Genomic DNA, 71,416 nt, shown 5'->3' on the forward strand with positions numbered 1-71,416 from the left:
TCGATATCGACATGGCCGGCGCTGCACAGGGCAAGCAGAGTAGAGAGGCCCATGGTAACAACGATATCAGCGTCACCAAGGACTACCTCGACCCTCCGGCCGTGCGGCTGTTCGACGCCGGCGAGCTGGGCCAGTGGTCCCTGTACCGCGCCATCATCTCCGAGTTCACCGCCAGTCTGCTCTTCGTCTACGTCTCCATCGCCACCGTGATCGGCCACAAGCGCCAGACGGACGCGGAAGCGTGCAGCGGCGCCGGCGTGCTGGGCATCGCGTGGGCCTTCGGCGGCATGATCGCCGTCCTCGTCTACTGCACCGCCGGCATCTCCGGCGGCCACGTCAACCCCGCCGTGACGTTCGGGCTGCTGCTGGCGAGGAAGCTGTCGCTCCCCCGCGCCCTCCTCTACACGTCGGCGCAGTGCCTCGGCGCCATCTGCGGCGCGGCGATGGTCAGGGCCGTGCACGGCGCGCGGTACTACGAGCTCTACGGCGGCGGCGCCAACGAGGTCTCGCCGGGGTACTCCAAGGCGGGGGGGCTGCTGGCCGAGGCGGCCGGCACCTTCGTCCTCGTGTACACCGTGTTCTCGGCGACCGACCCGAAGCGCATGGCGCGGGACACCCACGTGCCGGTGCTGGCGCCGCTGCTCATCGGGTTCGCGGTGGTGGTGGCGCACCTGGCCACCATCCCCGTCACCGGCACCGGGATCAACCCGGCGAGGAGCCTGGGTGCCGCCGTGGTGTACAACAACAGCAAGGCGTGGAGCGAGCAGTGGATCTTCTGGGTCGGCCCGTTTTCTGGCGCCGCCGTGGCCATGGCGTACCACCAGTACATCCTCAGGGGCGGTGCCGCCGCCAAGCCACACTTCAACTTCGACAATGGATTCCGACGCCTCGGCTGTTGATTGGAGCCACACCAAGAGATGATGGTAATCAATCTGAGAGAGCTCTGAGGATGTAAGAAACGACACCAGTACTGCTTTTCTGACTGGTTGATTAATGTTTTTTGATACGCTGTAAATTAAATAAATAAATACTATGAACAAGCAGTAACTACGCTTCGCTCTATGAACAAGGAAAGCCAAATTAATGTAGGTATTCATGCAAATTCAGATGGTACTCCATGGCTGCAAGAAAAGCTCGAGGCTCGTGAGCCGCTCAAGATCGACTCGTTTTTTGGCTCGACTCGAGATCGACTCAAAAAGAAATGAGCTGAGTATGAACACTTTCTGTTGCTCAGTTGAGAAACGAGCTGATCTTGAGTCAATACTGACTCGCTCGATTTTAGCTCGATGGCTCAGCATAATATAATTATGTTAAATGATCATGTCATGTATTAAATGGAAATAGGATAATTTATTAATATATGTCGCCCAGGATTTTTCTCCATTTTATTTACAAGCAAACATGGAAGCTTAATTAATTGTAGGGAAAATTTAGGCCATATTATGGTACGTGGTCGGCCATGTGTTAAATAGTGTGTTGTTTTTGGCATCTCCGGCATGCACTACGCTGTATATATTTATCCCAATCATAAATCGTTCTCTTATGTCGATACTAGACTTTCAGTTGTGAGAGAATAAGTCATTCTAAGAAATTTATATTATCATCATTTTAATTGGGATAAATATTTTAATGTTTTCTATGTCAAGTTGTGCCTTATCTAGTGGGAATAATAGTCATAGAGTTTAAAAAATTTATCATCTCATTTAGCTCGAAACTAGCTCGAGATCGACTCAATATCGTTACAAGCTGAGCACGAGTCATGTTCTACAGCTCGATCTTGAGCTTCACTTAATTTGAGCTTGCTCGAATTTTAATATGAGTTGAGCTGAGCAAAGTCGAACTCGACTCGTTTGCAGCCAACTCCATGTCACGAGGATCATAACTCCATGAAAAAAGGCATGGACAAGCAGTGCTTCTGATTTGCCAAATTTCCTAAATATTATCGGTGATGCTATTCAGCGAACCTTTGCTGGGGGACCATGACAAATGAAGGTTTTTTGCGGGAATTTATGTGTCAAGAATATGGCAATTCCTTCGAGCGGCAATTTTCACAGCAAATCCTTTGTTTGCCAGAATTTGCTATGTGTTTCTGAAGAAATTGTTATGTGTGCTCGGAAGAACTTGCCTTAGAAACGTTCGCTATTGTCATGCTTCCCAGCGAATGTTCGCTGCTTAAGAGGGTCTAATATTATTTGTAGGCTGAAAATCAGGACAGTGATATGACCAGCAAATGCGAGCAAACTGACAAGTGAAGAAAAGATTATCGCTGTTCTCGAGGACCCTCTCTGCACACACACGGCACATGCATGTGATGGCAGTTAGAAAGAACACCTGATGCTTTCTCCGGGCACAGGATTATCAAAGCCAGGTTGGGATTGTAGTGTCATGTAATTCCGCACAATAAGTTTGTATGCTTCGGGTGTACAAAAGCTAGAGAGAGGCAATGAAAAGATCCCCAAACTCAGCTCCCTGAAAGAACTCAAAGGGGACCGTGATTTGCTTAAGTGAGAATATAGAGCTGGGGCTCCTCTTATCTTTTCCTCAAAGGATTGATGTATTTTGACCAAGGGATGTGGAGGTATTTGAGCTTTTGAACATTGGAATAATGGAGTAGTAGAACGAAAACTATCCATCTCGAGTTAGGAAAAAGATAAGGGCAACTCCAACGCGGTTCACCAAAATGGACGGACCAAACTTACGCCGACACGTCTCCCCGGACAGCGGTAGGGGATTCGGCCATCCAACCCTAGTGCACCAAATGTCCACCCGGGTCCGACGCGGATGATGTTCATCAGCACCTCCTCCTAATCCGCCTTCGCACCCGGTTAAGACATGGCAAACAGAGACCGGGTACCAACGGGCGAGGGAGACACAGCCGACAACCGCAAACGAACAAGCGTCGGCGACTACGGCTCCGTGAAGCTGTAGACCGTGTTGAGGTTGACGTACGTTGTACGACACGTGATGGATGGAGGTGATGGTGGATGCGGACTACTGCTGTGGATCAAGCTGCTAGGTGGCGAAGTAGTATGATGGATGCAGCTGCATTGGCCAGGGCGGCAACTGCACGACACTGGTAGCAGCTAGGCGGCAGGCTTTGGCGGAGGAGGTGTTGAGTGGTCGGCCCCTGTCGCATCGCCCTCGCTCTTCTTTTGTGCGCCATGGCATGCATTGTGTGCCGCCATGTTGGCCTTGTGGGCGACCACCCCCAACAGGTCCTCCGGCGTGACGGCGACCATCTCGATCAGATCCATCACGGCGCTGGACGATGAAATGGGCGGGAACTGGGTGGTGGGCGGCAACAATCGGATTGGAGAGAGTGGGAAAAGGGCGGGCTTTCGCGGAGATAGTGGTGGAATTGTCCAAATGTGTGGGCTCTGCCTCCATTGGCCGGGTCCGAGGTGTGAGACACCTATGTGGAGCATGTCCGTACGCCCGCAAACCTCCCCAGCTATGCTTCCGTTTTGTGGGATTTCGGTTGTGCGGATGCATCCGGACAGGTTTGTTGCATGGCCTTGAATGGCAAAAAGTGTGCGGACATTTGCAGGCTCTTTGATGAATCGTGTTGGAGTTTCCCTAACCCTTGCAGAATAAAGGGTGGGCTTCATATGGGCCCACACAAAAATCCACCTATTGGGAAAACTTCAATAACCCCAGATATTCATCCTGAATGACCGAAACAAATATTTGTGCCACACAAAAAGGCACATATAGGATGTGTATGAAGAGTTTTCCTCCAATGATTTTTTGGTGGCTATTCCAAAGGAATTTGGGATATGGTTTAAGATATATGTCGGCAATAAGACTCTACTCCAAGTTTCATGTGACCCATCATAATAATGTGGCTATCTGATGACTCAAATGAAACGAAAAACATGCATAATTTAAATGCATTGACTTTTTCTCTCTTTTCCATGGATAGAGGGGAAGGGGTCACGATCCATCTTTGCTTGCAACCGAAAACAATCTGTCCGCGGATTTCATAAGCATGGTTAGTCCTCAATTCAAGTGTCATTTCCACCAAAACCCACTTAGGGGAACAAATGATCTTTCAGCAAACCGACCGAATTTTTTGAAAAATAAACAATTTAGTTGAAGACGTATGTCAGATATCTACTGCATGCAACCGATGATTGTGGGCCGGCAGGCATGCAACTACAGTTGCACGTGACCAAACAAACATGAAACTACAGTTGCGTGTCCCGATAGGGCCAGAGGGTAATGGGGTGTGCGACTGTGCTTGCCTGTGGGTCAGGGATGATGCAGAAGTAAGGGGGAAAAGAAAACATTTATTTCTCTATTATTCCAATAATGTATAGTAAAAAAAAAGTGACTCGACTAAATTATACAGTTAGGTTAGAAGTCTCAACTTGAGCTTGTCTGATAACCGCCTCGTATCCTCTTCATACAAAATTAGAGAAATTATACAACGCTTATTATTGGCATCCTTGTCTTCGACGCACAAATTCTAGCAAATGGAAATGGTGTGCATATTTTTACTCGGAATAGTGCATTGATGCTATTGAGAAATATGAGTGGTATATCCCTAGAGCCTAGATGTAACAAATAATGTGAGTGTTATATCCTCGGAGGTAACAAATAATGTTATTTTATGTACTACATTCACACCTTCACATCTATTTTTATTTTCTTTCTTTGCAATTTTGTGTGAGTACAACTTTGATTTGCATCCTTCCTTTAGGTGTTGTTATTATTTACAATCAATTGGTGAAATAAATGAAGTATCATTTTGACATACCATGAAAGCATGCTTTTAACTTGCTACCCCGAGAGATCACATGCCATCACTTCTTGCAAGGAGAGGGCGGTTAAGAAGTGCTACCTCTTGAGCACTGCGTTGGTTTTCACTTGAAGAGAAAAGAGTGATGCAGCAAAGTAGCTAAGTATTTCCCTCTGTTTTTGAGAACCAAGGTATCAATCCAGTAGGAGGCCACGCACAAGTCCCTCGCACCTACACAAACAAATAAATCCTCGCAACTAACGCAATAAAGGGGTTGTCAATCCCTTCACGGTCACTTACGAGAGTGGGATCTGATAGATATGGTAAGATAATATTTTTGGTATTTTTATGATAAAGATGCAAAGTAAAAATAAAAAGCAATAAAAATAGATAAGTGTTGGAAGATTAATATGATGGAAAATAGACCCGGGGGCCATAGGTTTCACTAGTGGCTTCTCTCGAGAGCATAAGTATTACGGTGGGTGAACAAATTACTGTTGCGCAATTGACAGAATTGAGCATAGTTATGAGAATATCTAGGTATGATCATGTATATAGGCATCACGTCCGAGACAAGTAGACCGACTCCTGCCTGCATCTACTACTATTACTCCACACATCGACCGCTATCCAGCATGCATCTAGAGTATTAAGTTCATAAGAACAGAGTAGCCCTTAAGTAAGATGACATGATGTAGAGGGATAAACTCATGCAATATGATATAAACCCCATTTTGTTATCCTCGATGGCAACAATACAATACGTGCCTTGCTGCCCCTACTGTCACTGGGAAAGGACACCGCAAGATTGAACCCAAAGCTAAGCACTTCTCCCATTGCAAGAAAGACCAATCTAGTAGGCCAAACCAAAGTGATAATTCGAAGAGACTTGCAAAGATAACCAATCATACATAAAAGAATTCAGAGAAGATTCAAATATTGTTCATAGATAAACTTGATCATAAACCCACAATTCATCGGTCTCAACAAACACACCGCAAAAGAAGATTACATCGAATAGATCTCCACAAGAGAGGGGGAGAACATTGTATTGAGATCCAAAAAGAGAGAAGAAGCCATCTAGCTAATAATTATGGACCCGAAGGTCTGAGGTAAACTACTCACACATCATCGGAGAGGATATGGTGTTGATGTAGAAGCCCTCCATGATCGATGCCCCCTCCGGCGGAGCTCCGGAAAAGGCCCCAAGATGGGATCTCACGGGTACAGAAGGTTGCGGCGGTGGAATTAGGTTTTTGGCTCCGTCTCTGGTAGTTTGGGGGTACGTAGGTATATATAGGAGGAAGAAGTACGTTGATGGAGCAACATGGAGCCCACGAGGGTGGAGGGCGCGCCTGGGGGGGTAGGCGCGCCCCCCTACCTCGTGCCCTCCTGGTTGATGTCTTGACGTAGGGTCCAAGTCCTCTGGATCACGTTCGTTCCGAAAATCACGTTCCCAAAGGTTTCATTCCGTTTGGACTCCGTTTGATATTCTTTTTCTGCGAAACTCTGAAATAGGCAAAAAACAACAATTCTGGGCTGGGCCTCCGGTTAATAGGCTAGTCCCCAAAATAATATAAAAGTGTATAATAAATCCCATTAATGTCCAAAACAGAATATAATATAGCATGAACAATAAAAAATTATAGATACGTTGGAGACGTATCAAGCATCCCCAAGCTTAATTCATGCTCGTCCTTGAGTAGGTAAATGATAAAAACAGAATTTTTGATATGGAATGCTACTTAGCATAATTTCAATGTAATTTTCTTAATTGTGGTATGAATATTCAGATCCGAAAGATTCAAGACAAAAGTTTAATATTGAGATAAGAATAATAATACTTCAAGCATACTAACTAAGCAATTATGTCTTCTCAAAATAACATGACCAAAGAAAGTTATCCCTACAAAATCATATAGTCTGGCTATGCTCTATCTTCACCACACAAAGTATTTAAATCATGCACAACCCCGATGGCAAGCCAAGCAATTGTTTCATACTTTTGGTGTTCTCAAACTTTTTCAATCTTCACGCAATACATGAGCGTGAGCCATGGATATAGCACTATATGTGTAACAGAATGGTGGTTGTGGAGAAGACAAAAAAAGGAGAAGATAGTCTCACATCAACTAGGCGTATCAACGGGCTATGGAGATGCCCATTAATAGATATCAATGTGAGTGAGTAGGGATTGCCATGCAACGGATGCACTAGAGCTATAAGTATATGAAAGCTCAACAAAAGGAACTAAGTGGGTGTGCATCCAACTCGCTTGCTCACGAAGACCTAGGGCATTTTGAGAAAGCCCATCATTGGAATATACAAGCCAAGTTCTATAATGAAAAATTCCCACTAGTATATGAAAGTGATATCATAGGAGACTCTCTATCATGAAGATCATGGTGCTACTTTGAAGCACAAGTGTGGTAAAAGGATAGTAACATTGTCCCTTCTCTCTTTTTCTCTTTTTTTTTATTTGGGCCTTTTCTTCTCTCTTTTTTATGGCCTCTTTTTTTTAGTCCGGAGTCTCATCCCGACTTGTGTGGGAATCATAGTCTCCATCATCCTTTCCTCACTTGGGACAATGCTCTAAAAAATGATGATCATCACACTTTTATTTACTTACAACTCAACAATTACAACTCAATACTTAGAACAAAATATGACTCTATGTGAATGCCTCCGGCGGTGTACCGGGATATGCAATGAATCAAGAGTGACATGTATGAAAGAATTATGAACGGTGGCTTTGCCAAAAATATGATGTCAACTACATGATCATGCGAAGCAATATGACAATGATGGAGCGTGTCATAATAAATGAAACGGTGGTAAGTTGCATGGCAATATATCTCGGAATGGCTATGGAAATGCCATGATAGGTAGGTATGGTGGCTGTTTTGAGGAAGGTATATGGTGGGTGTATGATACCGGCGAAAAGTGCACGGTATTAGAGAGGCTAGCAATGATGGAAGGAAGAAAAGTGTGTATAATCCATGGACTCAACATTAGTCATAAAGAACTCATATACTTATTGCAAAAATCTACAAGTTATCAAATCAATGTATTACGTGCATGCTCCTAGGGGGATAGATTGGTAGGAAAAGACCATCGCTCTTCCCCGACCTCCACTCATAAGGAAGACAATCATTAAATAAATCATGCTCCGACTTCATCACATAACGGTTCACCATGCGTGCATGCTACGGGAATCACAAACTTTAACACAAGTATTTCTCAAATTCACAACTACTCAACTAGCATGACTCTAATATCACCATCTTTATATCTCAAAACAATTATCAAGCATCAAACTTCTCATAGTATTCAACACACTCATAAGAAAAAATTTATTAATCTTGAATGCCTATCATAATTAAAGCAATTTACCACGCTGTTTTGTAGGACTCTCAAAATAATCTAAGTGAAGCGTGAGAGAACAATAGTTTCTATAAAACGAAACCACCACCGTGCTCTAAAAGATAAAAGTGAAGTACTAGAGCAAAAAGTATATAGCTCAAAAGATATAAGCGAAGCGCATAGAATATTCTAATAAATTCCGAATCATGTGTGTCTCCACTAGTAGAAAAAGGGCCATTTGTTCCGGTTCATAAGGCCCATTTGTCCCGGTTGGGGAACCGGGACTAAAGGGTCGTTACTAATGCCTAGGCCTTTAGTCCCGGTTCTTATACTAACCGGGACAGATGGGCCTCCACGTGGCCGGTGCTGCGAGCCCAGGCAGGAGGCCCTTTAGTCCCGGTTGGTGGCACCAACCGGGACCAATAGGCATCCACGCGTCAGCTGTTCAGGGGTTAGGGTTTTTTTTTCTTCTGAAAGGGGGGTGGATTTGGGGGTTTTGTATGGTTAATTAAGGTGTTTCATATATTGTGTTAGGTAGCTAATTAATTAATAGAAAGAAGTGTCCTCTCTTATCTCCGTGCTTGGTCGACGCTACGTACTATACATATAGAGGCCCTCGACACGCTAGCTAGTAAGAAAATGAAGGAAACCATTAAGTACAGAAGTTCGTCATGCATACCGAGAGAAGTGATCGACCTCTCCTTCTCCGAGAGATTGGTCGAACAACAAGTTTTCGTATTATCTATCCGACGCTACTGGCTACATACATATACAATATGTAAGATCTCTTACTATCCCCTAGCATTTGAACTCAACTTCCACATGGTATTCTCCGGCTTTATTGATGACGTGGTCAAGAAAGAATCACGTCAATTCCTCTTTAATTGCTTTCATGCGATCTTGTGGTAGGAGTTCATTCCGCATCTGCCACGTCTAATTTGAAGAAGGGGGTTAATACATATATATGAATGAAACTCAACAGAAATGATGGTGTAATAAAATGAAATTGTGAATATTATTGCTTACGCACTTTATATTGTCTTTTAGAGTAGCCTCGCTTATTTTTCAAAGTCGCATTATAGATGAATTCGCACACGTAGTATCCACAGTAATCATTCCCTTGTTCCTTCCACAAGCACTTTACGAGAAATAGAGGTCAATCAAACTGATAATGAAGCATTATAAATGGCATTGATGAAAGTAGCTAGAATCAACGGGAGATGCGCGCAACTAGCTAGCTAGTAGTACTTACTTTCGGGTATCTATATTGCAGCTCCTTCGGCAGTCCCGGAGCTTCTGTGGTGAACTGTTTCCAAACCCTGCAAGACAAAGAAAATAATTATTACTTGAGATATCAGGAAATGAACAAAAAGTTGCCGATATGGTGCGATAATGATCTATTGAACTTACTTGTTGAGAATTTTAGTCATGTCCGCATAGGTCTCGGGATCTTTTCGTCTCGAGTCTAAGACGGTTACTAGTCCCCGCTCAAACTTAATCTCCAGGAGAATATAGTGGAAGCTGCGCACGCATGCATAACTCATCAATTACATTACTATAACCTCGCTCGAGTAATAAGGGAAACCGAATATGCACACGACAGTAACACTCACTTGAAGTTGTAAGGAAAGAGTATTAAATCTTTTTTGATTTATTAACAATGATTTGAGCAAGTTGGCCTCGGCCTCTTCGGCGTTCTTTTTAACCTGAAATTCATCTATGAGATTTGTGTTAATGAACCCAATATCATACATTTCTGCTTTTCTGCACTCGACGATCTTCAATCTGCATAATATAGTGAGGATAATTATAAATACATGCAATGAAAGAGCTGAGCTATATATAGAGACTTAATGACAGAAGTAGTACTTACAGACAGTAGCAAGTGACCGTTAATTTATCGAGGGCCTTTTGATTGAAGAACTGGAAGAACTCCTCAAATGGAACATGCAATAGATCAGTTCCAACGAGGTCGTGCTCCTCTTTAACTCTCAGATACAAAGTATTCGTCCCCCCAGACTCTCTGCAGGTTTTCATGTACCAATTATGGAATCTTCGCATCATCGTTGTTAGAGATTTTTCATCTTTGACGAGAGGCTTCCCGTACTCGTATCTGTGTTCGTCCACCTCCAAGAAATCATAATGTACATCGTCGGGCAGGTAATCTCCAAGATTGCTATAACCGGGCACCATCCCTGGAGCATTAGCGACGATGTTGCTAGACACATTGAGCGGGGGGGGGGGCACGATTGGTTTGCTTGTTCGCCGAGCTGGGCAATTTTTTCCCAGCTGCTCGTCGTTCTTTTAACCTTTGATCACTGACAGTACTTCCCGACCGCTCTGCTTCGAGATATGCCTTTTCAGTAACGCGCTCATAGTTGGTTTTCGGCGAAGACTTTGGTGGTTTCCTCAGGGCATCGATAGTGCGCTTTGCTTTCACCGGATCTACCTTCTCCTCCGGAGGTGGATGTCTCTTTGCTTTCAACCCTTCAAAGAAGTCCTTCACTTCGGTTCGCATGATCTTCACGTTTTCCTCCTCTGTCCTCTCCTACAGTAACTTCTCTAGAGGCTTGAGAGGTGGACCGTATCTGTATTGCCTCCCGCCGCTGGCTGTACTGCTAGACGCCGGAGCAGACGGAGTGGCTGCGGCTGTCTTCTTTCATGCTTGCTTATGAGGCGGAGGAGAAGGACTACGACGCGCCGGAGCAGCCAGGGCGGCGGCGGGTCTCTTCCGCCCTTGCTGGCGAGGCAGAGAAGGAGGAGGCTGGTGGCTGCTCGGGCGCGCCGGCGCAGGCGGAGAAGGAGGCGGAGTGCCGCCACGCGCCGGAGAAGGAGGCCGAGTGCCCTGATCGTCACTCGCCGGAGGAGGAGGCGGTGGAGGAGGCAGAGTTCCCTGACTCACCGGAGGAGGAGGAGGAGGCGGAGGCATCCAATTCGGAAGGTTGATGAGCTCCTTCCGCCATAGGCATGGAGTCTTCGGACAAGAACCCAGCCGAGTCTCCCCTTCACCCGTAGGGTGGTCAAGCTGGAGGTCCTCAAATCCTTGTGTGATTTCATCCACCATCACCCTAGCATATCCTTCTGGAATCGGCCGGCAGTGAAAAGTTGCGCCAGGTTCAGGAGGTGCAACAGAGCCAACAGCCGCCTTGACTTTCAATTCCATCCACTGCGTCATAAGGTGGCAATGCTGAGACTCCGTGATAGCATCTACGGGGTAGCTAGCAGGAGCCGTGAAGACAGGCTCCTGAAGCAGCTCCATGGAAGCCACGTTGCTTCTCCGCCGAGATGGCAAGGTAGCTTCGGGTGTAGCTTCGGCAGGTCGTGTGCTGCGAACTGCCTCTCGTTCCTCTAGCGCTTGTACCCTTGCATGCAGTGCATGTAGTTGAGTCAACTCCTTTTTCTTCTTCCTCTCCCGGCGTTTGTAACCGCCTGCGTCGGGAAATCCAGCCTTCCACGAAAGGGAGCCTGGCGTGCCTCGTGTCCGTCCGGGGTGCTCAGGATTCCCGAGGGCCTCTGTGAGCTCGTCGTTCTCTCTGTCCGGAATGAACGTCCCTTGGTGCGCCTTTTCGATATACTCCTGAAGCTTCTCTATGGGTGTGTTCAGCTGCTTGTTGGTCCAAACGCACTTCCTTGTTACAGGGTCCAATTTTCCCCCAACCCCGAAGAACCAAGTCCTGGAACGGTCTGGCCAGCGTCGCATCTCTGGTTCGATCCCTTTATCAATGAGGTCATTCTCAGCCTTGTCCCACAACGGCCGGGCTTTCAGGTAGCCACCTGACCCCATGCGATGGTGATGCTTCTTCTTTGCAGCATTTTTCTTGTTTGTCGCTGACATCTTCGCTGCTCTCTTAGATTTCTTTTTGGTGACAAATTCGGGCCACTGATCTTTGATCTTCTCAAATCGGCCGATGAATTCTGGAGTCTTGTCTTGGTCGACAAACGATGATTTCAGCTCATTCTTCCACCTCCTGAATAGCTCAGACATCTTCTTAAGAGCATAAGCCTTGATCACTGGCTTTTTAACTGGATTCTCTGGATCCTCCTCTGGCAGGAAGGTGAAATTTTCCTGTAGCGCGGTCCAAAGATCAGCTTTCTGCCTATCGCTGACATAAGACACCTGAGAGTCTTTGTCCTTAGGCTTCAACCATTGCTCGATACTGATCGGGATCATGTCCCTCACTAGAACCCCGCACTGAGCATTAAATTTTTGCTTGGTCCGGAGGGGTTCAATCGGTTGGCCAGCGCGATCAATTTCGATGATCATGTACCTTTCATCCGCGCGCAACTTTCTCTTCGGGCCTCGTCTCGTTACCGAAGTGTTGCTCGATCCGGAGGGCTAGAAAAGAAGAAAAAGAAGAGAGTTAATATGTGTACATACCAAAAACAATTAATGCATCAATTAGCTATAGTCCGCACATGCTTAATTAATTAATATATATACCTGGCCGGACTCCGTTCGGTCACCGGAGCCTGCTTCTTCATCCTGTCCTCCCCCCTCCATTCGGTCACCGAAGCCGTCATCACGGTGTCCTTCGTCCTCCATTGTTTGATCATCGTCGTAGCCTGCTTCTTCATCCTGTCTTTCCAGACCATCGGTGCATGTCGTTGAGAAACGACAAGACGGCATCACTTCCGTGTGCGATTATCTCCCCCAACACCGCTTCTTTTGCTTTGTCTCGGGGGTGCGGATCCATAGTTTCTGCAAATATTTACAACATGGCAATTATTATTCAAACATGACAGATGGATATATTAGTGGCAAATGTTGAACTAGCTAGCTAAGCACAATAAGGAATCATATTAGCGGCATGGCCTCGACGCTTCTCTAGGGTTTGGGGTGGGGCAATGCTTCAAGGGTTTGGGGTGGCCTCAACAACGCTTCAAGGGGTTCGGGGTGGCCTCGACGACAACGCTCTTTTAACTTGGTAAATTTGGGTGGCCTCAAGAGAGTATGTCGATCGGGTAGGGGCGCGGCGGGAGGGGGTAGGAGACCGACATCGTTTTTTTCTAGGGTTTGGGTGTCCTCGAGAGTTTTGGTCGAGCGAGAGGGCCGGGGGGGTGCTCCCGTGGTATAAGTTATCACGGTCGAGAGGGGGTATAAATATCGACCGTCCATCATGTCGAAGTTATCTGGGAGGGAGTTATATATATCGACAACGACGACATACATAGATGGGAAAATAATGTTATCGGGGAGGGGGTATATCGACAACGACATACCCGATAAAAAATAAGAAGACGAAGAAGAAATAAAAAGAGGAGAAGAAGAAAAGAATAGAGGAGAATATCGAAGAAAAAAGAAGAAAAAAAGAGGAGAAGAAGAAAGGAATAGAGGAGAAGAAGAAAAAATAGAAATATTCTATTTTTTCTTCTTCTTCTCTATTCCTTTCTTCTTCTCCTCTTCTTTTTCTTCTTTTTTCCTCTTCTTATTTATTTCTCCTCTTCTTCCTCTCCTCTTCTTCTCCTTTCTTCCTCTTCTTATTTTCGTTTTTCCTCTCCTTCTTTTTCTTCTTCTTCCTTTCCTAGCTAGATATATAAAACTTTTCTAAAAATGTAACTTTTGCATATATAAAACTTTTCCATGGATCATCATTTCTCATATATATCCATCTATAGCCACATACATATATAAATGGAAAAAAATGCTATGAACAAAAATACATATATACTTGGTAAATATTCTATGAACATCGTTTCTCATATATATCAATGCATACATCCATGGATCATCATTGCTCATATATCCATAGTCATATATAAAAACTTTCTATATATGAACAAAAAACTTTCTATGAACAAAAAAACATTTTTGACATATTTAGCACATTCTAAATTTTCCTAACTCTTTTACAACCACAAAAATTACTCCAACTTCATGACAGTACCCACACTCCATTTCACCAAAAACCTTCTGATCCATAGTTCAAAATTTTCAAATTTCATTCAAATGAAATTTGAACCAGATTGAAATTCCTTGCTGAAAACCTATTCTAAACCAATCCAAAAATTCTGAAATTTTGCCATCACCTTTGTCTTGCATCAGTACCTCACCACAAAAAATATCATAAATTCTAAAAATGCCCAAAGCCATCTAGCATTTGATCAAACACCCTCTATATGCACTGTTCATATCTGTAAAAAAATTAGAAATTTCAGAAAATTGGACGGCATGTTGCTGTTGCTCCACTCCTTCCCCTCTCCTCTCCTTCTCCTCTTCAATGCATCGGGGCCGGCGGCGACCATAGAGCAGGGGCAGAGAGCAAGGGGCGCTCGGGCGCAAGAGCGGCGCTCGATCGGGACCATGGGAAAGGGGGGGCTCACTTCGAGGGGGGCGGCGATGGCAGGAGTCCGGCGACGAGGACGGCGGGCTCGGGGCGGCACGCGGTGACGGGGACGGCGGTCTCGGGACGGCACGCGGCGACAGGGACGAGGAGGGGTGGGCTCGGGGAGGCACGCGGCGACGGGGACGACGAGGACGGCGGGCTCAGGGATGCCGGCGATGAGGACGGCGCGGGCTCGGGGAGGCAACGGCGTTGGCGGCGGCGGCGTAGACGGCGAGGTGGAGCAGCCTGACGGCGTCGATGAGCTCGGCGTCGTCGGGGGGGAGGCAACTGGCGATGAAAACTGAAATTTTTGACAAGTGTTTGTTATATAGTCCAAGCATTAGTCTCGGTTGGTGCCACCAACCGGGACTAATGCCCCCTTTAGTCCCGGTTGGTACCACCAACCGGGACCAAGGGTCTCTTTTCAGCAGCCCAAAGGGCGGGAAGCGGCGGCCTTTGGTCCCGGTTGGTGGCACCAACCGGTACTAAAGGGGGGGAATTGGTACCGGTTGGTGGCACGAAGCGGTACCAATGCCCACCTTTAGTCCCGGTTTGTGCCACCAACCGGGACCAAAGGCCGCGCACAGCGGCGCGGTGGTGGGAGTTTAGTCCCACCTCGCTAGTTGAGAGGGGCGCGCAGTGGTTTATAAGCCCCACTGCCGCACCCCTCTCGAGCTCCTCTCTATTGCAGGCTTACGGGCCTAATTGTCACTGCTATGCCAGATGGGCCTGCTGGGCCTTCTGCGGGCCTGAATCCTGGCCCATTGATGGGTTTCTAGTCGTATTCAGGCCATGGTGGCCCAGTAGGTGGCAATTTTTTTTATTTTTTCCCAGTTTTTTTGTTTTCTTTTTTGCTTTTTTTTGTTTTGTTTCTACTTACAACAAAATACTTATTTATTTTATTTTGTTTCTAATTACTTATTTATTTTATTTTATGATAATTCTTTTTGCTATTAAAGTTTCTAACAAAAAAAGTTCTTTATGAAAATTCTATTTGCTTTTAATGATTTTGAACAGAAAGTACTTTGATAATTTTAGTTGCATGAATTTTATATAATTTTAGTAGAGGTTGCTTATAATGTTTTGAACAGAAAATACATTGATAGTTTTAGTTTCATAAATTTCATTTATGTTATTAATTTTTTTTATTTTTTTCTACTTATATATTTTATTATAGTTTATATTATTTTGTTTCTAATTACTTATTTATTTTATTTTATGATAATTCTTTTTGCTATTAAAGTTTGTAACAAAAAAGTTGTTTATGAAAATTCATTTTGCTTTTAATGATTTTGAATAGAAAATACTTTGATAATTCACCATAGTTTGGGATTTCATTCTTTTGAACTTATTTGAACTCCATAGTTTTTATGTGTTCAAAATGCACCATTCAAAGCCACATCATCAATTTTCAACCCTTTCTGACTTCATTTGTTATTTTTCATGCATTTACTGATTTTTTTCCAGCTATAAGACCCTGAAATTGAAAAGCACTACAAATGAACTCTGAAAAGGTTGAAAGTTGGCATGGTATCATCATTTCACCCACATAGCATGTGCAAGAAAGTAGAGAGGCTTACGGCAAAAACTGGATGCACTTCGTGTACAAAACGGACAATCTCTTTCGAAGTATCAGGGTTTCATACGGAAACTCGTCTGTTACAAAGGGATTTCATTTTTTGGAACTTATTTGAACTCCATACTTTTTCTGTGTTCAAAATGCACCATTCAAAGCCACATCATCAATTTTCAACCCTTTCTGACTTCATTTGTTATTTTTCATGCATTTACTGATTTTTTCAGCTATAAGACCCTGAAATTGAAAAGCACTACAAATGAACTCTGAAAAGGTTAAAAGTTGGCATGCTATCATCATTTCACCCACATAGCATGTCCAAGAAAGTAGAGAGGCTTACGGCAAAAACTGGATGCACTTCGTGTACAAAACGGACAATCTCTTTCGAAGTATCAGGGTTTCATACGGAAACTCGTCTCTTACAAAAGGGATTTCATTTTTTTGAACTTATTTGAACTCCATACTTTTTCTATCTTCAAAATGCGCCATTCAAAGCCACATCATCAATTTTCAACCCTTTCTGACTTCATTTGTTATTTTTCATGCATTTACTGATTGTTTTCAGCTATAAGACCCTGAAATTGAAAAGCACTACAAATGAACTCTGAAAAGGTTGAAAGTTGGCATGGTATCATAATTTCACCCACATAGCATGTGCAAGAAAGTAGAGAGGCTTACGTCAAAAACTGGATGCACTTCGTGTACAAAACGGACAATCTCTTTCGAAGTATCAGGGTTTCATACGGAAACTCGTCTGTTACAAAAGGGATTTCATTTTTTTTAACTTATTTGAACTCCATACTTTTTCTGTGTTCAAAATGCACCATTCAAAGCCATATCATCAATTTTCAACCCTTTCTGACTTCATTTGTTATTTTTCATGCATTTACTGATTTTTTCAGCTATAAGACCCTGAAATTGAAAAGCACTACAAATGAACTCTGAAAAGGTTGAAAGTTGGCATGGTATCATCATTTCACCCACATAACATGTGCAAGAAAGTAGAGAGACTTATGGCAAAAACTGAATGCACTTCGTGTACAAAACGGACAATCTCTTTCGAAGTATCAGGGTTTCATACGGAAACTCGTCTGTTACAAAGGGATTTCAATTTTTTGAACTTATTTGAACTCCATACTTTTTCTGTGTTCAAAATGCACCATTCAAAGCCACATCATCAATTTTCAACCTTTCTGACTTCATTTGTTATTTTTCATGCATTTACTGATTTTTTCAGCTATAAGACCCTGAAATTGAAAAGCACTACAAATGAACTCTGAAAAGGTTGAAAGTTGGCATGGTATCATCATTTCACCCACATAGCATGTGCAAGAAAGTAGAGAGGCTTACGGCAAAAACTGGATGCACTTCGTGTACAAAACGGACAATCTCTTTCGAAGTATCAGGGTTTCATACGGAAACTCGTCTGTTACAAAAGGGATTTCATTTTTTTTAACTTATTTGAACTCCATACTTTTTCTGTGTTCAAAATGCACCATTCAAAGCCACATCATCAATTTTCAACCCTTTCTGACTTCATTTGTTATTTTTCATGCATTTACTGATTTTTTTCAGCTATAAGACCCTGAAATTGAAAAGCACTACAAATGAACATGGATAGATAAGTGACCAAATTAATAGTAGTTCATCATCACATTAAAACCAAAGTACATACATAGTTCAAATTGAACAACATATAGCTCTCCAGAGCATCTAGTTAAATCATACATTGAAACTATGTAAAACCTTTCAATGCAACAACAAATGCGATCATAATCACAACTAAGGTAACAATTGATCCAACGGCATAATGATACCAAGCCTCGGTATGAATGACATATTTTCTAATCTTTCTAATCTTCAACCGCATTGCATCCATCCTGATCTTGTGATCATCGACGACATCCGCAACATGCAACTCCAATATCATCTTCTCCTCCTCAATTTTTTTATTTTTTCCTTCAAGTAATTGTTTTCTTCTTCGACTAAATTTAACCTCTCGACAATAGGGTCGGTTGGAATTTCCGGTTCAACCACCTCCTACATAAATAAAATCTATGTCACGTTGGTCGGCATAATTGTCATAAATAATAAATGAACCAAATAGTTATAAAAAGATAATATATACCACATCCGAATCATAGACAGGACGAGGGCCGACGGGGGCGGATACCAGAACCATCGCACTATATAATAACAAGGAATAATAAAAGTAAGATAATTAGACAAGTATCTATCTCAAGTAAGAATTTTTTCTTTCAGAAAGAAGATAAGAACAAGAGGCTCACCACGGTGGTGCCGGTGACGAGATCGGCGCGGGCGATCGACGGCAGTGAAGACGGGGACGGGACGTGACGGACCGCTAAACCTAGAAAAATCTCGGGGAAAATGGAGCTCGAAGGTCGAGTTTCGAGAGAAGAAATATTAACTAGCGTGGCTCGGACATTTCATCGAACACCTCATGTGCATAGGAGGTGAGCTAGAGCACCCAAATGCCCTCCCCTCGCCGGCCGGCAAAAAACAGAGCAGGGTGGAGTGCTCTGCTCGCTGGCGATGGGCTATATATAGGCAAATCATGTGTCCCGGTTCGTGGCTGGAACCGGGACCAATGGTTATGGGCCAGGAGCGAGGCCCATTGGTCCCGGTTCATTCCTAGAACCGGGACAAATGGGTCCAGATGAACCGGGACCAAAGCCTGCGAGGCCCCGGCCGGCCACCTGGGCTCACGAACCGGGACGAATGCACCCGTTGGTCCCGGTTCGTATAAGAACCGGGACTAATGGGCTGGCTAGGCCCGAACGTAAGCCCCTTTTCTACTAGTGCTCTCTCAAAAGGTGTGTCCAGCAAAGATGATTGTGGTAAACTAAAAAGCAAAGACTCAAATCATACAAGACGCTCCAAGCAAAACACATATCATGTGGTGAATAAAAATATAGATCCAAGTAAGTTACCGATGGAAGTAGACAAAAGAGGGGATGCCTTCCGGGGCATCCCCAAGCTTTGGCTTTTTTGTGTCCTTATATTATCTTGGGGTGCCATGGGCATCCCCAAGCTTAGGCTCTTGCCACTCCTTGTTCCATAATCCATCAAATCTTTTACCCAAAACTTGAAAACTTCACAACACAAAACTTAACAGAAAATCTCGTGAGCTCCGTTAGCGAAAGAAAACAAAACACCACTTCAAGGTACTGTAATGAACTCATTATTTATTTATATTGGTGTTAAACCTAATTTATTCCAACTTCTCTATGGTTTATAAACTATTTTACTAGCCATAGATTCATCAAAATAAGCAAACAACACACGAAAGACAGAATATGTCAAAAACAGAACAGTCTGTAGTAATCTGTAACTAACGCAAACTTCTGGAACTCCAAAAATTCAACCAAAATAGGAAGACCTAGACAATTTTTTTATTGATTAGCAGAAATTGGAATCAATATTTTATCACGTTCTGGTGATTTTTAACAATTATTTTCGTGAACAGAAAGTTTCTGCAATTTTCAGCAAGATCAAATAACTATCATCCCAGAAGATCCTATAGGTTAAACTTGGCACAAACACTAATTAAAACATAAAAAGACATCTAACCAGAGGCTAGATCAAATATTTATTCCTAAACAGAAGCAAAAAGCAAAAAACTAAAAATAAAATTGGGTTGCCTCCCAACAAGCGCTATCGTTTAACGCCCCTAGCTAGGCATAATAGCAAGGATAGATCTAGGTATTGCCATCTTTGGTAGGCAATCCATAAGTGGCTCTCATAATAGATTCATAAGGTAATTTAATTTTCTTTCTAGGGAAGTGTACCATGCCCTTCCTTAAGGGAAATTGGAATCTAATATTCCCTTCCTTCATATCAATAATTGCACCAATCGTTCTAAGGAAAGGTCTACCAAGAATAATAGGACATGAAGGATTGCAATCTATATCAAGAACAATAAAATCTACGGGCACATAGTTCCTATTTGCAATAATAAGAACATCATTAATTCTTTCCATAGGTTTCTTAATAGTGGAATCCGCAAGGTGCAAGTTTAAAGAGCAATCATCAAATTCACGAAAACCTAGCAAATCGCATAAAGTTTTTGGAATCGTGGAAACACTAGCACCCAAATCACACAAAGCATAGCATTCATGATCTTTAATTTTAATTTTAATAGTAGGTTCCCACTCATCATAAAGTTTTCTAGGGATAGAAACTTCCAACTCAAGTTTTTCTTCATAAGATTGCATCAAAGCATCAACGATATGTTTGGTAAAGGCTTTATTTTGACTATAAGCATGTGGAGAATTTAGCACGGATTGCAACAAGGAAATACAATCTATCAAAGAGCAATTATCATAATTAAATTTCTTGAAATCCAAAATAGTGGGTTCATTAATATCTAGAGTTTTGATCTCTTCATTCCCACTTTTATCAATTTTAGCATCAAGATCTAAAAACTCCGAATTTTTGGAACGCCTTCTAGGTAAAGGTGGATCATATTCAGTCCCATCATTATCAAGATTCATATTGCAAAACAAAGATTTAATAGGAGACACATCAATAACTTTTAGATCTTCATCTTTGTTTTCATAGAAATTAGAAGAACACGCTTTCACAAATCAATCTTTCTTAGCACGCATCCTAGCGGTTCTTTCTTTTCACTCATCAATGGAAATTCTCATGGCTTTGAGAGACTCATTGATATCATGCTTAGGTGGAATAGATCTAAGTTTCAAAGAATCAACATCAAGAGAAATTCTATCAATGTTCCTAGCCAATTCATCATTATAAGCATTCTTTTGGCAGAACTAGGTGAGCCTATATTCGAGAGAATATCCTAGCTCATTATTTCGAATATTAAAATCATCATTAAGTTTAGAAATTCTATCAACTAGAATATTGGTAGGAACCTTTTTTCTAAGGTTTTCATTAAAAGCAACATAATCTAGAGATTGAAAACGCATTATTTCCTCTTGATCAAATAAGATAGTTTCTATGGGAGGACGGCCAGCGTCCACCCTATAATGCGCAAAGATTTCTTTGGCCTCTTTTATTATAAATCTGAACTCATGAGCCAAGAAGATAGTAGCGGCACGCTTAACAGAAGAATGCTCAATATTAGAAAATTCTAGGAAAATCCTCTGTATGCAAGGATGCATGTGCATAAATTGTCTTTCAAGTTCAACTACAAGCATGGCGATAGCGTCCGCAAGACTACTAGTTCTATGAAGGATGGAACTACCCATAGAAGGCAAGGCACCGGCACAAGTAAAGAAATCTTGGATAACTCCTTTTCCAATAATGTTACCACTACCAATTCGGAATTTTTTTGTATGTAAGGTAGGGGGTTCTTTAGCAGGAGCATCAGAATTTTCCATGATATTATTATTGTCCTTATCGACAATAATTTCCCCAATTTCAGACATGACGGCAGAAAGTGCAAAGGGAAAAAAGAAAGAGGAAGGCGAATAAAACGGCAAGGGTGAAGTGGGGGAGAGGAAAACGAGAGGCGAATGGCAAATAATGTAATGCGGGAGATAAGAGTTTGTGGTGGGTACTTGGTATGTTGACTTTTGCGTAGACTCCCCGGCAACGGCGCCAGAAATGGCTCGTTGTCGGGAGAGCAAATCTTGTCTTGACTTGGCGTAAGCCTCCCCGGCAACGGCGCCAGAAATCCTTCTTGCTACCTCTTGAGCACTGCGTTGGTTTTCCCTTAAAGAGGAAAGGGTGATGCATCAAAGTAGCGTAAGTATTTCCCTCAGTTTTTGAGAACCAAGGTATCAATCCAGTAGGAGGCCACGCACAAGTCCCTCGCACCTACACAAACAAATAAATCCTCGCAACCAATGCAATAAAGGGGTTGTCAATCCCTTCACGGTCACTTACGAGAGTGAGATCTGATAGATATGATAAGATAATATTTTTGGTATTTTTATGATAAAGATGCAAAGTAAAAATAAAAAGCAATAAAAATAGCTAAGTGTTGGAAGATTAATATGATGGAAAATAGACCCAGGGGCCATAGGTTTCACTAGTGGCTTCTCTCGAGAGCATAAGTATTACGGTGGGTGAACAAATTACTGTTGAGCAATTGACAGAATTGAGCATAGTTATGAGAATATCTAGGTATGATCATGTATATAGGCATCACGTCCGAGACAAGTAGACCGACTCCTGCTTGCATCTACTACTATTACTCCACACATCGACCGCTATCCAGCATGCATCTAGAGTATTAAGTTCATAAGAACAGAGTAACGCCTTAAGTAAGATGACATGATGTAGAGGGATAAACTCATGCAATATGATATAAACCCCATCTTGTTATCCTTGATGGCAACAATACAATACGTGCCTTGCTGCCCCTACTGTCACTGGGAAAGGACACCGCAAGATTGAACCCAAAGCTAAGCACTTCTCCCATTGCAAGAAAGACCAATCTAGTAGGCCAAACCAAACTGATAATTCGAAGAGACTTGCAAAGATAACCAATCATACATAAAAGAATTCAGAGAAGATTCAAATATTGTTCATAGATAAACTTGATCATAAACCCACAATTCATCGGTCTCAACAAACACACCGCAAAAGAAGATTACATCGAATAGATCTCCACAAGAGAGGGGGAGAACATTGTATTGAGATCCAAAAAGAGAGAAGAAGCCATCTAGCTAATAACTATGGACCCGAAGGTCTGAGGTAAACTACTCACACATCATCGGAGAGGCTATGGTGTTGATGTAGAAGCCCTCCGTGATCGATGCCCCCTCCGGCGGAGCTCCGGAAAAAGCCCCAAGATGGGATCTCACGGGTACAGAAGGTTGCGGCGGTGGAATTAGGTTTTTGGCTTCGTCTCTGGTAGTTTGGGGGTACGTAGGTATATATAGGAGGAAGAAGTACATCGGTGGAGCAACGTGGGGCCCACGAGGGTGGAGGGCGCGCCTAGGGGGGGTAGGCGCGCCCCCTACCTCGTGCCCTCCTGGTTGATGTCTTGACGTAGGGTCCAAGTCCTCTGGATCACGTTCGTTCCGAAAATCACGTTCCCGATGGTTTCATTCCGTTTGGACTCCGTTTGATATTCTTTTTCTGCGGAACTCTGAAATAGGCAAAAAACAATAATTCTGGGCTGGGCCTCCGGTTAATAGGTTAGTCCCAAAAATAATATAAAAGTGTATAATAAAGCCCATTAATGTCCAAAACATAATATAATATAGCATGGAACAATAAAAAATTATCGATACGTTGGAGACGTATCAAGAAGATAAGATGCTTATCAAATGGAAGAAACATGAGAGAGAGTCAGTTTATCACGGTATGGATGGAAATCACATGCCATCACTTATTTTAAGGAGAGGATGTTTAAGAAGAAACAACGATTAATGAGTGGAAAGAAACGAGAGAGAAATTTTTTTGCTCACTATGATTTTTTTTCTTCTGTGGTAACACAAGCGTATTAAGCTAGTTGATGTGAGGGATGTTTCATAGTTAAGTTTTTCTTTCAAGAGCGCGCCAATAGCGTACCGTATTTTTATAGAAGGTAGGTGAAGTTTGATTACAAGAAACCTATCAATGATGCAAGCATTATCATAGGTACACCCACACCAACCAAGCTTAGCTAGGTAACCTAATCTCTCACAAACCATTGTAAGCCATCGACACTGACTCTTGATGGCTTCCAATCCCTAATCTCATCTAACATTTGAAGAGCAGGCAGTAAGGCCTCTTTTGCTCTTCCACTCAGTGGAGGACTCTCGCATTTTTTTGCTTCCACAAAGACTAGGTAATTCCAATCACCAATGAATCAAAACCATGCTTGTCCGCCCTCCGAAAGCTCGTTAGATTCATGAGCCACCATGCGATGAATGTATCAGATACAACATGAAATTCAGCTGCAGCGCATCAAAATAGGAGTGCCACACTTCTCTTGCATAGACGCATTGAGCGAGGGTGTGGTCGACATTGTCTTCTTCCTGCAGATATGTATAACACACAAAGGGGTGATCTTGAAGGCCATAACAAGCATGCCAATCTATGTTCCATAGTCGTTATTGAGCCGCTAGCTAGTCAGGCGAGGATTCTGCATTTAAGAGGTGCCCAACTTCATCAAATGCAAGCAACCATCCGTGAGCAGATAAACCCATGACAATGCCGCATGCATGTGAACTTGGCTGAATACACACCCGATGTCGTGCTAGGCCAAGCAAAGTCATCCTAAGATTGCCTGTCACATTGAATGATAGTGATGGCATGCCGCAACTGCATCAACTGCAGTTGCTCCATGAAATAAGTGTGTTGCGTGAATGCCCTAAACCCATCGCTCTTCCACCATTGCTTGTTGCACTGTTCTGCAATTTGGGATGCGGGTGTGGACATGTGCAAAGAGAAACTTCACAATATCCTCAACTGAAAACCCATGGATCCATCTATCCCTTCAGAACAAAGCTCTGTCCCCTCTGCCCACGTGATGCTAACCATGTTGTCAAAGACCATGTGTGCATCAGTATCAACCATTACAGCATGCCCCTATCATGGACTGTTGGGGTCCGATCGCCTAAGACACTCCCAGCGCACCCAAAGAGAGAGTGCTTTCGGCCTTAGGTTCCTAACTCCTAGCCCTCCAAACAGGGGCGGGCCCAGGATTTGAAGAGTGTGTATTCAAAATTTTAAACGATATATTTTTGCAATCGCAAGTTTCGAGTGCGAATTTTAGAAGTAACGTTCATTGATACAAATTTATTATTCACAAAGATTCTCGCATTGCAAATCTACATCGCAAACTGCAAACAATATTAATGTATTAGTTTACTTAGTAACTCGAGCAAATTCTCAATTTATCTTGTTTAAACAATACATGAATTCATTGTAAAGTGCAAACAAATCAGAAATTTCAATATGCTGAAATAGAAAGCCAACTAGGCAAAATAACTTGCTGCTATTGCTGTTTGAACACATTTGGGGAAGTGGACGCTGCATAGCAAGCAGAATATGACCATAGTCTATCCTGATCCCCATGCCGCATATGAGATGTCTGCACCGTGTTGCCGCCCACCGGCCCGTGGCCACGACCGCGCGCTACCCCTGCCATGTACATCATGCCCTGTCTAGCTGCGCCGCTGAGGTGGTGTTGTGGAAAGACGAGCTGCGATCAGAATTGGTGGTTTGGGGAGGCGGCGCGCCCTTTGACCTGTCGTGTTCTTTTTTTATGAGGGAACATGTCGTGTTCAGTACGGTGCAATCAGGCAGGCCGTAGCTATTTTTGGATGGGCCGCGATCATGGGATATGGCTACTGGCCCATGTCGGGTGACACCAGAATGTGGGCTAAAAGGCTTGATAGCCTCTCATTTTGTCTCAGTTTCCTTAATTTCCATATACATGTAGTAATATACATTGTATACATCAATTGTTTTAACAAAAATAATGGGTATTCAACTGAATACCCATGAATTGAACTGGGCCCGCTCCTGCCTCCAAAGCACGTAGGCTAATAAATGGTGTTCCAGGGTACGAGGCACTATCCTCCATTGGCCCGATCTTTTCCAGCCGTTCATGTCCTCAAAGACCCATCCGGGCGCGTCAATAACCAACAACTTATGCACCGGCTTAACAGTAATGACATATTTGACCAACACCAGCCGTCCAAATCGTTGCATAAGCCCCCGCCGTCAAGCTAGGATGAATTTCCTGACTTGGTCAGGCATAGGTTGCCACTCATCATTTGTGAGTTGCTTGATGGCAAGATGTAGGCTGAGGTACTTGCACGGGAATTCAACCAGCGCACATTGCAACAAATCCTCCACTCTCAAACGATCCTCCTACTCCACTCTGATCAAAATTGCAGAAGATTTCCTGTAATTCACACGCAAGCCCGAGGCCTCACCAAAAACTTTGAGAGCACACTTGATGAAGCAAAGATCTTGCACGACCGGACGAATGAACATGACAACATCGTCATTGCAGATAGATAAGCGTTGTTTAGCGTTGATTCTTGCATATGACCTGAGCACACCCTCTTCCATGGTCCTGCTTGTAATCATCGTGAGTGCATCCATAGCTATCACAAATAGCAACGGTTAGATGGGATCTCCCTGGCGTAAGCCACATGCATGCACAATTCTCCTGTCAGAAACTCTATTTACTATGATGTTGGTGCTAGCGGATCGCACGAGAATAGCCACCCATCTAAGCCATGAGTTGCCAAAGCCTTTTGCGCGGAGAACTTCAAACATGAGTTCTTCCTTGCGTGAGTTTTTCTGGCCACCTGTCGCATCAAAAGGAAATTGTCATGAAGATTGCACGCTTGGATGAACACAAATTGATTCACGGCAACAATTTCCTTCATGCGCCGTTGCACCCTATTTCCTAACATCTGCGCAAACAACTTAGAGAAGCTATGAGGCAAGCTTATTGGCAAAAGTCGCCAACCTCCTCCGCAATAACTTTCTTCCAAATTAGGACAATGTGCACATGATTAAACTTGGCGAAGCCTCTGCTATCCTCCCATTACAACTTAAGCAATGCTGTCATGATGTCAACTACTTTCTCCATCCCAAAATGTAGGACCATTTTGATACTATCACCGAGGGAATATAAAGCAGTTAAGTTTGAAGTTCAATTTTCTGTTTAAAATTCTGACTACACATAAATTTTTACTACTTCATTTGTTTCATATTATTTGTCGCTTTTATCTAAACACCAAAATACATCTAGATACATTCATTTAAACGATAAGCAGACACATCCGTTTAAACGACAGGTAATATGGGTCGGAGAAGTACAATATTTGTGTAAATCAACATAAATTTATGACAAAATTTATTGGTGAAGTCTCTAGTAGAGAAAAGAGTACTCCGACGGGCAAAGATTAGTGTAAAAGACTTGGCTCTAGTTACGTGCTTACAGGTGGGTCCCATTGGTTCTCAGACGCTAGGCGTGCTGACCGGCGGCGACGGCGGAATACGGGAGGGGCGGCGGCGTTGAGGCCCTCTCGAGCTGCGGTGGAGGCACGTCTCGCCCTGCGTCGGCGCGGACAGCAGACACCGGTGAGGGAGGGTGTGGAACTGTGGCGGCGTGGCGCGGATGCGCGGTGGAGATTCTCCTTTCGTCTTCCTCCGCGCCAGGACAGCACCAAGCGGCTAGGGCCGTCCTCGCCCGCGTCTGGGCGGCACGTCTCGCCATGTCGGTGTCAACCAGTTCGCGCCGCTTGATGGTGAGCATCGTGGCGGCGAGCGGCGTCGGAGGCCATAAAGCAAGCTAGCCTCCTAACTCTGCTCTCGTTGTTTCTAATCCCAGGTTCAGGCGCAGGCTGCATCAGGCGGTGAGCGGCGGCAGCGGCGGCGGCGGCGTCCTCTCCTGTTGCGAGATTCAGGCCAGGTGGGGGCTATGAGCCGCCGCATGGTCCGACGCGTCTTGGAGCGGAACATCGAGGAGCGGTACCGCGCGGGGCACATTGGCACCGAGGACGCACTCCACCTGTTCGACGAATTGCTCCAGGTTGCCGGGCCCTCCTCGACCCGCGCCATCAACTGCCTCCTCTACGTTGTCGGCCGTGATTGCCCTGCTCTCGGCGTCTCCCTCTTCAACCGGGTCGCAAGAGCCAAGGTGCCCCCACACAATGTCACCTACAGCATCCTCATCGGCTGCTGCTGCCATGCGGGCCGGTTAGACCTCGGTTTCGCCGCCATGGGCAACATCATTAAGCTGGGTTTTGCGGCTGAAGCCATGTTCAGTTTCAGCCACCTACTCAGGGCCGTCTGCGCGGAGAACAAGACCAGCTATGCAATGGACATCGCACTCCGGCGAATGCCCGAGTTTAACTGCACACCGAATGTTTTCTCCTATAGCATTCTTCTCAAAGGTCTCTGTGTTGAGAAGAGAAGTCAAGAGGCTCTTGAGCTTATTCACATGATGGTCGATGCTGGAGGTAGCTGCCAACCTAATGTGGTGTCCTATAGCACTGTAGTTGATGGCCTGTTGAAAGAGGGTGAGGTGAACAAAGCTTACAGCTTACTTTGTGAAATGCTACATCAGGGGATTTCACCGAATGTTGTGACGTATAGCTCAATCATCTTTAGCATGTGCAAGGTTCAAGCAATGGATAAGGCCGAGGAGGTCCTTCAACAGATGTTTGATACAGGTATTCTGCCAAATATTACTACATATAATAGTCTGATACACGGATATTATTCATCAGGACAGTGCGAAGAGGTGGTTCGTATTTTCAAGAAAATGTCTAGGAATGGTGTTCAGCCAGATATTGCAACTTACAACATACAGATGGATTATCTTTGCAAGAGTAGAAGATTTGCGGAAGCTAGAACTATTTTTGATTCTATGGCCGGTAAGGACCAAAAACCGAATGTTACTAGCTGCAGTATTCTGCTTCATGCGTATGCTATGGAACAGTCATTCCATGATATGCATTGTCTCATTGAATTGATGGTAGAAAATGGTATTGCACCAGATCATTCTGTGTACAACATACTGATAGTTGTATATGCTAAGGGGAAAATGGTTGATGAGGTAATGCATATATTTACAAAAATGCGGCAGCAAGGATTGAACCCAAATGCTGCGAACTATGGAACAGTAATAAACTTACAGTATTGGCCGAATGGATGATGCTATGTTGCAATTCAATCAAATGATAACTGAAGAATTAGCTCCTGATATCATAGTTTTCAACACTCTTATAAGTGGTTTTTGTTCTTGTGGAAAATGGGAGAAGGTTCATGAACTACTTGCTGAAATGTTGAATCGTGGCATCTATCCCGACAACGTGTTCTTCAACACAATTATGGATCACCTTTGCAAAAATGGAAGGGTTATGGAATCCCAAGATCTCGCTGACCTGATGATACACATGGGTTTGAAGCCTGACGTGCATACTTATAACACACTGATGGGTGGATACTTTTTCATTGGTAAGATGGATGAAGTGAGGAAGTTACTTGACCATATGGTCTCAATTGGCATGGAACTGGATGTTGTCACCTATAACACACTGATTGATGGTTACTTTAAGAATGGAATGATAGATGATGCGTTAGCTGTTTTCAGTGAAATGTTGGACAAGAAAGTTAAGCCTTGCGCTATCACTTATAACACAGTGCTGCATGGGTTATTTCATACTGGAAGGACTGTTGCTGCAAATGAACTCTATCTCAGGATGATTGACAGCGGAATATGTGTGGATATTGTGACCTACAACATTATTCTCAGTGGTCTGTGTAGAAATAACTGTGTGGATGAAGCACTAAGAATGTTTCAAAACCTGTGTTCAACAAATTATCAACTTGAGACCAGGACTTATAATATTATGATTAGTGCGTTGCTTAAAGTTGGCAGGAAGGAAGAAGCCACAGGTTTGTTGGATGGAATCTCGGCCAAAGGATTTGTGCCCGATGCTGTTACGTATAGATTAATGATACAAAGCTTTTAGAAGAAGGATCTCTGCAAGAATGGTTTGCTGCCTACTCCCGTATGTTAAATGCCATCTTAGAATGCTACTTCAAAAAGAGGAGGTGCCCAGTGGGGAAATTCATGAGAGGAGCTTCACCCTTGAGGCTTCCGCAGCTGGCTTGTTGACTGCACTTACTTCAGGGGGAAATGTCAGCAGTATCAGAGATTTCTCCTAAAAAATATCATTCTTTTCTGGAATAGGGAACTGGTTGAAACCTTTTCTAGTGATTTTAGCTAATCGAGGGCAGAACATTTCTTTGCAGGTTTGCTTTCCCAACCTTTTCCTTTTGTAATGTAATGAATGTCATGTTGGTCACTTCTCTTAGTAGCAAGTCCGGGAGAAACTTTGGCTAGTAGTAAACGCCTGACTGGTACCATTTTGATGATCGACTATCTGTGTTTCATCTATATGGCTGACTACTACTTCTTCCATGGAGCTGCACATTTCGCCTCAATTAAGTAGAGTTTTTATTAGTTTTGTCAGTCTTGAATATAGATACAGATTGTTGTGCCTGTTCACTCACTGAAGTTGTTAGCAGTAAGTTGACTTCTGTATCTATATTCCATATATCTTTTACATTCAAATGGATACATGTGGTCCTCGAAGAATCAGTGTTCCATCACCACTTAGCATTTTAATCATAATGAAAATTGACGTGATAAATATGTTAAGACATGATGTATTATAACATATGTTCTGAAATGTAGACCATATATCAGCATTACTTCTTTAATTTGGCACTTTTTCAAGTGGGTAGTTATGCTTATATTCTTCGTATGATTCTGTCCTGTAGTCTGAACTCCATTATTGTTCATTATTCAAAATACCTCAATATAATAATTCACTAGGAGAATTGTAACCACATGAAAAAAACAATGACAGCTAGCTTTTTTGCAGATGTCATTCTTTAGCCTAAATGACATACAGTAATGTATAAGCATGTCTAAATCCAGTGACTAACTTATCTTTCACATCAGTATTCACTGAGTCATTTGATAAGTTATCATTTTTTCTGTTTTATGAAATGAATAAAGATCATATAAAATTTCTTTCTTAGTGGGTACCTGAAAGATATGTAAACAAGGCTGGCTCTTTCCCTTTAATAAATACTCCCTCCATAAAGAAATATAAGAGTGTTTAGATAACTAAAGTAGTGATCTAAACGCTCTTATATTTCTTTACAGAGGGAGTAAGTATCAAATCTGTACTTCTGCATTTTCTTCATTCAAGCTTTGAGTGGTTTGTCTGATTACAATAATTTGAAAAAAACTAGATCTGTCTGATTGAATTATTGTCCAGCAGTACATCGAGAATAATTTGAGATTCCAGTAATACTCATTTTATTGTGATTTTGCTCATGTTATTTACGGACCAGTTTTACAGCGAATGCATTTGTTCTTTGTCAGCAGTATATTTGGTTTGTCGTCTCATGTAGCTAGACTGCCAAGTGCCAACAAATCTAGTTGCTACTGCTACTGAAACAACGTACAGTTTTTTTCTTCTCCTCAATCAGACTCTCACTACGAGTTCTTCTAATTCCAAACCTTTCTTTTTGTCATGTCATTGCATATTTGTTGGCTACATATATTTCCTGGACGAAAGGAAAATTTGAGCTTTATTTCCTTGGTAGTCCTGCTAGTTGCTCTTAACATGGATGTGATAAATAGGCACCGAGAAGGAATTTCTCATAGGTTTCATAAGTTCTAATGGGCTTCTCCCTAAACTGAGTTCTTTTGAGGCTTCTAGCAGCTTACTGTCCCTAAGTACCGTACAGTACTACCTGCTTTTACAAATAAGTTCTACATTAGCTTGTGAAGTCCCTTTTGTGATCATGTTCACTTATGTGCTGTGCTGATGTACTGAGCTGACATGTTACCAGTTGCAGCCAAGGATGTGCTTCGTGAAGGTGCAAATAAGCTTCTGAATCAAGTTATGACGGTGATGAATGCTCAGACTACAGGTGCAAGAGATGCTGATGTATTAGGCAGGCATGCAGTCAGGTACAGATAAGCTGATGTACTGAGCTGACATGTTGCCAGTTGCAGCCAAGGATGCGCTTCATGGAGGTGGAAATAAGCTTCTGAATCAAGTTATGACAGTGATGAATGTTCAGACTACAGGTGCAAGAGATGCTGATGTATTAGGCAGACATGCAGTCAGGTACAGATAAGCATGCTCTGTGTGGAAGGGGCTCACAAACTTCTGAATGAAGGAGCGGCGGTGATGAGTTCTGAGACTCTGCAGACTACAGGTGGGAGAGTAGATGGATATGAGGTACGTGCCTCAGACTTGCTGATACATGCCCTTCGTCCATTGCGGTTCAGTTTTAGCTTGCTGTGTGGTCTCTGTTACTTTGCAGCTTGCACTAAAACTCCTAGCATTTAGAGATAATCTTACTATTATAGTTATAGCTGTGCTAATAAGTTTTCATCCCATAGCCACCGTTCGAAACAAATGGTGTGTGGTGGGTTTCCTGCTGATGCTATTAATGGGAAGGGAATTGCATAACTAGCAAAAAAGTATCACTATTGGAAGAAAAGAAAATACTTTTGAATGATTGATTCAGAAATAGGAGTTTATATCATTTCACTGAATAATTGTGGCATCCTGAGTGACATATGAACTACTAGTTGTCCAATGAGAAAGAAACTATACATTGTTTAAGCTACAGCCTCTTGTTGTTGATGTTCCTGAATCCTGATTCTTGAATCGTTCACTCTACTGATACTGAAGAATCCAGAGAGTGGCACTGAAAATGATTGAAACGTACCATTAGAATTCAGGAGTGATCACAAGTTAAAACTAAACTGTTTCTAACCGGTAAGAGCTTATAAGCTGTTTAGTTTGAGAAACTGTTCATAAAAGAGTGTTTCCTTGATTTCTAGCTTGTCAACAACGAGCAAAAGAGGATGAAAAAAATAAAAATAAATACGAAGGAAAAATAACGGCCACTTGGTAATTAATTCAACACTTGAAGGAAAAGAATTTGGGGCAGGCAACAAAGGAGAGCTATCAATGTAGGGAGTGATATAAAATGTTGGGGAAGAAAGAATTAGCTACTACGTACCTGAATGAAGAGGCCTAGCTTAGCTAGTAGATGGAGAAGTCCAGAGCAGGGCAGCTGGGGTGTGTGCTGACTGCTCTCTCCAGGGCCGCCCTTGTGGCTTCAAGAGTGCAATCTCCATCAAATGACTTACATTCACATACAACGGTCGTGAGACTGCTGGGGAGGTTCTCAATTCCGAAATCATAAGGACCACTACCAGTTAGACCACCGGTACTGTAGAGATATCCATTCGTTGCTGGGGTGAAATCAATCCTGAGCTTTTCTAGCTTGGGCATGGATCCTGCTTCAAACATCATCTTTATCCCTAACCCAGGGTACATGCCGTAAGTGAAATCCCTCAACATTGGAAATCCCATTTCACCACTAACAGTAAGCTTCCCTTCAGACATTTCTTTTCCTACTAGGCTCAGAGTGAGCAGAGCAGGTAAGCCTCCGAGGATGCAGAGATCTTCATACCTGACTCTCTCCAGGTCAAACCGTAATTGCTGAAGGTTGACGAGGGAACCCATCCAATCCGGAACCCGTGGAAAGGTTGACTGCCAGGTCGTAAGTTTTTGGAGGCCAACCGGAGTCGGGCACCATTCTTCCATCAATAAGCTGTAATCACAGTTCCAGATAGTTAAAGAACGAAGATTGTGTGTGCCTAGTTCATAGAGAGAAGATGCCATTGCTTTCATGCACTCCTTTGTATCTTCAGTGTCCTCTTGATTATTGGTAAGATCAATATTCAGCTTCCACAGATTCTGTAGCTTGCCGAAATCTTGAAGAAATTGAATTGGCTGCTTAAAGGCTCTGACTTGTTTCAACGTCTCTAGTGCTTGCATCTTCGAAATTCCTCCTTCTGGAAATTTAACAAACTCGCCGATTAATAGATGTACCAATTTTTCTAGATTAACTATAGATGATGGTAACTTGGATACCCCTGTGGCTGTTAGGTCCAACATCTCTAAGCAAGATAGATGTCCTATTTCTTCTGGGAGCTCACATACTCCTGTCCAAGAGAGATTCAGGTACCTCAGCTGGAATAACCTCCCAATATTTGCAAGATCGTCGTCTCCCAAATTACTAAAACCTCCAAAGTCCACAACACGCAAATGCTTGAACTCATCTAGAGAAGGGATTGTCCACAATAATCCAAATACTTTAAGTGATCGGGCGTGAGACAATACCAAGTTAATCCCTGGAAAAGAATAGCCTTCTTCTGTAGCTTGGAGAGAGAATCGACGAACTTTCATTTGTGTCTGATCAATAGTTGGACATGGAACACCAACGACAGTAACAAAGTTATCTTCGGCAGACTTGGATATGATGAAGTCCATAACTGTGTCATGAACTTGACAGCTTTTAACCTTACCATACTGGTCTATCTTCACAGGCTGGATCAAACTCCTATTCAGGAGCTCATTAAAACACCTCTCTCCTAACTCATGTGCTGCATTTCTTTGTTCTCCATGAAAGAATCCTTCAGCAGTCCATTTCCATATCAGGTCCTTCATCTTAATGGTTGACGCTTTTGGGAACATGCTGAGGTACAAGAGACAAGTTTTGACACGAGGATGAAGATCAAAATAACAAAGTGACAAAATCTTCATCATCCTTTCGACTATATCACTTGTTTCAAGTGCACACCCAATTGAATCTGCCATGTGATTCCATAGATGCTCTGTTTTTTCTGTGTTAGCCAACAAACCAGATGTAACTAAGATTGCCAAAGGTAAGTCATCACATTTTTCCAATATTTTATCAGAAACTTCTTCAAGGTGTGGATGGCAGTCGTCATCAGAGTTGAATAATCTTTGGTGAAATAGCGGTCTTGAATGTACCATACCAAGAGGTCTTATATGGTAAATATGCCCATTGAACCATGACCGGCATAATTCGGCGATATCTTCACACGGGCTAGTGGTGATTATTATGCCACAGCTTGTCATGGGGAATGCATGCTTAATGACATCCCATGTTTCTTTCTGGCATATACCGTCAAGGACAATTAAGTATCTGCACACGGATTTGTGAGTGATATTAGTGTGGCTTTAACATAATGACAAATCACCGAAAGGAAAATAAAGAAAACTTGTTCTTCTTGACAAGGGTAGGAGTATAAAAAGAAAATAAGAAACCTGACGTGGGTGATTAAATGGTACTGAAGATGGTATTAATGCCTCCATTTTTCGAGAAGCTATCATTTGGGACATTTGCAAGGTCTCTAAAATACAATTCTGACCACCACTCCACCCATTCGAAATTAAATTTCAGTCGTGTTTTGATTTGTTTTAGGAACTTAGTACACCTTTGATCAACAATAACTCTATTAACACATAGACATTGATATTATTGGCAGGCCGCCTATCCCTTGTCAAGCTACCAGCTAGTTTTATATATTGCCTAGTTGTACATAAATATTATCTGTATTGTTAATGGACCACACAATTAAACTATTGGAGTCCTCCCACTGGACCGAGAAACCTATATATTCCCATGGGAATGGGTCGTGCTGAACAAGCAGGCAGGCTTTTCCTTGAAATGAAATAAAGATCTAACTTTATTCCAGTAGTGGTTTCCGCAAATGAAGCGTAAATTTCACAGAACCAAAACAACTACGCCGTCTAGCACAAACTTACAACTTTATTGAAATATTTTTTCATACACAAGCCATGCCCCTGATCCATTTTTCAATGAATACATGACATTCCTGTTTGAAATCTGTACACATCATTTCTTCCTAGTTGACTGACATTCACTTGGAATACATTATAGATTTACAGTATGATTTTTACATATGTAGTAATCTTGATCATGCGATATATGTCATAATGGGAAAATTGATAAATAGTGGAACGGGCGCTCTTAGAGCATGTTGATTCTTACGCATGTCACATGGTCCCTACATTCTATTTTACTTAATATTTTCGGCATGAACAAAATACAAAAAGTTAACCATTAAATTTTCTAACAACATGCTAAATTAATTTTCGTAGTTTCAGAATTACTTTGATGACAACTTTACATGCATATCCCCTTTTCATGTGACATATGACATATCCAAATAACTTGCATTGTCAACAAGAGGACAACGAGTAGAAAGGAGTAGAGACAATACCTTTTGTCTAGTAGCGATTCATTGATATCAATAATCAGTTGTTGCACGCTTGCTTCTTTTTTTAATTCACCGGTAAGTTCAAGGAGAAGTGCTGTCAGGGTACTTGTCATGTCTGGATTTGGCGACATTGATATAAAAGGCCAGTAGTCAAAATCTTTTACTCTGAGCTCTTCATACACTCGGTTCGCAAGAGCTGTTCCTCCGGCTCCAACAATGGCGACCAGCTTGGGTTGTTTTCGTGTTCTCAACTCACATGGGGCCTCCTCTTCTGCCTGTGGCGACTCACACTCGTCTTCTTCAGCAGGCGCTGGCTCACATACATCCTCCTCTTCCACCTTCGGTGACTCACACTCTTCTTCTACTTCTTCCTCTTCTTCCTCTTCCACCTTGGGTGACTCACACTGGTCTTCTACTTCTTCCACCTGCAGAGACTCGCGTAAGTCCTTGTCAGTGAGCGGTGACTCACATCCATCCTCCTCTTCAACCAATGGCAACTCAGATCCGTCCTCGTCTTCAGCCGGCTTGGACCCACATTCGCCCTCCTCTTCAGCCAGCAATGACTCATGTCCACAATCCACTTCAGCCAGCTGTGGCTCACAGTCAGCCTCATCTTGAGTGAGCAACTTGATCACCTCAGCTTTGGGCCCATCTTGCTTCGTCAAGAGCTCAAACATGGCAATAGCTGCAGGGTCAACAGTTGCATGGACGTTGTTGGAGAATGTCCCACGGGTCTCGTACCTTCCATCTCTGTTGCTCACCCTGTTGATCTGTTCCTTGAAACCATCGCCGGTCCGACGACGGGCCTTCATCTTCCCCAGCAAATCCTTCATCTTCTCCATGAAGAGGTCGTGGTCCGGCTTCACATCCCCGTCGTGGATCGTTTGCATGAAGTCATCGATGAAGTCTTCCATGTCATAGGAGAGCTCCCGCGCCTCGTTCATCCACGCCTTGTCCTGCGCATCAGGGTCCTCCTCCCCCGACATGTCCAGCAGAGCCGCGTCCATGGCGGAGAGCTCGTCGGCGAGGGATTTGATCTCCTCGCCGCGTGCTGTCTCGAGGCGCTTGTACTCGTCGCCCATCAGCGTGGCCAGCTTCCCCAGGACGGGTTTGAGGGCCCCCGTCACTGCGCTCACCGGAGCCGCCTCCATCTCCATTGCTGGGACAAATTGCAGGCGTGTGCGTGCGCGTGTGTTGTGTGTGGATGCGGAAGCAGTGTAGGCTGAGTAGATGACCCTTCCCTGCGCCTTTATAGCATTTCTTATCAACCCATGTTCATCGCATCCCCTCTTTGCTTTGACTGGCATAAGTATGCTCCTTCCAAGCACCATCATGCGTGTGCCTACCTGCTGGTAGTACTCCCACTTGCTCTATCCAATTAACAAGTCCAACTGGCCTCGTGCCACTGGCTGGGTGGATGCATGCATGCTTCCCAAGCCTGTCGTTACCTCTGCAGCTAGCACACACAACTTGACCTTTTCAAATCGATATACATACATGCTCCTGAACAAGTTGTAGCGTGCGTTTTGTACTAGAAACTAATTATAAATCCTTCTCATCATATCATGCATGCATCTCAGAAAGGAAGAAGCAAAGATGCTTTGGGCTTTGCTTGCTGATGACTGCTCCTGCTCGTGTTAGGTAGGGATCTGTTTTCCTATCTTAGTTTACACGTACCTGCACTGCATACTTGATGATTCAGAATGTCTATAAGTTTTTGAGAATTTTAAAGTTTATTTCATTTACACTCATCGATTCTAGTAAAAATATATGATCATTTTTTACAATCCCGAGTTTCTGTGTCAGAGGCGTTGCAAAGCGAGCAGTTCGGATCCTCCTCGTCCTCGGCCCTTATCGTGAACAGAAGTAAGAAGCCAGGTTACTTGTTGTTCGCAACGAAGAGAAAAAAAACTATATATGTGATACAAGCAAATTTGAAAAGCCAAGCTGTCAAACTACAGTGCGACACAACTGGGGTGTAATAATTATTGACTAGCGTGGGCACATAAACTTGTTTTATGTGTGCTTGAGAAGGGCTTGTGCAAGATGTTAAGGTTACTGTGAAGATGAAAAACCTTCTACCAGAGGCTGAGAGCTTTATAGTTTTGGGATTCAATGGGTGGCTTCCATGAAACATCATCTTTTGTTGAGGTATGCGGTGTTTCACATATATCTGTTGCTGTAGTTTCTTAAGAGATATACATAGACCAATTTCATCTGATAAGATAGGCATGCTTGCCTTGTAAAGGACAGTGACATTTGACAGTTGTTGTTTGGGGACTCTTTATCATATTCGGTACACCCTTAAATGGAGAGAAACACATGTTGCATGGAGTGCATCCTGTTAGGATGATCTCCACCGTGTGGGCCCAACGGCCCACCGGGCCCTTAGATCCGCGCCCTGATCGGGGGCGCTCAACCCACTATGGTTGACGGGCCCCTGTCACCTGCACTATATAAAGAGGTGAAGGACGCCGGCTCGCACCACGAGGTTCGTCGCGACGCCGTACACCCCACCTACATCCCCTACCAATTTAGGGTTAGTGCAGTGCTGACGGGAAGCACCGCCACCACTACCCTCTGCCATCTCCGGCACCGCCGCCATGGCCGGCACCGGGAGCTCCTCGAGCCACATGGAAAAGGTAATACCTATCACCACTGTTGCCGGAATCCTAGCCTAACCGATCCGTGATTCTATCAATGGTATCAGCCAGAGATTGGTTTAGGATTTTCGGTACAGAAAAGAAAAGGAAATCCCCTCCCCCAAAGAACCCTAACCCCAAAATGAAAAAGAGGGGAAAAGAAGGGCAAAGAAAAGTGCGCCGTCGCAAGGACGCGCCGTTCCTCTCGATCCGGACGGGCATCGGCAAGCCGAGCCGTTCGGACGAAGAACACACCCCCACTGGGGCAAAGGGCACCACCAACGAGCCGTTTGACGGCGGCACGTTCACCCTAGAGGTGCTCGCGCACGCCGGCAAAGGGGTCAGCGGGGGCGCCGCATCTGGAAACTGTCGTCGCTCACGTGAAGGGGAGCAGAGGAGGCTCTGCTCGCGCTGCTCGCGTCTCTCTCGCGCTGGGGCGGTGGTGGATGGAAAGAAGAGAGGGAAGGGGAACGGCTCGCGCGGCGCAGTGGCCCTCGCCGCCGTCCACGGCGGCCGGAGCGGCCCATCAGGGCGCTGCCCTTTTTTTCCTCGTCAGAGACGGAAAAGAAGAGAAAGAAGAAGGGAAAGGGGAAAGGAAGACAAGGTGGCCAGGCTCGCGCGGCGCGGTAGTGGACTCTGTCGCCGGCGGCCGGCATGAAGGCTCGCGCGGTGGCCGGACCTGCCAGAGAGAGCGCTGCGAGCGAGAGGATGAGCACCGCGCGGGAGGAGAAAATGGACTAGGGTTCAGCCCCAGTCGACCGGCGCAGCTGGTTTTGATCCAGCGAATGGCGCGCTGGACCGTCAGATCGGATCCGACGGCCACGACGCCAACCCTAGCTGGCTGCGGGCCTCTGGGCCGAAAGAAGAAAGAGGCCGGCTCGCGCGCGCGCTGGGCTGCTGCCGCCGGGCCGAAAGGGAGGCCACAACCGCGGGCTGGGCCGAAATGCAACGCGGCTGAGCTGCCCGTTTTTCCGCGTTTTAATAGTTTTTGTCCAGTTTTTTGACAAATTTCATGCAGTTTGGCTATACAAAATTATTCAAAGAAAAAATTTGGTTTAGAAAATAGAAAAGTGAATAGAAAAAGTTTCTGAAAATGAAAATAGAAAATTTTCAGAAAAAGAAATGTTCATGAATTTTATAAAGAAAATAATAAAGTTCATGAATTTTTTTATTTGGTCAAAGAACAGTTTCTGTAAAGAATAAAAAGTTCATGAATTTTTATTCATGTTTTTCCGCTGCGTAAACAATTAATACTACTCTTTTACAAAGAAAATAAAAGTTTAGATAGAATTATATTTAAAGAGCATATTAAAGTAATTATTGAAATGAAATGATTATGTTATTTTTATGACCAACGTTGTTAATAACATGATCATGTTTTATTATTGAAAATAAAAGTGCTCTTTTAAAAGTGAATAGAACTAAAGTAAAAGATTAAATTGTTGCTTCTCTAATGCATTTTTGAACCAAGCGGTTAAAATTTCTTAGAGAGTAAAAGAGTACAGAATTGTTTCTGAATAGAATATTGTAAAGTTTTCGCTGCATGGTAAAAGTTTTATCCTCCAATTAACTTGGAACCAACGGGAAAATTTAATTGGAAGAACTGTTCTTAACATTGTTTTTCTCCTATGGGTGAAATAAGATGCAGGTGAAATAAGATGCAAATAGTTTGTGTTATGACAAAAGAAAGATATTTGTTTTAAAGTTAATATATGGTATTGTTATTTTTTGACTAACGTTGATGATAACAATACTATAATTTTATGAGTCTTATGTTCAAAGCTTAAACTCTGATAAATTTTGTGTCAAAGTGATCAATTTTTAGAGAACAGTTAAAGATGAAGAAATGCTCTTGAACTAGAGAAATGCATATTTCTTGTTTCCGCTGCAATTAAGTTGATGATGATGATTATTTCTTAGCAAAGTTGTTTAATAGAAATACTATCATCACATTGTTTATGAGTTATATGCATTATTTCCATTTCCGCCCGACGGTGATATGGAATTAATGTAGAAGAACGAGTTTTATTCTAATTCTACCACAACGGTGATTTAGAGTATAAAAAGAAAGTTTTAAAAAGTTTAATGTGCATATTTTTTAACCAGACCAACGTAGGGTTATTTTTTTATGCTCATTACTGTTGATTATTGGCTAAGTTTTCTCAGACTAAAAGTTTTCCATGCTTTCATTCGTGAAAGCGAATGGCTGGGTACTTGTTACCCGAAAGATGACCAAGAAAGGTCATAACGTGAGGGAGTATGTTCTCTCTAAAGAATGGCTTCAAAAGAAAATAATTCTTGGATATTAATCCAAGAAAATAAAACAAATAGATCATTGAGAGTCTTGGTTGACGAATGTCTTTCATGTATTCTATATGAAGAAGATTTTTCAGTCAACACGATTTGAGATGAAACAAACAACATGCGTGTTTAACTTGACCAATGTCGGATCAAGCATGTGTGTCAAAGAGTGTTCGGATTTATTTCTGAATTTCATGATTGCATATGCAGTCAAAAGAGCCAATTCTGGCATTTATGTTCCTTACAGGGAATTACCCACATAGCGGGAAAAGAGGATTATGATAAAACCCGCATGGCGGGGAAAGTCTGGGAAAATACCTGCGTAACTGGGTAAAGTTGACATAGTATTATGTCAAAAATCCTATACGTCAGGAGAAATTTTGGCTAAGACTTATCCTGTGTGACAGGAGAAAGATATGATGACTCATGTGCGTTTAATGTGTCCCACTCTGGGAGAAAAGTATGGAGTAGCTATTATGCTTTCCTAGTATCGACCGTACACCTTATGTGCAACGGTCATTAAGCACTCAATAAATCCAAAGAGAATAAAAGTTACAGACGAACCTAAAGATAAGAATGATATGCAAGTGTGACTTGCAAAATTACTAATGATAAAGAACTATTTTGAGTTTCCGAAATGGAATGAGGAATAAGGAAAAAGTACTCCCATACCGTTAACAGATAACTTCATTACATATGAAGCAATCAGATACATGAAGTAGATACTCAAAGTTTTCTCACTTCACAAGAGTTGTGAATGGTTTTTCGAAATTGTGGCAGAAAAGTTCTTGCCACATTTCGAGGGGGAGAAAGAAATATGAGATATCCATTAATGAAGAATGTGATCATCTGGGGGAGTATGACGATCATAATAATACCCCTAAAGAAAAGAAATAGATGTATTCCTGGATCTTTTACAATTCCGAAAGCAGACTAAGGAATACTAAGACGGTGCTTAAAGTGCCATAAAGAAGAAAGTTTTAACAGAATAAACCCAAATAATAAAGTTTAAAGATACGCCATTCTTAGTGAAGATGGAGTAATCTGGGGGAGCATGTTGTATGACCTATACAACACCCGTTGTTAGCTCTATAAAGGAGGAATGATTAAACATGGATCTTGTGATAAAGGTCCCTGTAAAACCTATTGCCTTTTGGAAGTGAAATACTACAATTAATTTGCCTCTTGGCAATGACAGAGCAACAACAGCCCCATATGAAAGAAGTGTCAGTACCTGAGACACAGATGGTCTCAAGGAATGAGAAAATCAGATACTTCTGATTACTATAAAGTCTATGTTAGTGAAATTCAAATGGAGGTTGATCCCACCTCATTTAAAGCGCTCAATCGAGTTTTGAGACTCATAAGTAATTTTCAATGGAGCCAAAACAGTAGGCTGTAAAGGGTCTACAAGGTCAATGTGACTCCAAAGGAAATATGTAAAGGTGTAAAGCACAACTTAAATTGAAAGTTTTGTGCATGATCTGAGTTACATCTGATGAAAGTAAAGAACACAAAGGATACTGCTTCAAGAAGTCTTTTATGGACTAGAGCAAGTCTCTAGACAGTGGCATTTAAAGTTAAAAGAATCATATGTTATTTTGGGTTAAAGAAAATGGAAGGACAATTGTATTCTTGCAAAGTTATAGAATGGGGAATTCATTTCCCAATCCTATGCATGTGGATGACGTCCTACTTGCTAGTGGTGATGTTAATCTACTTCAGGAGGAGAAAAGAAGTTCTTGTCCTCAAAGTTCAAAATTGCATTTCTCGGAGTGTCTCTCGTTATAAATATCGAGATTCACCAAGAAAATAATAAAATGGGGTATTAGGAATGTCGCATGGACATGCTAACAAAGGTCTCTAAAGTATGCATGCGAGAAAACCTACGCCTGTTCTTATAGTCAAGGGTAATGGAACTGGAAACTATGGTGTTCCAAAAGTTGATGAGAAAAGATTGAAAACGGATATGGTACCATATGCTTTAGCTGTTGGAAGCTCAATATATTACCCTGACACAATTCACGTATCCGGGTTGTTTTGGCAATGTCCAGTACATATATAGATCACTGGAATGGAGTCAAAGATATCGGCCTCATGCTGAAAGAAATAAGCGCTCTCAAAAGATTGTGAGTACAAAGACAGGACATGTGAAATGTATAGCGAAATCCATAATTGTCGCTAACTTTCATACTTGGAGGTTTTTGTGTGGAAAAGCTCCAAAGAATGAAACAATTATCATCAATGTGATGCAAAGATATTTTATAGCTTGATATGAGGCTGAGGGACAGGCAAAATGGTTAAGGAGACCTGTACCCGGAGTTGATAATGGTTGACAACAGCGATAACCATTTTAAGTTTTCTCTCCTATGACAACGAGTCAAGTGTTGATGCCAAACACACTGACACAAAGTTATGCGTTGTAAAGGAGAAAGTCCGGAATTATGTAGAAATGCTTGAAGCATAAAAGCAATAGACAAGTATTTGCAGATCTGCTTATTAAAGGCTTACCGCCCAGTGTGTTCGGAGAACACACAGTCGACATGGGTTTTATGGTATAGTCTAAGATTTCCGGACAATAAAGGGCCCAAGGTTAAAGAATTTGTTTCAAAACAGAGAGGTACGTTGTGGCTGTCTGATTCTATCGGCAATTGAGCTGTGACGATGAAACATGTTCTATGTACTGATCTGTTATGAAACGAGTAAAGTAAAAGTATAAGGTCAAAAGTAAAAGTTGAGATCAAGGGGGAGAATGTTAGGATGATCTCCACCGTGTGGGCCCAACGGCCCACCGGGCCCTTAGATCCGCGCCCTGATCGGGGGCGCTCAACCCACTATGGTTGACGGGCCCCTGTCACCTGCACTATATAAAGAGGTGGGGGACGCCGGCTCGCACCACGAGCTTCGTCGCGACGCCGTACACCCCACCTACATCCCCTACCGATCTAGGGTTAGTGCAGTGCTGACGGGAAGCACCGCCACCACTACCCTCTGCCATCTCCGGCACCGCCGCCATGGCCGGCACCGGGAGCTCCTCGAGCCACATGGAAAAGGTAATACCTATCACCACTGTTGCCGGAATCCTAGCCTAACCGATCCGTGATTCTATCACATCCAACATGTCTGAAAGCTTAACAAAAAACTTATATGAAAGCTTAACAAAAAACTTATCTGTAGTACATCCAACATAAAATAGATAGCATGCAAATTTTGATACTTGAGGGTTAAGTATCCGATCAGTATCTTCCATCAGGTAGCCTTGGTGATTCAAACATGTAGTAGTCATGCTTCTTATTGTGCAGCTGTTTTTTTTTTGCTCTATTTATTAGTGTCTTGACGAGTAAAATGCATGTATGGTCCTTAAACTTGTTGGTGATGTCCACAATGGTCCTTAAACTCATAAACTGCTTCAATACGGTCCCAGAACTTGAGAATACCTCTTCAATACGGTCCTCAAACTTGGCGAACCAGTCCTGTGATACGTTTCGCATACTTCGCGAAGTTTTTTTCTCCAGAAAACCGCCTCAGATTTTATTTAATTACATAAAAAACTTAAAGTTAAAAGTGTAGGTTCCACCATGTCAGTATGAGAAGGAAAAACTATAGTGTAAAAAACGCCCTTATATTATGGGGTGGAGGGAGTAATTCTTACATGGAGGATCGAACATGCAGTCGCTTGTTAATTAGCCCAGAAGCTAACCACAAGGTCGAAGGTTGCTAAGTGTACAATTTTGAGCAAGACTATCTATTAATATTATTATTTTCCCATTTGGAAAAATAAATGAAAGAAAAATAAAGATGCCATAAAACTTAAAGAAAGTGTTAGTGCATTTTAAAACAAATGTTCAACATGATTTTGGAAAATGTTTCACATGTATTAAAAATTTGTAAACATGTTTCTGGAATATGTTTCACATGTATTAAAAATTGCAAACGAGTTTTTCAAAAAAGTTCGTCATGCATTCAAAAAATGTTGAACCTGTATTATAAAATATTGTGTAAATTTATGTATCTTCATTCAGGACCACAAGAGTGCACAATTATTGTGTATTTTCATTGTATTCTCAAAATAAACAAATATTAAAAAAAATTCAAAATATTGTATTTTGAAAACTGTTCAATGTGTAATAAAAATTATTGTGTCATCATAATAAATTCTAGAAATGTAATGAAACATGTTAAATATGGTTGTAGAAATGTAAGAATTATTTTTACACCATATTGTTTTAATACAAGTTGAACATTTTTTTCAATACACGTTGATAATTTTTTGAATGCGCGACGGACATTTTTCAAATGCACGTTAGCAATATTTTAATACACACAAAACATTTTCCAAAACATGTTTACAAATTTTTAATATTCGTCAAACATTTTCAAACACGTTGAACATTTTTTTTAAATGCACGAACACTTTTAAAAAATATATAAAGAAAAACATCAACCTAAAAAATATAAAAGGAAAAAAAAATGCTTGAAGTAGTTCATGGGAACGCAATATATATACTCTAGCTCATTACTTAAACCCAAGCAGTGTATGGCCTGGTGGTTAGCTTGTGACGGCTCAGCGACCCATGATTGGAGGTATTAGGTTCAATGCTTCACTTTAGACTTAACTTTTCTTTCCAATACTGACATGTAGAACCCACATTTCTAATTTTACGTTTTTTGTTGTAACTAAATGAAATCTGAGGCATATTTCTGCACATACAAAAAACTTCATGGCGTACACGAAATGTATGTGAGACGTATCGCAGGACCAGTTCGCCAAGTTTAAGGACCGTATTGAAGCGGTATTTTCAAGTTTTGGGACCGCATTGAAGCAGTTTCTGAGTTTGAGGACCATTGTGGTCATCGCCACCAAGTTTAAGGACCATAAATGCATTTTACTCGTGTCTTGACGGCTGTTTAGTTCTCATTGAAGGTGCATGGCATTACTGAAGGGGTGATTAGAGTTAATAGTGGGGGCATTGAGGGAGATAACACTTGCTTGCGATGAGAAGGTTAATATCGAAGTATGTGGGTTTGTAAATTTGCAAAGCTTTCGTTATTAGATGATCCCAAGCACATGTCTCACCTCACCACACATGCCACCTCCTCAGCCAGTGTGCAAATTGCTACGGCCGACACCATTTTTTGGTGGAACCAGACTAAGGAGGGGTTGCGATCGGCACACAACAGAGCTGCAACCAGCAACTCCAAATGCTACGACCAGCGCCTTTTTTTGCTTGAACTATAGAAAAGCACGGGCTGCGACCAACGGGCGGAGGAGCTGCAATGTGCATCGCAAAATGCTTCGGCCAGTGGCCAGGAAAAGCTACAGCCAACTTATGACAAAGCTTCAAGCGGAGACGGTGAAGCTGGGGGCGGCCACCTTGCAACCGGTGGCTGAGAAAACTACAACCGGCTTCTAAAAAAGCTTCAACCGGAGACAGCGAGCGGCGACGATGGGAGCTGTGGCAGTGCACGTGCGGTGCTTGCGACGGGCGAATGTCGCGCTACGACGACGGCTGATGGCGATGCTGAAACTCCACCCGGCGATGTTGCAACCAGGGGGGTGGAGCACAGCGAGCTGCAAGGGCATGCGATGGCTGTGGCGAGCGGCAACCGGCGGCCTCTACTATGAGCGGCGACCCCACGGCCGCTAGATGACAGGTGAAACGAAATATTGGAGGAGTCCGTGTGGGAGAGGTGGATACACTTATACTCCATCGAACGGCTACAAATCACTTATCCCTTCCGTAGTAGAACTCGGAGTATGGCTCCCAAAACCTTTCAAAAGACCGCGATCTCGCCACCGACCGACCCAACCGATCCTCGCCGACCGACCCAACCGTGAAGAGCAAGAAAAGTCAGCGAGCTCGGCCGCGGCGTGCTCTCTACTGCGGCGGCGGCGGCGGCGTCGATGGGCGACCACTACCAGACGCTGGGGCTCGGCCGCGACGCCAGCAAGGCCGACATCAAGAACGCCTTCTTCCGCCTCGCCCACCGCCACCACCCCGACCACCACACGCACGCCGCCGCCGCCGCCCGCGCCGAGGCCGCGGTCCGCTTCCGCCAGGTCAAGGACGCCTACGACGTGCTCCACGACGACCGCCGCCGCGCCGAGTACGATTCCTGTTTCCGCTCCTCCTCCTCCTCGCGTTCGAGTGGCTACGGGCACCGTCACGGACACGGTCACGGCGGGAACTCTTCCTGGTCGTCGTCCGCGAGGAACGACCACGGGCACCGTCGCGGACACGGCGGCGCCACCTCGTCGGGTTCGAGGGCTCCTCCTCGGCCGAGAGGCCGCTCTAGAATCGACAACGTGATATTCTGGTAAGTGACCTGTATTCTTTGGGTTTATGTATATCGCGTGCGTGGTGAGAGATCCGGCTGCAGGATCAGACGAGTTTTCTGTAATTTTCATACCCTAGCACTAATTGATTCAGTGCCTGAATGCTGGTGACTCACCGTGATAACCTATGTATGTACCGCAGCGTATTTGTAGGTCTATCAGTGCTCGGAGAAATTGGAGAAAGGTGGAAGGAAGATCCGGAAAAGATGGAACGAGATTTGCAAATGATGAGGACAGCGTTCCTGAAGACGAAGCAACAGTGGGAAAATTTGAAACGAGGATGGGAAAAGAGGAACCCCTGGGTAAGTACATGCATGTATAGGCCGGGGGTCAGATGCCTTTGCCTCCTTTTTGCAATGTGCCATCAGTACAAGTCATAATTTTAAATAGCTAGCTATAGCCTCGCTATAACCTTTTCAGCAGGGTGTCGCTAAATGGTCTCATGTACAAAATAGCCCGCTATAGCTCCGCTATAGCTGATTTAGGGTCCGCTATTATTTAGGATAGCCCGCTATTTAAAACACTGGTACAAGCACAGATAATGTTGGTGTCGTTGTGATGAACTAATCGTCCGCGTTGCGCTGCGTATTGTGCAGAAATCATGGAGGGAGTCGAGAGAGATGGACAAAGAGAAGAACTAGTGGACGGACATATTTAGATCTTGACTTCAGGCATACAGCTAGAACAGTTCAGACTTCAGAGCGTCTACACGTACGTAAAGACGACGGTTTGGCATGCCTTTCGTGTGGTAGCAGGCGTTCATGTTACTTTACCTTTCCGAGGGAACCCGAGGGTATTTTTCCCTACTGTATGTTTTATAAACTAAAGAATTATCGGTGCGTTGCAACGGAGGACACACTGTTAAAGTGCCGTCATGGTGTGAAGCTGGCTGGACTATTGCAAACCAAGCCGATTTCATAGCAGCGTCAAATGCGTTCCGCAAAAAAAAAAAAAAAAAAAGGTTGTTGCAGCAGAAAACCAATAGTTCTAGGCCATATATTCAGTTAGTTTCATATATTAATCTCTCCTTCTGTCATGATATCAAAATATCCTTGCATCTTTTTGTTTTTGCCTGCAAAAATATCCTTGCATCTAACTAGTAAAAAAATTTAAAAAATTGTCATATACAAAAATATGTTCACGAAACTAAAAAATATCCAAGAATTTGGAAAAAAGTTAATTATTTAAAATAACATGATTTTTCAAAAAGTTCATAATTTTAAGATGTTCATGACTTTTTTATAAAAAGATGAAAATGAAAAAGAAAATCATGAATATTTTTGAAATGTGCACATGCAACAGGTTGACAGCCCTTCTCCCGCCCCTAGTTGCAGTCTTGTTGTAGGCATGCTGTTGTGTGTCGAGGGTGGACTTGCAACTAGAACAAAAAGGGGGTCAGGCCAGTTCCGTTTTGAGGGTGGACTTGCAACTAGGACAAAAAGGGGCCGGTCCCAATTCCATGTCGAGGGTGGACTTGTAACTAGGATAAAAGAGGGCCGAGCCCAGTCGCGTGTCGAGGATAGACTTGCAACAGGGACAAAAATGAGTCGGGTCCCCAACGATGGTGTAACCAGGGGTGGAGCACATTGAGCTGGAAGGCAACGCGATGGCTTTGGCAAGTTGTGACCGGTGGCCTCTGCTATGATCGGCATACATGACGATGATGGGGTCGGTGACGGCGAGAGCGCGGGAGCCCACAGGGCTAGCAGAAGGGTGTGAGGCGGGGCACACATGAAACGGACGGTGCCAAGCATGACAAAGACGCGTGTTGTTGGTGATGTGAATTTTTTTAATATGCATTGACCAAGCTAGAGACGATTCAGGAGAGGCATCCAACGATATGGAATGGCTCAATCCGACGGCTGCGCAGCGACTGACCAGGTGCTCGCGCCGGACAACCGGCGCAGAGTGTCGCACAATTGTCCAGATCTAAAAAACAGAATCCAAAGTCACCAACCCTGACAGAAAGATTCTAAATATGACAAGTCCCCATGGATTCGATAATAAGGAAATGAAGAACGGGAACGAAACGAAATAAAGCATTTCTAGCGGATGAGATTCTCTCCATTTTGTCTGGTAATAGAATAGGGCGGCTTGCTTTGACCAACACTCCACTTTTTGCTCTGTCCATGGAGCGTATGAATTTCCTTAAATGTAGATAGACGAAAAAGGGAATAAAGGGATAGGAATAGGAATTATCGTACCATTGGAAGAAGAGGCACCAGTGGGAACATCTCTACTGACGAACCATTTCAATAGTACGGGTGTTGCCGTGCCACAGGGCATGACCATGGAAGTAATGAAAAAGAAGAAGTTCTGTAGTTGGACCATCTGCTCTGTCTGTTCGATTTGAGATTCTCCGGAGAAGATGAGACGCTAAAAATGAAAGTGTTCACAACGCATACCGACAAAGGGTACCTATGTTGCCGACCATTAATGATTAGTTCGAAGACCAAGAGCAGGGGCACGTGCCAAGAAAGATTTGTTACTTTCCCTATGGTTTTCGAACGTTTTCAATAAAACCTTCTCGTAGAAGTATTTTCACAAAGTTTTCGGTAATATTAGTAGATGCTATTCGAACCCTTCCTTTTATTAAGACTAGAATTCTTATTCTTATTTAATTCTTATTCTTTTTTTCATGTATATGCATCAGACACAATCTACTGATTGATCTATATTCTGATACCCTACTATATCATAGTTGTTGGGGATATTACTACTGGGCGTAAACCGGCCAGGCGAGGCCGGGTTATCCCTATAATGAGTTATTATATTTGAAGCCCATGAAGACAAAGATGATGACGCTTTATGAAGGCCCAGGGCCCAAAGGCGGATTAAGGCCTGTAGTCATAAACCGACCTTAATATGTAAGCTTGTATTATAAGGCAGAAATAAGTAGAGACCGGGACGGACACGTTTATGAGCCGGCCGCGGAACCCTGTAAACCGACGGGCGTCAACCCATGTATATAAGGGGACGACCCGGCGGCGGTTTAGGGACAACAGACAACAACTCGAGACCCAGGCAAAGCGTATTCACTCCCTGGTCATCGAAACCCAAGCAATCCCACAACAACTGGATCGTAGGCTCTTACCTTCACCGCAAGGGGCCGAACTAGTATAAACTCTCTGCGTCCCTTGTCCTCTTTAACCCCTTTAAGCTAACCCGTTCCGATGGCTCCACGACTAAGTCCTTTCTCTAGGGCATCTGCCGTGACAAAACCACGACAGTTGGCGCCCACCGTGGGGCTATCGCACGATGGTTTCGAGTTCTTAGAGGGCAGCTTCGATGGTCTCAAGGGTTACGCTGTGGGCCGGATGACGAAGAGTCGTCGCGGCAAACTCTACATCGACGATGTGGGCTGGGGCCCCGAGGCCGGCTCAATCGAGTACGGGTACCGGGTCCCCTTCGGCGGCATCCACGTTTTCATTGGCAAGATTGGCGAACCGGGCCCTGAGCCGGACATCTGCACCGACATCGTCGAGACGGCTCAGCGTGCGAGATCTGCCCGGGTTAAGCCTGTCATGAAGCGTGCCTTCGTGGGAGTCATCCACGGAGCGGAATCTGAGGATAGATCTGAATCTGGTGGTGAAACCGTCGTTTATTCCGGCGACGAGTCATCGATCGGAGAGACCGAGTCCTTGTACCAGTTGCAAGATGGCCGGATTGGGGGCTGTTCCGATGGCGACAGTATTCCGGACCCCTTTGATCCGCCAAACCGGGTTGCGATCTTTATGGCCGGTACACAGCCGGCGCTCCACTCTTTGACCACAGCGGCGATGGTTTCCGGATCAGCAGCAGCGACAGCGGCCGGGGCAGGAGGCCCCGTGCGACCGCCGGTTCAGGTTTTATCTGATTTATTTGACGCTCTGGCAACGCTGATGTCGGAGGCTAATCCGACAAATCAAGATGAACATAATGCGGAAATCGCGAAAGTGAAAGACCAGATAACTCAGGCCAAGGCCGATCTGGCAGCTGAGGAGGCCAGGATGGTTGCAGAACGGGCCGCATTGGATGCACAGGCTTATCGGCTTATGTTGGATCAGAGTGCATCAAACGATGTCATGAGGAGAAGATACCAGTCTCACCTACCGCCGGTTTATGAGGCCAGAAACCTCTTTAATACCCCAGGAGCAGGGACCAGTAATCCGCCAGTGGTAAACCGGGCAGAGGCACCCAGAACGGGAGCGCCGGTTCAGCCGCGTCCAACAGATCCGCCCCGTCAGAACAACGGTCCGTCACAGCACGTCCCAACACCGCCGGGTCACTACTCTAACCTGATGGATAACATTGTCGCTGCCGCTTCACGACTGGCGGCTCTCCCGATCGAAGGCGAGTCCCCAGTAGCGGTCGAAACGCGACGGGCTAGGGAGCTCCTTCAGACAGCTTTAACTCAGCAGCAGGCTTACTCATATAGTCGCGAAAGGATTCATTCTACTCCCCGCCCAAGCCGGAGTTACAGCAGGCATATCGATGAACCGGCCGTGTCAAGCAGTGCGCGAAACCGCGATCCCCCTCGTGGTCATAACCCGACGGGGGGCGGCGGTGATGCTCAGGATGTGGTGGATCATGCTAGGGCACGTCGAGAGGCCGAGTTAGCGGCGCAGCATGAGGCCCGCCAACTTACTCCGGTTCGTCCAACCACGTCGGTGGAACCAGGAGTTATTTCCAGCTCTTTGGGAGTGTCGTGTCTCGTCCCAGCACTGCGCAACGTGCGCCTGCCCAAGGATTTCAAAGGCCCACGTAAAGTGCCGAATTACACCGCTGATTTATCCCCTGAATCGTGGGTCGAAAGCGATGAGATGGCAATGGAGATGCTGGATGTGGATGATGCGGCGTGCGCTAAATACTTCACCATGATGTTGGAAGGAACGACTCGCACTTGGTTGAAAAACTTGCCAGCTAACTCTATTAGGTCATGGGCCCAGTTGAGAGCCCGGTTTATCCCGAATTTCAAGGATACATGCAAACAACCCATGTCAATTGTGGACTTAGCTGCCTGTGTCCAGGAGGAAGGAGAATCAACAACCCATTGGGTGCGTCGGGTTTCGCAAATTTTGCATTCATCAGACCGCATCAATGCTGATACAGCAGTTTTAACGTTGGAAGGCAATTGCCGGTTTACACCTTTGAAGTTGAAATTGGGACGGCTCAAACGTCAATGCAATAACATGGGTACTCTTATGGCCGCTCTGGTAAAGTATGCCGACTCTGATAGTACCAAGGACCCTGAGTCTGACGATGACAAGACAGGGAAGGGAAAGAAGAGCAGCAACACCAAGGGGCAGCAGCATAACCCGGCAGGTCATGGAAACAGTGGTAAGCGTAAAGCGGATAACAGTTTAGATTTTGTGGCTAATACCAACGCGCAGGACAAGGGCCAGCGGCGTAAGGGTAAACCACCCCGACGTGGCGGAGGGCCAAGTCCTAATCCGGACCGTGTGTCTTATCTGTTAAACCAGCCTTGCCCAAAGCACGGGTCGCAGGACAAACCGGCTACGCACCTCTGGAAGGATTGTTATATCATGCAGGAGTTAAAAAATTCCGACTTTTTTCGGTATGATCATGGACCGGGCGGCGGTTCAGGCCCCGGATCTCACGGGCCGGGTTTCGGTGGAGGCAGTTCCGGTTCAGGTTTTCACGGTAATCAGAGCGGACATGGTAATCAAGGCAATCAGGGCAATTATGGTGGTTATAATCATCAGGGCAATCAGCAGCAGTCGGGCTACCACAGCAACCCGAAGCAGTTGAACAGTGGGCAATATCATGTCTTCACCACTAGTCTATGCAAGCGCGATCAGAAAATTCATAAAAGGGCAGTAAATTCTGTTGAACCGGCGGTGCCCCGTTACTTGTGCTGGTCCGAGCAGCCGATCGTGTGGAGTAGAGAGGATCATCCACCCCGGGTTGATAATCCGGGTCATCTGGCATTGGTGGTGGCGCCTCAGGTTGGAGGTTATAAGTTCACCAAGGTACTCATGGATGGAGGGAGTAGTATCAATATCCTTTATTATGAGACCTTCCGGCGCATGGGGTTAACAGATAAAAATCTTAAACCGTCCAACACAGTTTTCCATGGTGTAGTGCCTGGTAAATCGGCATATCCTGTTGGTAAGATAGCCCTGAAGGTGGCTTTTGGAGATGAGCATGATTCAAGGTCAGAGACATTGACTTTTGAAGTGGTGAAAATCAAGAGCCCGTATCATGCCCTGTTTGGACGGCCGGCTTATGCTAAGTTCATGGCAAGGCCCTGTTATGTCTATCTGCAGCTCAAGATGCTGGGTCACAAGGGAACTATAACAGTGCATGGGAGCCGCAAGATCGCTTTGGAATGTGAAGAAGGTGATGCGGCTTATGCTGAGTCGGTTTGTGCAACAGAAGAGTTGAAGTTTTACAAGGATAATGTTGATCCGGCAGATATGACTTCATTGAAGAAACCAACTACAGAGCATGATCCGGCCTTGAAGTTTAAATCGGCTGATGAGACTAAGCTTGTTGATTTTGTTCCTGGCGATTCATCCAAGCAGTTTAGCATCAGCGCTAATTTGGATCCGAAATAGGAAAGCGCGCTCATCGAGTTCATCCGTGAGAATCGGGACATCTTTGCGTGGAAGCCTTCTGACATGCCAGGTGTACCGAGAGAACTTGTTGAGCATACTCTCAATGTCGATCCCAAGTATAAACCGGTCAAGCAATTTCTTCGCCGGTTCAATGAAGAAAGACGCAAGGCTATTGGCGAGGAAGTTGCCAGGCTTTTGGTGGCTGGGTTTATGATCGAAGTTTTTCATCCTGAGTGGTTGGCTAATCCGGTGCTGGTACTCAAGAAGAACGGCACTTGGCGTATGTGTGTGGACTACATAGATCTCAACAAGGCTTGTCCAGCAGATCCTTTTGCCCTCCCTCGTATTGATCAAATCATTGATGCTACGGCGGGTTGCGAGCGTTTGAGCTTTCTGGACGCGTATTCTGGTTACCATCAGATCAAAATGGCAGTTAAGGACCAGGAGAAGACAGCCTTCATAACTCCCTTTGGAGCCTTCTGCTATGTGTCTATGCCCTTTGGGCTCAAGAGTTCCCAGGCGACTTATCAGCGGTATGTGCAGAATTGTCTTCATGATCAGATCGGCCATAATGTTCATGCCTATGTGGATGATATTGTGGTGAAATCAAGAAAGGAGGAGACATTGATTGATGACTTGAAGGAGACCTTTGATAACCTCCGGGTTTATAAAATGATGCTTAATCCGGCCAAGTGTGTCTTTGGTGTACCGGCAGGCAAGCTCTTGGGTTTCTGGTATCTAACAGAGGCATCAAAGCTAATCCAGAGAAAATCAAGGCTATAACTTCTTTGGCTAAACCGAAGTGTATCAATGATGTTCAACGCCTGGCAGGCCGGATTGCCGCGTTGAGCCGGTTTATCAGCCGCCTTGGGGAGAAGGCCATCCCTTTATATCAGATGCTGAAGAAAACGGATAACTTCGTCTGGAGTAACGCCGCCAATGAAGCATTTGAGGAATTAAAGCGGCAGCTTGCTAATCCGCCGGTTCTTGCTGCTCCTGTTGATAAGGAGCCATTGTTGCTATATGTGGCAGCTAACGCCCGGGCTGTTAGCGTGGCTATTGTGGTGGAACGCAAGGAGGCCGGAAAGGAGTATCCGGTTCAACGGCCGGTTTATTATATCAATGAGGTACTTATTGAGTCCAAGCAAAGGTACCCACATTGGCAGAAGCTGGTGTATGGAGTTTTTATGGCAAGCCGGAAGCTTAAGCAATATTTCCAAGGTCATCCCATCACTATGGTCAGCTCTGCTCCTTTGGGGGATATAATCTAGAGCAGGGAAGCAACCGGCCGGATTGCTAAGTGGGCCATTGAGCTTGGGCCTCACGGGTTAAAATATATGCCCCGGACGGCGAACTAATCTCAGGCACTTGTGGATTTCATCAATGATTGGACAGAATTACAGGCGCCAGAAGAGAAGCGGACCATACTTATTGGACTATTCATTTTGATGGGTCCAGGCAGTTGGAGGGCTCGGGGGCTGGAGTCGTATTAGCTTCCCCATGAGGTGATAAGTTTTGTTATGTTCTCTGTTTAATGTTCCCTTGCACTAATAATACAGCTGAATATGAGGCTTTACTCCATGGTCTTCGAATGGCTAAAGAGATGAATCTAAGCCGAGTTAAGTGCTTTGGTGACTCGGACCTGGTGGCTCAACAAGTGTCCGGTACTTGGGATTCCAAGGACCCACTCATGGCGGCGTATCGTCGAGAAGTGGATATTGTTGCAGGTCACTTTAAAGGTTATCAGGTCGATCATGTGGACCAGCGGAAGAATGAAGCGGCGGACGCTTTAAGCCGTTTGGGTTCCCAACGTAAACCGGTTCCACCCAGTGTCTTCCTGGATGTGCTGCATAATCCATCCGTCAAGCTCCCTGGTGAAGAGGATTTGGCTGTTCCTGATCCGGAGGCTCAGTTGGTGGTGGCTCTTCATGTTATCCCGGATTGGACGGTTCCATATTTGGCGTATATGAACCGGGGCGAGTTACCAGAAGATGAAACTTCTGCCAGGCAGATAATCCAGCGGTCCAAGTCCATGACTATTATCAATGGAGAGTTACATCATTGCAGTGTGACAGGGGCGTTTCAACGCTGCGTGTCTCCTGAAGAAGGCCGCGAAATTTTGCGTGAGATCCACGAAGGAGATTGTGGTCACCACGCCGGTTCAAAATCTCTGGTAGCCAAGGCGTTTCGTCATGGTTTCTATTGGTTGACGGCTCATGCTGATGCCGAGGACTTGGTCAAAAGGTGTGATGGATGTCAAAAATTCTCACGACGCGCTCATGTACCGGCTCAAGAATTGCGTATGATTCCAATCACTTGGCCGTTTGCAACTTGGGGGCTGGATATGGTTGGGCCCTTTAAGAGATCGAAGGACAAGAAGACCCACCTTTTGGTGGCAGTTGATAAGTTCACTAAGTGGGTGGAGGCAGAGCCAGTCAGTAAGTGTGATGCAGCTACGGCGGTTCAATTCCTCAAGAAGGTGATTTTCCAGTTTGGCTTTCCACACAGCATTATAACTGATAATGGTACAAATCTGTCCAAAGGAGCTATGAAGGAGTTCTGTCAACGTGAGCACATCTGGCTTGACGTATCATCAGTGGCTCACCCCTAGTCTAATGGTCAAGCAGAGAGAGCCAATCAAGAGATTTTGAGAGGCATCACGCCCCGGCTTATGGTTCCTTTGCAACGGATGCCGGATTGTTGGGTGGAGGAGTTACCTTCTGTGTTATGGAGCATCAATACCACGCCCAACAGATCCATGGGTTACACGCCTTTCTTCATGATTTATGGAGCAGAGGCGGTTCTCCCTAGTGACATCCGTCATGACTCGCCCCGTGTGGCAGCGTATGTCGAAGCTGATAATGAGAAGGCACAGCAGGAACCACTTGACCTGTTAGATGAGGAGCGTGACATTGCGGCGGCTCGTTCGGTGATTTACCAGCAGGATCTGCGTCGTTATCACAGCCGCCGGGTTAGAACCAGAACTTTTCAAGAAGGCGATCTGGTGCTCCGACTCATCCAGGATCAGACTGATATGCACAAGTTATCCCCGCCTTGGGAAGGACCCTTTGTGGTCAGCAAGAATCTACACAACGGGTCATACTACCTAATCAATGTTCGAGAGCACAAAGACTCACGTAAATCGGAGGAGGAGACCCACCGGCCGTGGAATATCGCCCATCTGCGGCCCTACTATACTTGAGCCATAGGCTCTGCTTCTGTACATAGTTATGACAATGTATATATTATGATCAATATAATAAACTAGAACCTCAGCTAAAGCGGGGTATCTTTTGTTTTTCTCACATCATGTGTGGTTACATGGGGGCTTCTTTTCATAAAGCGGCGTCCGGTTTACCCCTTGATTCAGCTTATCAAAGCTTTATATAAAAATCACTTGGGGGCTTGGTTGCGCTTGAATCATAGCTACACCTCTTGATCGGCGCAATGCCACAATATCACTTGGGGGCTTGGTCGTATTCGAACCATAGTCACACCTCTTGATCAGCTCAAAGCCAAACTACTCCGGGGCCAAAGAGAGTGTTGCAAACGAACAACTCAAACATAGGCACCCACTGAGCACAGCTCAAATGTTACTTGGGGATTCTTTGCTGTCGCAATGAACATAGAATCTACACTTGTAATAGGCTATCTGAAGGAAATATGCCCTAGAGGCAATAATAAAGTTATTATTTATTTCCTTATTTCATGATAAATGTTTATTATTCATGCTAGAATTGTATTAACCGGAAACATAATACATGTGTGAATACATAGACAAACATAGTGTCACTAGTATGCCTCTACTTGACTAGCTCGTTGATCAAAGATGGTTGAGTTTCCTAGCCATAGACATGAGTTGTCATTTGATTAATGGGATCACATCATTAGGAGAATGATGTGATTGACTTGACCCATTCCGTTAGCTTAGCACTTGATCGTTTAGTATTCTGCTATTGCTTTCTTCATGACTGATACATGTTCCTATGACTATGAGATTATGCAACTCCCGTTTACTGGAGGAACACTTTGTGTGCTACCAAACGTCACAACGTAACTGGGTGATTATAAAGGTGCTCTACAGGTGTCTCCAAAGGTACTTGTTGGGTTGGCGTATTTCGAGATTAGGATTTGTCACTCCGATTGTTGGAGAGGTATCTCTGGGCCCACTCAGTAATGCACATCACTATAAGCCTTGCAAGCATTGTAACTAATGAGTTAGTTGCGGGATGATGTATTACGGAACGAGTAAAGAGACTTGCCGGTAACGAGATTGAACTAGGTATTGAGATACCGACGATCGAATCTCGGGCAAGTAACATACCGATGACAAAGGGAACAAACGTATGTTGTTATGCGGTTTGACCGATAAAGATCTTCGTAGAATATGTAGGAGCCAATATGGGCATCCAAGTCCCGCTATTGGTTATTGACCAGAGAGGTGTCTCGGTCATGTCTACATAGTTCTCGAACCCGTAGGGTCCGCACGCTTAACGTTCGTTGACGATATAGTACTATGAGTTATGTATGTTGGTGACCGAATGTTGTTCGGAGTTTTGGATGAGATCACGGATATGACGAGGAACTCCGGAATGGTCGAGAAGTAAATATTGATATGTGGATAGTAGTGTTTGATCTCCGGAAAGGTTCCGGAATCCATCGGAAGGGGTTCCGGATGTTTCCCGAAATGTTTGGCCACGAGAACACTTTATCTGGGCCAAAGGGGAAAGCCCATGAGGTTTTTGGAAAGCGCAAAAGGAAGTTTTGCGGAGTCCAGGGGCTAGACGCCAGGGTCCCTGGCGTTTGGGTCCAGACGCCGGGAACCCTGGCGTCTGGCCCTGGAGTTCGAGAAGGACTCTTGCCTTTTGGGTGAAACCGACTTTGTGGAGGCTTTTACTCCAAGTTTCGACCCCAAGGCTCAACATATAAATAGAGGGGTAGGGCTAGCACCCAAGACATCAAGAAACACCAAGCCGTGTGCCGGCAACCCCGCCCCCTCTAGTTTATCCTCCGTCATAGTTTTCGTAGTGCTTAGGCGAAGCCCTGCGGAGATTGTTCTTCACCAACATCGTCACCATGCCGTCGTGCTGCCGGAACTCATCTACTTCTTCGCCCGTCTTGTTGGATCAAGAAGGCGAGGACGTCATCGAGCTGAACGTGTGCAGAACTCGGAGGTGCCGTGCGTTCGGTACTTGGATCGGTCGGATCGTGAAGACGTACAACTACATCAACCGCGTTGATAAACGCTTCCGCTTACGGTCTACGAGGGTACGTAGACAACACTCTCCCCTCTCGTTGCTATGCATCACCATGATCTTGCGTGTGCGTAGGAATTTTTTTAAATTACTGCGTTCCCCAACAGTGGCATCCGAGCCAGGTTTTATGCGTAGATGTTATATGCACGAGTAGAACACAAGTGAGTGGTGGGCGATACAAGTCATACTGCTTACCAACTTGTCATACTTTGGTTCGGCGGTATTGTTGGATGAAGCGGCCCGGACCGACATTACGCGTACGCTTACGCGAGAATGGTTCTACCGACGTGCTTTGCACACAGGTGGCTGGCGGGTGTCAGTTTCTCCAACTTTAGTTGAACCGAGTGTGGCTACGCCCGGTCCTTGAGAAGGTTAAAACAGCACTAACTTGACGAACTATCGTTGTGGTTTTGATGCATAGGTAAGAATGGTTCTTGCTCAGCCCGTAGCAGCCACGTAAAATTTGCAACAACAAAGTAGAGGACGTCTACCTTGTTTTTGCAGGGCATGTTGTGATGTGTTATGGTCAAGGCATGATGCTATATTTTATTGTATGAGATGATCATGTTTTGTAACCGAGTTATCGGCAACTGGCAAAAGCCTTATGGTTGTCTCTCTGTTGCATAAGATGCAAGCGCCAAATAATTGCTTTACTTTATCGCTATGCGATAGCAATAGTTGCAAGAGCAATAGTTGGCGAGACGACCATGTGACGACACATTGATATAGATCAAGATGATGGAGATCACGGTGTCATGCCGGTGATGATGGAGATTAAGACGATGCTTTGGAGATGGAGATCAAAGGCACAAGATGGTGATGGCCATATCATGTCACATATTATGATTGCATGTGATGTTTATCTTTTATACATCTTATTTTGCTTAGTTCGGCGGTAGCTTTATAAGATGATCTCTCACTAAATTTCAAGGTATAAGTGTTCTCCCTGAGTATGCACCGTTGCGAAAGTTCTTCGTGCTGAGACACCACGTGATGATCGGGTGTGATAGGCTCTACGTTCAAATACAACGGGTGCAAAACAGTTGCACACATGGAATACTCAGGTTAAACTTGACGAGCCTAGCATATGCAGATATGGCCTCGGAACACTGAGACCGAAAGGTCGAGCGTGAATCATATAGAAGATATGATCAACATAGTGATGTTCACCATTGAAAACTACTCCATCTCACGTGATGATCGGACATGGTTTAGTTGATTTGGATCACGTGATCACTTAGATGATTAGAGGGATGTCTATCTAAGTGGGAGTTCTTAAGTAATATGATTAATTGAACTTTAAATTTATCATGAACTTAGTCCTGATAGTATTTTGCAAATAATGTTATAGATCAATAGCTCGCGTTGTTGCTTCCCTATGTTTTATATGTATTCCTAGAGAAACTAAGTTGAAAGATGTTAGTAGCAATGATGTGGATTGGATCCATGATCTGAGGTTTATCCTCATTGCTGCACAGAAGAATTATGTCCTTGATGCACCGCTAGGTGACAGACCTATTGCAGGAGCAGATGCAGACGTTATGAACGTTTGGCTAGCTCAATATGATGACTACTTGATAGTTTAGTGCACCATGCTTAATGGCTTAGAATCGGGACTTCAAAGATGTTTTGAACATCATGGACCATATGAGATGTTCCAGGAGTTGAAGTTAATATTTCAAGCAAATACCCAAGTTGAGAGATATGAAGTCTCCAACAAGTTCTATAGCTAAAAGATGGAGGAGAACAGCTCAAGCAGTGAGCATGTGCTCAAATTGTCTGGGTACTACAATTGCTTGAATCAAGTGGGAGTTAATCTTCCAGATAAAATAGTGATTGACAGAGTTCTCTAGTCACTATCACCAAGTTACTAGAACTTCGTGATGGACTATAATATGCAAGGGATAACGGAAACGATTCCCAAGCTCTTCGTGATGCTGAAATCGACGAAGGTAGAAATCAAGAAAAATATCAAGTGTTGATGGTTGACAAGACCACTAGTTTCAAGAAAAGGGCAAAGGGAAGAAGGGGAACTTCAAGAAGAACGGCAAGCGAGTTGCTGCTCAAGTGAAGAAGCCCAAGTCTGGACCTAAGCCTGAGACTAAGTGCTTCTACTGCAAAGGGACTGGTCACTAGAAGTGGAACTGCCCTAGATACTTGGCGGATAAGAAGGATGGCATAGTGAACAAAGGTATATTTGATATACATGTTATTGATGTGTACTTTACTAGTGTTTATAGCAACCCCTTAGTATTTGATACTAGTTCAATTGCTAAGATTAGTAACTCGAAACGGGAGTTGCAGAATGAACAGAGACTAGTTAAGGGTGTAGTGACGATGTGTGTTGGAAGTGGTTCCAAGATTGATATGATCATCATCGCACACTCCCTATACTTTTGGGATTAGTGTTGAACCTAAATAAGTGTTATTTGGTGTTTGCGTTGAGCATGAATATGATTTGATCATGTTTATTGCAATACGGTTATTCATTTAAGAGAATAATTGTTGTTCTGTTTACATGAATAAAACCTTCTATGGTCATACACCCAATGAAAATGGTTTGTTGGATCTCGATCGTACTGATACACATATTCATATTATTGAAGCCAAAAGATGCAAAGTTAATAATGATAGTGCAACTTATTTGTGGCACTGCCGTTTAGGTCATATTGGTGTAAAGCGCATGAAGAAACTCCATGCTGATGGGCTTTTGGAATCACTTGATTATGAATCACTTGATGCTTGCGAACCATGCCTCTTGAGCAAGATGACTAAAATGCCGTTCTCCGGAACAATGGTGTGAGCAACAGATTTGTTGGAAATCATACATACTGATGTATGTGGTCCGATGAATATTGAGACTCACAGCAGGTATCGTTATTTTCTGACATTCACAGATGATTTGAGCAGATATGGGTATATCTACTTGATGAAACATAAAGTCTGAAACATTTGAAAAGTTCATATAATTTTAGAGTGAAGTGGAAAATCGTCGTAACAAGAAAATAAAGTTTCTATGATCTGATCGTGGAGGAGAATATTTGAGTTACGAGTTTGGTCTTCATTTAAAACAATGCAGAATAGTTTCGCAACTCACGCCACCTGGAACACCACAGCGTAATGGTGTGTCCGGACGTCATAACCGTACTTTATTAGATATGGTGCTATCTATGATGTTTCTTACCAATCTACCACTATCGTTTTGGGGTTATGCATTAGAGACAGCTGCATTCACGTTAAAAAGGGCATCATCTAAATCCGTTGAGATGACACCTTATGAACTGTGGTTTGGCAAGAAACCAAAGTTGTCGTTTCTTAAAGTTTGGGGTTGCGATGCTTATGTGAAAAAGTTTCATCTTGATAAGCTCAAACCCAAGTCGGAGAAATGTGTCTTCATAGGATACCCAAAGGAAACCGTTGGGTACACCTTCTATCACAGATCCGAAGGGAAGACATTTGTTGCTAAGAATGGATCCTTTCTAGAGAAGGAGTTTCTCTCGAAAGAAGTGACTGGGAGGAAAGTAGAACTTGATGAGGTAACTGTACCTGCACCCTTATTGGTAAGTAGTTCATCACAGAAATCTGTTCCTGTGACTACTACACCAACTAGTGAGGAAGCTAATGATGATGATCATGTAAATTCAGATCAAGTTACTACCGAACCTCGTAGGTAAACCAGAGTGAGATCCGCACCAGAGTGGTACGGTTATCCTGTTCTAAGAGGTCATGTTACTTGACCATGATGAACCTACGTGAGGAAGCGATGATGAGCCCAGATTCCGCAAAAAAATGGCTTGAGGCCATGAAATCTGAGATGGGATCCATGTATGAGAACAAAGTGTGGACTTTGGTTGACTTGCCCGATGATCGGCAAGCCATAGAAAATAAATGGATCTTCAAGAGGAAGACGGACGCTGATAGTAGTGTTACTATCTACAAAGCTAGACTTGTCGAAAAAGGTTTTGACAAAGTTCAAGGTGTTGACTACGATGAGATTTTCTCACTCGTAGCGATGCTTGAGTCTGTCCGAATCATGTTAGCAAATTGCCACATTTTATGAAATCTGGCAAATGGATGTCAAAACTACATTCCTTAATGGATTTCTTAAAGAAGAGTTGTATATGATGCAACCAGAAGGTTTTGTCAATCCAAAAGATACTAACAAAGTGTGTAAGCACCACTGATCCATTTATGGACTGGTGCAAGCATCTCGGAGTTGGAATGTACACTTTGATGAGTTGATCAAAGCATATAGTTTTATACAGACTTGCGGTGAAGCCTGTATTTACAAGAAAGTGAGTGGTAGCACTACAACATTTCTGATAAGTATATATGAATGACATATTGTTGATCGGAAATAATGTAGAATTTTCTGGAAAGCATAAAGGAGTATTTGAAAGGAGTTTTTCAAATAAAGACCTCGGTGAAGCTGCTTACATATTGAGCATTAAGATCTATAGAGATAGATCAAGACGCTTGATAAGTTTTTTCAATGAGTATATACCTTGACAAGATTTTGAAGTAGTTCAAAATGGAACAATCAAAGAAAGAGTTCTTGCCTGTGTTACAAGGTGTGAAATTGAGTAAGACTCAAAGTCCGACCACGGCAGAAGATAGAAAGAGAATGAAAGTCATTCCCTATGCCTCAGCCACAGGTTCTATAAAGTATGCCATGCTGTGTACCAGATCTATTGTATACCCTACACTGAGTTTAGCAAGGGAGTACAATAGTGATCTAGGAGTAGATCACTGGACAACGGTCAAAATTATCCTTAGTAGAATAAGGATATGTTTCTCAATTATGGAGGTGACAAAAGGTTCGTCGTAAAGGGTTACGTCGATGCAAGTTTTTGACACTGATCCAGATGACTCTAAGTCTCAATCTGGATACATATTGAAAGTGGGAGCAATTAGCTAAAGTAGCTCCGTGCAGAGCATTGTAGACATAAAAATTTGCATAATACATACGGATCTGAATTTGGCAGACCCGTTGACTAAAACTTCTCTCACAAGCAAAACATGATCACACCTTAGTACTCTTTGGGTGTTAATCACATCGCGATGTGAACTAGATTACTGACTCTAGTAAATCCTTTGAGTGTTGGTCATATGACGATGTGAACTATGGGTGTTTATCACATAGTGATGTGAATTATTGGTATTAAATCACATGGTGATGTGAACTAGATTATTGACTCTAGTGCAAGTGGGAGACTGAAGGAAATATGCCCCAGAGGCAATAATAAAGTTATTATTTTGTCGGTGTGGAACGACACCTATGGGATCACAAGAATCCCTACTACGGTTGCCGGGGCGTGGGGTTGCGAGAAGAGCAGGGCTAGTAGACAGCAGAAGGATCATTTACCCAGGTTCATGCCGCGAGGATGCGTAAAACCCTAGTCCTGCTTTGGTGGGTGTATTTCAGAGAGTTCTTGAGCTCTCGAACTAGCTGTGGTCAGTGCGTGGTTCGAAAGAGCCGAATCCTTCTCCAGTATGCCATGGGCCTCCTTTTATAGTCAGAAGGGGCTGCCACAGTGGCACACAGGAGGTGGAAAGGCGTACAGTGCCCTGAGCTTATCGCTCGCATTACAGGACAAGACGCATTTAATGCGTAGCTTAGGTGTCCCCTTGCTTTATCGGGGACGGGGGTGAGGCCCATCCCATCCGTCGTCGCTCCTCCTCGCTTCGACAAGCGCCTAGGCCAGTGATGCGTGCGGTGCCATGTAGGCAGGCAGGAAGCTGAGTTGGTGCGGTGGTGGAGCCTTCACGAAGATCTGCATGCCGCCACGCAGGCACTCGATGAGTTGGCCTGGGAGCTGCATGTTGCCACGCAGGTGCCCGCCCAGCTGGTTGGGCTGGCAGCTGCATGTGAACGGCGCTGGAAGCTTGGTTGACGTGGGCCTGGCGGTGGCCCTGCTGGCGTTCTTGGCGAGGGCCTTGCCGGGTGGCCCGGCAAGGGTCTTGCCGTGGCGCGCTGTCGTCCCCGGCAAGGGCCTTGCCGGGGGTCTGGTGGCCTTCCTCGGCAAGGATCCTACCGAGGATCGTCGTCTTCTAATCCTCATCTGATCTTGAATATGTCTTCACAAAGATCTGCATGCCACCACAGAGGTGCCTTCCCGAGCCCTGGCCCCACGTGGATGATGGCGTTGGGGACCGTGGGCTCAAGGGTGGCTCGCTCTGTTGGTGTGGGGCGAGCTGCCCCGGCAAGGGTCTTGCCGGGGCTACTGAGGCTGCCCCTGGCAAGGGTCTTGCCGGGGGAACCTGCTTCGTCCCTCTGCTCTTTGTGGTCTTGGTCTTGGCGTTGCTCTGATCATCTTGGGCTTCGGTCTTACCTTGGCTCACCTCCCTTGTTCTGCTTAGCGTGACCGTAGGCGCGGCTCCGACTGCCCGTGCACAGATAGAGGGGTACAAAAAATGCACCCTCTTTTTGTACACCGACAGGAGCCCCCGGGCCAGGGCCACACATAAGCGCGACACGTTGTTGGGTCAGGCCCAAAACGGTGCGCGGCCAGGCGGGGCGGTTTTTACCGCGGTAAAACTTTTCGCGCGCTGCGCTCCTCACGACCCGCGCGGCTCATTTACCGAATGGGGCCAGGCCGCGGTCTTCAAGGCATCCACTCCCCATGATCACGGGGTGGGGAGATGTCGCTTCACCCGTCCCCTCAGTTCTGCACGTCCGCCACGCGTCCTTCATGCGCCTGGGGTGGCAAGCGGTGGAGGCGGGAAACCGGGCCGTCGCGGGTTGGGGCAGCGGGTCGGTCCTGATTCCCTGCGCCTCCGGTGGCTGGATTGGCTGAGCGGGGCGGCCGAGCCCCGACCCGCCCCTTTATAAAGAGGGGTAAGGGGGGATGGAGTCCCGCATTCTCCTGTCATCTATCTCTTCTTGCTTCTGCTTCTTCCTTTCACTCGCCATGGAGAAAGGGAACCCGGGTCCCTCGACGGTGGCGGCGAGGGTCGCCGCTCGACAGCGCGCCCCTCCTCCTCCTGAGCCGATGGTGGTGGAACCGGCCGCGAGGGGAAGGGGGAGGGGGCGAGGCCGTGGGCGAGGCCGGGGCAGAGGTCGTAGTGCTCGGGGAAGAGGAGGACGGGGCGGCGCGCCGGCTTCGGCCCCGCCAATGGTGCCCTTCCCGATGGAAGGCCATGTCGGAGACCAGCCCTGCGAGTTCTTCATCAGGCTGCGCCGGCCTCCACGTCGTCGTCTCCGTCTTCTTGCCCCGTTCGCTCGGGAGATGGAGCGTGACCGGCCCCAATCCCTCATATTGCACATGATGGGTTGTGGGAATGGGGGCACGCGGGTCGACGTCGACTTCCTGGCTCCTCGGGTCATGTACCTCCGTCGTGGGTGGAAGACGTTCGCTCGCATCCACAGCCTGATGACGGGGCTCGTCCTCTACTTCAAATTAATGGAGGACGGCCTGCTCTCCGTCAAGGTCTTCGGAGAGTTTGGAACTCGCCCGAAGTGCTGCGTGGAGAGCTCCTCTGATGGACATTCCGACGAGGAAGCTCTTCCTCGAGCGAAAGTGATGAGGAGGACAGCAGGGCAGATGACGGGGACGAGTCTGACTAGGCGTCGGACGCCCCGCGCCTGGGCGGGTGCGGCAGCAGCAGCATCTGCACCTTGACGCTCCTCCGGCAGAGGTTTGCCGGGGGTGGGGCCAGCTCCTTGAACTTCTCGGGCCCGTCTCCTTGGGCGGCTGGCGTCGGGAGGCCGCGGAAGAGGAAGAGGGCAGGTGGCAAGGCCGTCAACTCGGAGTACGCGGGCACCGACGCCTTCATCGCGTATTGCCGGTCCTGCCGCCTCGTCTTCCAGCTCCTTTCCCGGCACCGTCATCACCGGCCCACCCGTGGGCGGCCGCCGAGGTGTTCTCTTGGTGCTTCCTGCTGCTCGTAGCTCGCCTAGGCGCCCCTTTTTCCCTTTCGCCTCCTTGACCTGCCTCCTGAGGAGAGGGACAAGAAAGGGATTACGGGCATCTTATCTCTTTTTTAGTTTGTAAGCCTGCGGCCTTCGTTGAATTTAGAACTTGTAATCCCCTTGCTCATGTTTTTCATCTCGCACGAACTGTACCTGTATGGGATGTTTTTAATGAAAAAGGGATGCTTGCCGGGTTTTTCGTTCGTGGGTAAATCCCGCGACAAGGAGCGAATCCTTGTTATTGTTTAAGATAAACGTTTTTCGCCCGGCAACAGGCCTTGCCGTCCCCCCACTCCACTCGACCGTTCTCGCGCTCTTGGCGGAGGCAGGGATGAAGTGGGTTTTAGGCTCCTCGTTCTACCTCCTTGCCGCCACGGCTACAACCAAATCCGGACCCAGGAAATAATCCTTAGGTATAGGAAAAAAGGGGAGCATGGCAGCCTAGAGATAAAAACGAGGTTTCACATGCCCCAGTTCTATTCCGAAATGCATGACAGAGGATAGAAGACTTATCTGGATCTGCAGCCCCCGACAATCTCATCTTGCCGCGGTTGGATCCTTGTGCTTGCAGCCCCCGGCAACTCTGGTTTGCCGGGGTCGTTGCGCCGGTCCGCTTCCTTCTTTCCAAGTAGCTCAGCAGAAGTGCTCATGTGCCCTGCGAACCAAAGGAGGACAGAAAAGGAACAGATAGACGCGCACTCGACCTCTAGGCTAGGGGTTAGTCGTTGCTAAGCACTATCAACCCTAACCAAGGAAGAGACTCGACCTAGCATGCATGCTATAACTTAGGGCGCCAACGCTTCATTTATTTATGCTCAGGGTCTGCGCCTGGCTTTGTACAAAGGGTCACATGCCTTGCCGGCAAAGCTTGTACAAAAGGTGGCTTGCCGGGAGGCCCGGCAAGCCGCGCCTTATGGGTAAAAATTGCGAAGATGCTCGATGTTCCAGGAGTTGCTCACTAGGACGGCATCTTCGGTCTCCAGGCGGACTGCGCCGGGCCTGGTGACTCGTATTACCCGATAAGGGCCTTCCCACTTCGGTGTCAACTTGTTGGTATTCTTGGCCGACTGAACGCGCCGAAGAACAAGGTCGCCTTCCTCAAAGCTTCAGGCATGAACCTTGCGGCTATGGTAGCGGCGCAAGGCTTCCTGGTAGCGCACTGCTCTCACAGCCGCCCGAAGACGATCTTCCTCAAGGAGCGTCACGTCATCTTGGCGCAACTTCTCTTGCTCAAGCTCATCATAAGCGAGCACTCGAGGTGACCCGTATATGAGTTCCGTGGGGAGAACTGCTTCTGCCCCGTAGACCAGGGCAAAAGGTGTCTGGCTGGTGGCTCGATTTGGCGTCGTCCTGGTCGACCAAAGAACCGCTGGCAATTCATCAATCCAGCGCCTTCCGCTCTTGTGCAGCTTGTCAAAGGTCTTCATTCTCAGGCCTCGCAACACTTCAGCATTCGCCCTCTCCGCTTGGCCGTTGCTCCGTGGGTGTGCCATGGAAGCAAAACAGACCTTGCTACCGAGGTCTTGAATATATTGCATGAAGGTGTGGATTGTGAACTGCGTGCCGTTGTCGGTGATGTCTCTGTTTGGCACACCAAAATGGCAGACCAGTCCCTTGAAGAACTTGACGGCTGACTGAGCAGTCACCTTTCTCACTGCTTCCACTTCCGGCCACTTTGTGAACTTGTCGATTGCAACGTACAAGTACTCAAAGCCCCCGACAGCGCGGGGGAAAGGGCCCAGTATATCGAGCCCCCAGACCGAGAATGGCCAGGAGAGAGGGATTGTTTGAAGGGCTTGAGCTGGTTGATGAAGCTTCTTTGAATGGAACTGGCACGCTTCACACTTGGTTACTAGTGCCGTCGCATCCTGGAGGGCGGTGGGCCAGAAGAAACCTTGCCGGAACGCCTTCCCGGCAAGGGCCCTCGACCCTATGTGGGAGCCACATATGCCTCCATGTATCTCCGCCAACAGCTCCAGTCCTTCCTCCCGGGGGATGCACTTCAATTTCACACCGTTTGGCCTTCTCCTGTACAGGACGTCATCGACGAACTGGTACAGGGCGGACCGACGGGCTACTTTTTCCGCTTCTTCCTGCTCCTCAGGAAGCTCCCCTGTTTGGAGGAAATGGACGGTATGCTGCGCCCATGCCGGAGCCTGGGGCTCGACGGCAAGGACCAAAGGCATTTCTTCCGCCATGGGAGCGGTTACCTCTACGGCCAGGGCTTGACGCCCTGCCAGAGCCAGTTGCTCTTGGGCAGGTTCAGCGTCCATGGCAGCACCCTTGCCGGCGGCCCCAGGGGGCTCGATAGGAAAGTACTTGCCGGGACCTGACTTCCTCCGCTTGTTCTGCCCCGTTGATGGCTCAACGGATGGTTGAGTTAGCCGGAGCAAAAAGGTACCTAGTTCCACTGGTAGCTTGAATGCAGCACGCTTTGACAGGTAATCGGCGATGTCGTTCTCCACTCAGGGGATGTGCTCCGCTTGGATACCCTCAAAGCGTTCCTCCAGCTTCCTCACCTCATCTACGTAAGCTTCCATCAATGGGCTCTGATAATCCTTGTTGACCTGTCTGACAACGAGCTGCGAGTCACCCCTGACGATGAGCTTCTTAACCCCGAGGTCTGTCGCGATCCTGAGACCGGCAAGCAATCCCTCGTACTCAGCAGTGTTGTTGGTGGACATCTCCCTGGGGAAGTTCATCTGGATCATGTACTTGAGGTGCTCTCTGGTGGACGCGACAAGCAGCACACCGGCACCGGCGCCTTGCAGCGAGAAAGCCCCATCAAAGTACATGATCCAGTCGCGGTCTGCTTCCTTGCCGGGGAGAGTGGTCTCCTGGATTTCTTCGTCAGGCGTTGAGGTCCATTCTGCAACGAACTCCGCCAAGACTCTGCTCTGGATTATTGAGGTACTTTCAAATTTCAAACCGAAACTTGATAGCTCCAAGGCCCATTCCACAATCCTTCCGGTTGCATCTGGGTTATGCAGTATCCGTTGCAACGGGAGGCGGGTGACGACAGTGATCTCGTGTGCTTGGAAGTAATGACGCAGCTTCCTCGAGGCCATAAGGAGGCCGAAGAGCAATTTTTGCACACCGGAATACCTCGACCTAGCCCCCTGCAAGAGGGAGCTGACAAAGTAAACCGGGTGCTGCATCATTTTCTTCTTCTGCACCACTCCACTCGACTGCGCGGGCACTGCCTTGGTGGCATCAGACTCTGCCAGGGGCCACGCCTTGCCGGCACTAGGCCCTGCCGGGGGAATCTTTGGCTTGCCATCCGCTGGTTCTGCCGCCGCCACTGCCTCCTCGTCGACCTCCCTCTGTGCCACCAGTGCGGCGCTGACCACTTTATTCGTCACTGCCAGATATAGCAGCAATGGCTCTTGTGGTTTAGGCGCAACGAGTATTGGCGTGGAGGAAAGGTATTTCTTCAGATCCTGCAATGCTGCCTCGGCTTCTGGGGTCCACTCCATTGGGCCCGCCTTCTTCAAAATTTCGAAGAAAGGAAGGGCGCGCTCAGTGGACTTGGAGATGAACCGGCTCATGGCGGCGACGCAGCCGGTGAGCCGACGCACATCTTTGATCCGCTTGGGCGCCTCAATCTGCTCAATAGCCTTGATTTTGTCTGGGTTTGCCTTGATCCCGCGCTGTGACACAAAGAACCCGAGAAGCTTGCCGGACGGAGCGCCGAAGACACACTTCTCAGGGTTCAGCTTGAGGTTGATCTTGCGCAGGTTGGCAAATGTCTCTTCCAGATCTTGCACAAGAGTTGGCCCGTCCTTGGTTTTGACCACTATGTCATCCATGTAGGCCTCCATATTTCTATGGAGCTGGGGTTCAAAACCAATCTGGACCGCTCTTGCAAATGTTGAGCCAGCGCTCTTCAACCCGAAAGGCATCTATAAAAAGCAATATGTACCACATGGGGTGATGAATGCTGTCTTTTCTTCATCCTCTCTGGTCATGAAGATCTGGTGGTAGCCCGAGTAGGCGTCGAGGAATGACAACAAATCACACCCGGCCGTGGAGTCAACAATCTGGTCGATGCGCGGCAATGGGAAGGGGTCCTTAGGACAAGCCTTATTGATATCTGTGTAATCAATACACAACCTCCACTTCCCATTTGCCTTGTGCACCACTACCGGATTGGCCAACCACGTCGGGTGGAGCACTCCCCTCACCAAACCTGCCGCTTCCAACTTCCCGATCTCCTCTGTGATGAACTCCTGCCTCTCCAGAGCCTGCTTTCTGACCTTCTGCTTGACGGGCCACGCATGAGGGCAGACAGCTAGGTGGTGCTCAATCACCTCCCTGGGAATACCGGGGATGTCGGATGCTTGCCATGCAAACACGTCGACATTTGCCCGCAGGAAGGTGACGAGCGCGCCTTCCTATTTGCTGTCGAGGGTGGAGCCTATGGTGAAGGCCCCTCCCGTGCCATCCTCCCTGACGGGCACCTTCTTGGTCTGCGGCGGCTCGGCTCTGGATCTCTTGCTCTTGTCGGTAGAGCTCTCTGGCATGTCCTCAACGGTAGCACAACACTCTGAGGAGGTGCGCTTGCCGGAGTGGGTGCGAGAGGTCTTGCCGGGCTTCTTCTTCCCTCCCGGACCTTCAGCGGCAGGAGCAAGTGCTTTGGCGACAGCTGCTGCAACTGCCTCCCGGTAGAGTTGGTCGGTGCAAATCAGTGCGTCCTTCTTGTCGGAGGGGACGGAGATGATGGTCAACGGCCCGGGCATCTTTAGCATGTTGTAGGCGTAGTGTGACACCGCCATGAACTTGGCTAGTGCCGGG

At 45.4% G+C, this 71,416-nt stretch overlaps 4 protein-coding genes across 7 annotated transcripts in view; 3 read left to right on the forward strand and 1 right to left on the reverse strand.

The window, feature by feature from the left end:
• Window positions 1–1,088, forward strand: part of LOC123141056 (aquaporin PIP2-5) — a 1,204-nt gene extending 116 nt beyond the window's left edge. The window contains exon 1 of the mRNA XM_044560295.1: window positions 1–1,088. This exon is cut by the window's left edge and continues 116 nt beyond it. Coding sequence (XP_044416230.1) covers window positions 12–899 — 888 coding nt within the window. The 5' untranslated portion in view covers window positions 1–11 and the 3' untranslated portion in view covers window positions 900–1,088.
• Window positions 1,089–26,906: 25,818 nt separating this feature from the next.
• LOC123143488 (protein Rf1, mitochondrial) lies at window positions 26,907–37,862 on the forward strand. Of its 3 annotated transcripts, XM_044562422.1 has the most exons (5): window positions 26,907–27,198; window positions 27,282–29,713; window positions 31,331–31,725; window positions 37,196–37,256; window positions 37,422–37,862. In XM_044562422.1, the coding sequence occupies exons 1-2, from the start codon at window positions 27,166–27,168 to the stop codon at window positions 28,608–28,610; spliced, it is 1,362 nt and encodes a 453-aa protein (XP_044418357.1). In that variant the 5' UTR covers window positions 26,907–27,165; the 3' UTR covers window positions 28,611–29,713; window positions 31,331–31,725; window positions 37,196–37,256; window positions 37,422–37,862. The 3 variants fall into 3 exon arrangements, with proteins under 3 accessions (XP_044418357.1, XP_044418355.1, XP_044418358.1); XM_044562420.1 differs by lacking the exon at window positions 37,196–37,256; XM_044562423.1 differs by lacking the exon at window positions 37,196–37,256 and having other exon boundaries at window positions 31,337–31,725.
• LOC123143487 (disease resistance protein RGA5) lies at window positions 31,988–36,869 on the reverse strand. Of its 2 annotated transcripts, none has more exons than XM_044562419.1 (3): window positions 35,619–36,869; window positions 32,649–34,516; window positions 31,988–32,200 (listed from the first exon to the last, which is right to left on the reverse strand). In XM_044562419.1, exons 1-3 carry the CDS (start codon window positions 36,770–36,772, stop codon window positions 32,112–32,114), a joined length of 3,111 nt encoding a protein of 1,036 aa, XP_044418354.1. In that variant the 5' UTR covers window positions 36,773–36,869; the 3' UTR covers window positions 31,988–32,111. The 2 variants fall into 2 exon arrangements, with proteins under 2 accessions (XP_044418354.1, XP_044418353.1); XM_044562418.1 differs by having other exon boundaries at window positions 32,519–34,516.
• Window positions 37,863–46,348: 8,486 nt separating the features above from the next.
• LOC123141059 (chaperone protein dnaJ 72) lies at window positions 46,349–47,803 on the forward strand. The gene is made up of 3 exons (XM_044560297.1): window positions 46,349–46,876; window positions 47,038–47,197; window positions 47,492–47,803. The coding sequence occupies exons 1-3, from the start codon at window positions 46,464–46,466 to the stop codon at window positions 47,534–47,536; spliced, it is 618 nt and encodes a 205-aa protein (XP_044416232.1). The 5' UTR covers window positions 46,349–46,463; the 3' UTR covers window positions 47,537–47,803.
• Window positions 47,804–71,416: the final 23,613 nt, after the last annotated feature.

This window comes from Triticum aestivum, chromosome 6D (genome assembly GCF_018294505.1).
Source record: "Triticum aestivum cultivar Chinese Spring chromosome 6D, IWGSC CS RefSeq v2.1, whole genome shotgun sequence".
NCBI classification, from domain to species: domain Eukaryota; kingdom Viridiplantae; phylum Streptophyta; class Magnoliopsida; order Poales; family Poaceae; genus Triticum; species Triticum aestivum.

Excerpts from the sequence above, each read along its gene's own strand:
- LOC123143487 (XM_044562418.1), bottom strand. The coding sequence starts at position 36,772 with ATGGAGATGGAGGCGGCTCCGGTGAGCGCAGTGACGGGGGCCCTCAAA. Across the intron at positions 34,517-35,618 it reads GAATCGCTACTAGACAAAAG|ATACTTAATTGTCCTTGACG; the intron begins GTATTGTCTCTA and ends ATCCGTGTGCAG.
- LOC123141059 (XM_044560297.1), top strand. The coding sequence starts at position 46,464 with ATGGGCGACCACTACCAGACGCTGGGGCTCGGCCGCGACGCCAGCAAG. Across the intron at positions 46,877-47,037 it reads ATCGACAACGTGATATTCTG|CGTATTTGTAGGTCTATCAG; the intron begins GTAAGTGACCTG and ends TATGTACCGCAG. Across the intron at positions 47,198-47,491 it reads GGGAAAAGAGGAACCCCTGG|AAATCATGGAGGGAGTCGAG; the intron begins GTAAGTACATGC and ends CGTATTGTGCAG.
- LOC123143488 (XM_044562422.1), top strand. The coding sequence starts at position 27,166 with ATGTCGGTGTCAACCAGTTCGCGCCGCTTGATG. Across the intron at positions 27,199-27,281 it reads CCAGTTCGCGCCGCTTGATG|GTTCAGGCGCAGGCTGCATC; the intron begins GTGAGCATCGTG and ends TTCTAATCCCAG.